This window comes from Camellia sinensis, chromosome 11 (genome assembly GCF_055761805.1).
Source record: "Camellia sinensis isolate YWXY chromosome 11, ASM5576180v1, whole genome shotgun sequence".
NCBI lineage: Eukaryota > Viridiplantae > Streptophyta > Magnoliopsida > Ericales > Theaceae > Camellia > Camellia sinensis.
In genome coordinates, this window is record NC_138971.1 from 108,486,597 (window position 1) to 108,558,685 (window position 72,089).

At 36.9% G+C, this 72,089-nt stretch overlaps 4 protein-coding genes across 7 annotated transcripts; 3 read left to right on the plus strand and 1 right to left on the minus strand.

Moving 5' to 3' along the window:
• The first annotated feature begins 8,864 nt into the window (after window positions 1-8,864).
• Window positions 8,865-22,658, plus strand: LOC114313181 (glycerol-3-phosphate acyltransferase RAM2-like). Its single transcript, XM_082894459.1, has 3 exons — window positions 8,865-9,476; window positions 20,510-20,891; window positions 21,882-22,658. Exons 1-3 carry the CDS (start codon window positions 8,865-8,867, stop codon window positions 22,397-22,399), a joined length of 1,512 nt encoding a protein of 503 aa, XP_082750585.1. The 3' UTR covers window positions 22,400-22,658.
• Window positions 22,659-25,394: 2,736 nt separating this feature from the next.
• LOC114313186 (uncharacterized) lies at window positions 25,395-25,925 on the plus strand. The gene is made up of 2 exons (XM_028259554.1): window positions 25,395-25,794; window positions 25,864-25,925. The coding sequence occupies exons 1-2, from the start codon at window positions 25,395-25,397 to the stop codon at window positions 25,923-25,925; spliced, it is 462 nt and encodes a 153-aa protein (XP_028115355.1).
• A 6,317-nt stretch (window positions 25,926-32,242) lies between these two features.
• LOC114324031 (Vps51/Vps67 family (components of vesicular transport) protein) lies at window positions 32,243-38,855 on the plus strand. Of its 2 annotated transcripts, XM_082894460.1 has the most exons (9): window positions 32,243-32,415; window positions 32,517-32,706; window positions 33,158-33,255; window positions 34,212-35,256; window positions 35,863-36,378; window positions 37,074-37,262; window positions 37,353-37,489; window positions 38,088-38,286; window positions 38,391-38,605. In XM_082894460.1, the coding sequence occupies exons 2-8, from the start codon at window positions 32,545-32,547 to the stop codon at window positions 38,239-38,241; spliced, it is 2,301 nt and encodes a 766-aa protein (XP_082750586.1). In that variant the 5' UTR covers window positions 32,243-32,415; window positions 32,517-32,544; the 3' UTR covers window positions 38,242-38,286; window positions 38,391-38,605. The 2 variants fall into 2 exon arrangements, with proteins under 2 accessions (XP_082750586.1, XP_028127558.1); XM_028271757.2 differs by having other exon boundaries at window positions 38,088-38,855.
• A 746-nt stretch (window positions 38,856-39,601) lies between these two features.
• LOC114324045 (uncharacterized) lies at window positions 39,602-47,315 on the minus strand. 3 transcript variants are annotated; one of them, XM_028271780.2, is made up of 10 exons: window positions 46,614-47,315; window positions 44,836-44,934; window positions 44,281-44,751; window positions 43,757-43,892; window positions 43,382-43,544; window positions 41,943-42,071; window positions 41,408-41,602; window positions 40,573-40,695; window positions 40,334-40,451; window positions 39,602-39,900 (listed from the first exon to the last, which is right to left on the minus strand). In XM_028271780.2, the coding sequence occupies exons 1-9, from the start codon at window positions 46,807-46,809 to the stop codon at window positions 40,347-40,349; spliced, it is 1,617 nt and encodes a 538-aa protein (XP_028127581.2). In that variant the 5' UTR covers window positions 46,810-47,315; the 3' UTR covers window positions 39,602-39,900; window positions 40,334-40,346. The 3 variants fall into 3 exon arrangements, with proteins under 3 accessions (XP_028127581.2, XP_028127586.2, XP_028127575.2); XM_028271785.2 differs by having other exon boundaries at window positions 44,854-44,934; window positions 46,614-47,218; XM_028271774.2 differs by lacking the exon at window positions 39,602-39,900 and having other exon boundaries at window positions 40,274-40,451.
• Window positions 47,316-72,089: the final 24,774 nt, after the last annotated feature.

The following is a 72,089-nucleotide window of genomic DNA, read 5'->3' on the forward strand; positions in this document are numbered from 1 at the left end:
GACAGAGATAGAGTGATGAGCGAAAGAGAAACAAAGTGGTCGCTAAAAGTGCATTTTCTTGTAGTGGATCAATAAATCGAGAGAGAACTCGGTAAATAGAGAAGATGGGAGGGAGAGAGTGAGGGTGAGCACGGTGAACATAGTGAAGAAGAAAGAGGGAGAGAGAGATAGACAAATAGAAAAAGATAGAGAAACAAGAGATGACCGAGAATAGACAAAAAGATAGAGAGAAAGAGAGCAAAAAGAGATGAACGAGAGAGAGACATAGAAAAGGAGAGAGAGCGAGAGATAGAGATAAGAGAGATGAACGCGAGAGAAAAGAGAGATGAGAGAGACAGAGAGAAGAGAGATGAACGAGAGAGACAGAGAGAGATAGACAGATTAGATAGACAAACAAAGAAGAGTGTTGAGTGAGAGAGAGAGACAGAGACAAAGACAGAGAAATAGGAAGATGAAAAAGGGTGAAAAAAGATAAATGTTATATCAAAAGAGTAAGACGCAACGTCATTTTTTTAAAAAAAATTTGTGATAGAAAAATACCGTTGCATTTATTCAAATCATTTTGTGACTGTATATATATGAAGTCATCTCAAAGCTACAATATTATTATTTTTTACTTTTTTTTTTGTGCAACGGTGCCTATTACAATCACAAAAAACACACTTTTTTTTTTATTTTGCGATAATAATCTCTGCCGTTGCAAATACTCTCCTTTTTAGTGACAACATTTTCTCCCATCGCAAATACTCTCATTTTTAGCGACATCATTTTTTTCCATCACAAAAATTCACTTTTTTCGCAAACAGTAAGTTGTGCTGTCCAAAAACTCACATTAAAGTCACTTTTTGAGACATCAAGTATGCCGTCGCAAATGCTTCCGTCTTTTAAGCCCACTTTTCTTGTAGTGAGTGAAGTGGTACTAAGTCTTTTTTTTAATAGTGCTTGGTAGTATCACAAATAAGCTCCAATGATACTTATATCCATTTATGGCACAAATGAATTGGGTTTAGTGACATTTATAAAAGTTGTTAAAAATATCAATTATGGCATAACAAGCACCATTAAAAAAGTATATAGTGGCTTTTTTTAAATTGTAAGTCTTCTTTAATGGTACTTAATAGTGTCACAAATAGTGTCAACTATGATATCAAAGTGTCATTGAAAGCCTTTAACCTTGATAGTGTAATGACACTTACAAGTGTCAGTGAATTGCCACTAAGTTTTTTTTTTTTAAATAGTACTTTGTAGTGTCACGAATAGTGTCCATCATGACATCAAAATATCATTGAAAATCTTTAGCCATGATGGTATAATGACACTTGTAAGTGTCACTGAGGTGCCACTAGTATCTACAGTGGCATGAGTATAAATGACACTTGTTCAAAATGTCACAAGACTAAAAAATTTCACTAGCGGAGTAATTTTGTGGCATTTTCAAGTGTCATTGAACTAAGAAAATGTTGTAGTGCAAGTAACATAAAAAGCATACTTTGAGGGCCACAATGAATAAATTACACCAATTAGTCCGTATACTTTGCCCTTATTTGATTTTGGGAATTTTTTTTTATTTTATTTTACTCTCTTGTGATTTTAGGTCGGAGTACTCTACCTCCTATAATTCAAATATAGCTAATAAGCTTCCATATGGTTTTGGAATAAAGTGTCACCGCTAGTTTTTCTATTCAAACTAATGAAAAGTTTATCACACACGTCACTACAACAAAAACATACTTTAGTGGCACTACACTAGTGGCATATTTTTAGAAAATGCCACAAAAAATGATATTTAGTGGCACGTTTTTGAAAAATGCCACAAAACGACAAACATAAAAGGCTCTAGTGACATTTCAATGAATAAGTGTCACAAAACTACAACAAAAACATACTTTAGTGGCACTACACTAGTGGCATATTTTTAGAAAATGCCACAAAAATGATATTTAGTGGCACGTTTTTGAAAAATGCCACAAAACGACAAACATAAAAGGCTCTAGTGACATTTCAATGAACAAGTGTCACAACACTACAACAAAAATATATTTTAGTGACACCATACTAGTGGCATGTTCTTAAAAAATGTCACAAAAAGAATATTTGGTGGCATTTTTTAGAAAAATGTCATAGAGTCATAAACATACAAGGCTCTAGTGGCATTTCAATTAAAAAAAGTGTCACTTCACTACAACAAAAATGTCACTATAACAAATTTACACTTTAGTGACACTATACTAGTAGCATGTTTTTAGAATATGCCACCAAAATAAAAATTGGCATTAAATGTTTTAGAAAAATGCCATAGAACCACAAAACATATAAGGTTCTAGTGGCATTTCAATAAAGAAATGTCACATCAATTTTATGATAGTTTACAAAATAATGACACAAAAAATTATGTTCGTGACATTTACCAACAGATGCCACTAAACTTTAGTTGCAACGGCATTTTTTAAAAAATGTCAGGACACTAGGTAGGTGCAAATTACTTTTTATGGCACTTAGGTAAAGTGTCATAAAAAATTATTTTATAGCATTTTGAAAAATGCCGCTAAGTCAAAAACTTTCCAAGCTTATAATGACATTTTTGAAAAAACAAAAAATGCCAATATATTTTCTAAATTTTTAAAATGCAGTAAATGATTAAAAATAAATGAATTAAACTCAATACACACTACAGGAAAAGCATATTCGGCGACTAAATTTCCTGACCAAAAAAATTTGGTCGCTGAAAGTATAGCTTTCAGCGACCAAAACAGCATTAGTTGCCAAAAGTAAAGCTTTTTGGCAACTAAACAATTTTAGTAGCTAAAAGTCTACAATTGGCGAACTAAACTAAGTTTGGTCGCTGATTATATGGGTTTTAGTGACTAAAAAATTTTTAGTAGCCCAAAGTAAAGCTTTTTGGCGACTAAAAAAATTTAGTAGCCAAAAGTCTACAATTGGCGACTAAAAATAAGTTTGGTCGCTGATTATATGGGTTTTACCAACTAAAAAAATTTTAGTAGCCAAAAGTAAAGCTTTTTGGTGCCAAAAAAAATTTTAGTAGCCAAAAGTCTACAATTGGCGACTAAAAAATAAGTTTAGTCGCCAAAAGTGGTCATTTTTAGCGCGGGAGAACTAAAATCCTAAGGCGGGAATAAAAGTTTTTGGTAACCAAAATTTTGGTAGCTGAAAGTGCATCTCCGGCGACCAAATCCGATTTTGGTCGACAAAAGTTAAGTTTTTTAGTAACTAAAAAACAATTAGTAGCCAAAAGTATAGAATTGGCGACTAAAAATATTTTTTAGTCGCCAAAAGTGGTCTCTTTTTTTTTTTATTTTGGTAGTAAATAGTTTATTTTACATAAATTATGTTCAATAAAATAATTATGTTTATACATATATTTTTATATTAATATGGATGTATGTACTATATAAATAATATATGTTACATATATAATCATGTGGTGGTATGGAGGTGTAGTGGGAAGAGTGTGGTGTATAAGGTTTATGGTGCGGAAGGTTGGCGGTTCGAGTCTCCGCAAGAGCGGATCAAATTGTTCTACAACAAATTATCGTCATGAATGGCACTTGATAGCGTCACGAATAGTGCCTACCATGACATTAAAGTGTCATTGAAAGGTTTTAGTCTTAATGGTGTAATGACACTTACAAGTGTCACTAACTCTTTTTTTAATGGCGCTTGATAGTGCCACAAATAATATCTACCATGACATTAAAATGTCATTGAAAGTTTTCAGCCATGATGGTGCAGTGGCACTTGCAAGTATCTACCGTGGCACTCGTATCTACCGTGGCACCGATAGAAGTGGCACTTGTTCAAAATGCCACAAGACCAAAAAATGTCATTAGAAGAATAGTTTTGTGGCACTTTCAAATGTCACTAAACTAAGAAAATGTTGTAGTGCACCATTTTTAAAGCGAGTTTGTTTTTTGAAAAAATAAAATAAAATTAACATAACAAAAAGATAATTTTATTCCATGTTCTCCAAACCTAAAATTAAATTAAGATGCTAATTAAAATTAAATTAAATTAAAATACAATTACAGATTGATTTAAAATATAACTAAATTAAAATATGAAATAAATAAGAATTAAGAATTAATTTAAAATATAACTAAATTAAATTAGATTAAAAAGTTAAGAATTAAATTTGTAATTTAAATGAATTAATGTTAAAAATTATAAATTACGTTTATGAGAGAGGATAAAGAAGAAAAAAAAATCAAAAATCAAAAGTATAGGGTTTAACGGATAAATGGTTGCACTTTGGTTAAAATTACATGGGGTTTTCTGGTTATATTTGAACCATTAGGTGGTAAAGTGCTCTGGCTTAAGGGGGCAAAATGAATTTTTTCCTTTAATTTTGGAACTTGAAATTTTATTTGACTCGATTTTAACTCTGAATTTTTTTTACTATATCTCAATTTGGTCCAATTGATTACAATTATTAATTTTTTTTAATGAAAAATATGCATATGAGCAACATATGTTATGCTTTTAGAGATAAATTTATGAACTTGGCCAACTTAATGAGTTAAATTCAACAAACTTAGTGATAATTTTTCATAAAAAAACTCTAATGGTATTGCCAACTAGACCAAATTGATAATTTTTTTTTTAAAAAGTCAAAATTTAGCTAATTAAAACTGTAGTGGTCAAAATAACCCAATGCAAAAATATAGAGACTACCAATGCTATTTATTCGACAATAAATATATTTTATCCAAATTATGTTATAAAAAATGCTAATGATCTATAATTTAAAATTGGGGAAATTACATCCCAATGGAAGAAAAAAAATTACACAAACATGGAAGGGTGCAACCCCACAACCTTTTACAAATTCACTTACAATGATATGACAACACAGTTGGGTCAATATGATTAAATTTGTACAAATCAAAAAGCGATATTTATCATATCACATTATTGTGGGTCAAATTGAAGAGCGCAAGTGGTTGTAGTCTCAAGTAGGGGTGTGTGCGGTGCGGGTCGGTGCAGTTTGAGAGAAAAATAGAAACCGTATGGCGGGTGGCGGATTGATAAAAGTGTCACAAGAATTTGTCATTTTCCTTATTAAAAATCGGCAGTTCGGTTGGCAAATAATGGCGGATTTGCCTTGGCGGTTTGGGCGGATTGGCGGTTTATAAAAAATATAATTCAAATTACAAAACTTAAATCAAAGAGTAAAAAAAAAAATGAGAGATACCGTGATGTTAAGCATCTTGCGAAGTTTTCTTCTGATGCAGTAAGTGTAGCAACAACATGATAATATCAACGACTATGCCATCAGTTCATTACAAGCATCTGTGGAAGCTACAATGATCAAATACAATACATAAAATTAATATCATTCAGGGTTTACAGTGTATTGAAAATGTTTACTGTTGAAAAGTATTTAGATTGAAAAGTGAGCTGATGCAAGTTTGCAACATGGCCAGAAAAAAAAAAAAAGATTGAAAAGTAAATTGGAATCTAACTTTATTTTGGATTGCTGACATCTTGAATTCCCCTCGAGCAGTAATGTAATACTATATTCTAAGGTATAGAACAACAAGCAAACTTAAGTACAAAAGAATTTTTAGAATCTTATAAAACATGCACTACAACATTTTCTTAGTTTAGTGACATTTGAAAGTGCCACAAAACTATTCTTCTAATGACATTTTTTGGTCTTGTGGCATTTTGAACAAGTGCCACTTCTATCGGTGCCACGGTAGATACTTGCAAGTGTCACTGCACCATCATGGCTAAAAACTTTTAATGACATTTTAATGTCATGGTAGCTATTATTTGTGGCACTATCAAGCGCCATTAAAAAAAGAGTTAGTGACACTTATAAGTGTCATTACACCATCAAGACTAAAACCTTTCGGTGACACTTTAATGTCATGGTAGGCACTATTCGTGACGTTATCAAGTGCCATTCGTGACGATAATTCGTTGTAGAACAATTTGATCCGCTCTTGCAGAGACTCGAACCGCCAACCTCTCGCACCATAAACCTTATACACCACACTCTTCCCACTACACCTCTATAGCACCATATGATTATATATGCAACATATATTATTTATATAGTACATACATCTATATTAATATAAAAGTATATGTATAAACATAATTATTTTATTGAACATAATTTATGTAAAATAAACTATTTACTAGTAAAATAAAAAAAGACCACTTTTGGCGACTAAAAATATTTTTTGGTCGCCAATTCTATATTTTTGGCTACTCATTGTTTTTTAGTTGCTAAAAAACTTAACTTTTGCAGACCAAAATCGGATTTGGTCACCGAAGATGCACTTTCAGCTACCAAAATTTTGGTCGCCAAAAAATTTAATTCCCGCCTTAGGATTTTAGCTCTCCCGCGCTAAAAATAACCGCTTTTGGCGACCAAACTTATTTTTTAGTCGCCAATTATAGACTTTTGGCTACTAAAATTTTTTTAGTCGGTAAAACCCATATAATCAGTGACCAAACTTATTTTTAGTCGCTAATTGTAGACTTTTGGCTACTAAATTTTTTTAGTTGCCAAAAAGCTTTACCTTGGACTACTAAAAAAATTTTTTGTCACTAAAACCCATATAATCAGCGACCAAACTTAGTTTTGATCGCCAATTGTAGACTTTTGGCTATTAAAATTGTTTAGTCGCCAAAAAGCTTTACTTTTGACTACTAATGCTGTTTTGGTTGCTGAAAGCTATACTTTCAGCGACCAAATTTTTTTTGGTCAGGAAATTTAGTCGCCGAATATGCTTTTTCCTGTAGTGTATATTGAGTTTAATTTATTTATTTTTAATCATTTACTGCATTGTAAAAATTTTAAAAATATATTGGCATTTTTTGTTTTTTCAAAAATGCCATTATAAGCTTGGAAAGTTTTTGATTTAGCGGCATTTCTCAAAATGCTATAAAATATTTGTTTATGAAACTTTTCACCTAAGTGCCATAAAAAGTAATTTGCACCTACCTAGTGTCCTGACATTTTTTAAAAAATGCCATTGCTACTAAAGTTTAGTGGCATCTGTTGGTAAATGTCACGAACATAATTTTTTGTGTCATTATTTTATAAAATGCCATAAAATTGATGTGACATTTCTTTATTGAAATGCCACTAGAGCCTTATATGTTTGTGGCTTTGTGGCATTTATCTAAATGTGTCACCAAATATTATTTTTGTGGCATTTTCTAAGAACATGTCACTAGTATAATGTCACTAAAGTGTGTTTTTGTTATAGTTTTGTGACACTTGTTCATTGAAATGTCACTAGAGCCTTTTATGTTTATCGTTTTGTGGTATTTTTCAAAAACGTGCCACTAAATATCATTTTTGTGGCATTTTCTAAAAATATGCCACTAGTGTAGTGCCACTAAAGTATGTTTTTGTTGTAGTTTTGTGACACTTGTTCATTCAAATGTCACTAGAGCCTTTTATGTTTGTCGTTTTGTGGCATTTTTCAAAAATGTGCCACTAAATATCATTTTTTGTGGCATTTTCTAAAAATATGCTACTAGTATAGTGCCACTAAAGTATGTTTTTGTTGTAGTGATGATTTAATAGCGGTGCGGGTCGGTGCGGTTTGGAAGAAAAATAGAAATCGGCGAATTGATAAAAGTGTCACTAGAATTTGCCATTTTTCTTATCAAAAATCGGCGATTCGATTGGCAAATAATAACAAATTTGCCTTGGCGATGCGGTTCGGTGCGGTGTGGTTTTGCAGTTTCGGCGGTATTATACACACCCCTAGTCTCAAGTTCAACTCCTAGTCTTATATAGATTGACAAAAAAAAAATAAAAAAATATTATACATAATCTTATTTCCTACTTTTTTTTTATTCTCTCTCTTAGATATAAAGTAATGAGATCCATATCATACATATATATATATATATATATATATATATGAAACCATTCATTTGTATTTTAGAGTGAGAAAATGAGATAAGAAATAAGATTACATTCACATTCATCTATACTATTATTTTAAAAGTGAACACCTCACTCAATGTTCATGAACTTCCTTATCTTCTTTTGCCAAGCTGCTTTCTATTTTTGCGTCAAGTGTTAATTTTTTCATTTAAAAAGAAAAAAATTAAAAATAATAATTAAAAGAAGGGCACAAGACTTGAACGTTAGATATTCACTTAACTTACTAAAAAACACATTCATCACTTAAACAATATAAAAAATATATTTAAAATTAAAATTTATATTTTAAGCACACCCATTGAATGGGCTTACACCTTTAATAAATATATATAAGATTTACCCACTTATATCTTAAAGTAACAAAATAAAATGAAAAATAAAATTATACGTAACATCTTTCAATTGAATAAACTATACTTTAGAGATTTCAAGCATTTTCCTTTGTTAATCTCTTATTTTAATTGTGAATGAAATCATGCAAGAAGATTGTGAGTGAATAACAACACAAGACAAGAACAAGACAGATAAGGGCGATTCGAACAATGAAACACAAACGGAGCACACACAACTCACCCTTCCCTCTTCCTTCAAAAACAAGAAATGGACACCCGATTTCAGCGGCCGCCAATTTCCTTTTGGAAATCTCGGCGCCACCTTCCTCATTTTTGTCCCATCCCATCCCCTCAACTTATAAGATAATTATTCAGTAATTCTGATGAAATATAGACCCGTAGTATTTCATAGCATTGTGATGAATGAAAAAGGTATGTAGTTGGATATTGTTTTGAGTGATTGAGAAATATGAGGTGGCGAGACATATTGAATGAAGATTGAATAATTTCCCTTCCTATAAATACCCATCTCTCAAAACCATAATCAAAATTAAACTTCAATAAATTTTATTTCCTCAAAACCAATCCCCACAACAATGGCCATACCAAACTTCCCAACTGTCGAAAACTGCCCCTCCATTGGCCGCGAAAAGCACACCGTGGTGGCCGACATGGACGGAACCTTACTCAGAGGTCACAGCTCATTCCCTTACTTCGCCTTAGTTGCTTTCGAGGTCGGAGGCGTTCTCCGGCTTCTTTTCTTGCTCGTAGCCTCACCTCTCGCCGGAATTCTCTACTACTTCGTCTCCGAATCCGCAGGAATTCAAGTCCTCATCTTCGCAGCCTTTGCCGGAATGAGGGTTTTGGATATCGAGTCGGTGGCAAAGGCTGTTTTGCCGAAGTTTTACTCCGGGGACCTGCATCCGGATTCGTGGCGGGTGTTTTCGTCGTGTGGGAGGCGGTGCGTGCTGACGGCGAATCCGAGGGTTATGGTGGAAGGGTTTTTGAAGGAGTTTTTGGGAGCTGATATGGTTTTGGGGACTGAGATTGAGATTTATAAAGGGAGGGCTACTGGGTTTGTTGTTCAGCCTGGTGTGCTTGTGGGTAAGCATAAAGCTGATGCTCTTAAGAAGGCTTTTGGAGAGTTTAATCCTGAGATTGGGCTTGGGGATAGGCATACTGATATTCCCTTCATGGCTTTGTGCAAGGTTTGCCAACTTACTACTCATCATATATATATATTTTTTCAGACAAAATAGAAACAGTAATTATACATAAATAGGGGTAATTATTCAGTAATCCCTGAGCATGAATACATGATATTTTATAGTATTATGATTGCTGAAAAATGTGAGTAGGTGAGGTATTGTGTTAGGTAATTAGGGAATATGAGGAGACATATTAAAATGATTAGTTAGAGAATACATACACTTACTACTTCGGAAATATTGAATAATTTCTCCATAAATAGAACTAGCACCCATTGAAACTCTCTTCCTTACATGGTTGTAAGGTAAGATTCGGGTGATTGTTCAGTATTCCTAGAGTTTGGAGACGTGATACTCCATAAGATTTTGATTAGTAGAGAAAAGTAGGGATCCACGATTTATGTTGGGGATGGAGAAATAATACGAAGGCTAAATAATTGGTGATTTGCTTGAAATATAACCACATGATATTTCAAAATTATTAAATAATTTCCCCTAAGATTCTCATTATATCACATACAAAATACAAAATAATTTTTATTCTTGAAATTCATTTTGAGTGTCACAGTGGCACTTAAAATAAATTTTAGTCTTATAGTATAGTTTTTATACTTTAGTTATGTGCATATATACACAATTACAAATTTACATGTTGGAAAACATAATTTAAAATTTATAAAATATTTGAGAAAAAACTTTGCGGACTCACCGTCCTATTTTGATAATTCGGTTTGTCCATTTTTTGGACTCCTGTGTATGAATTATTCAAGAAAAACAATTAAATTGATATGATAATATATTAATTAATAATTTTATCATATTTGTGTTAATAATATTGACATATACTTTCAATTGAAAATTATATATGTTGTCTATTCTTTTTGAAATAAATATATTGAAATTGAGTTTCTACTATTATCATATTAATCTAATATTTTTTCAATAAATTATTTACACATAAGAAACTAAAATAACGCAAGATTCAAATTATAAATATATGAAATTTGTGATGAGCATATGTACAATTCTCTACCCAATATTTAAAAACTTTAGAATCATGTGAAAGATGGCCTCGTAATTAATGTTTAGACAAATTTTACCTAGGTGAGCCAAGATCTTTCAAAGTTCCTAGATTACTAGTATTATTAATTGATTTTGGAATTATCCTAAAATGTGTGTAAATAGGTATCTTATCATTTAAGCTGTCTAAACATAAAAGAATAAAATATAAAAATCTAGAGAAAAAAACAAAACAAAACAAAAACAAAAACAAAAACAAAAAAAAAAAAAACAATAGGGTGTGATAAGTAAAACCCCAAGCAAGAGGGTATGCAAAAAAGTATTCATGTGTGGTAGAAGTTAATAAATAGAAAACTTTGTTGTAAGAAAAATTAAGGGTAAATTACAGTGGCACCCCTTAAGATTTAGTTCGATTACATCTCATCTCTTGACATTATAAAAATTACATGCTCACCCCTATAGTTAATAGTCTCATTTCATAAACTTTTTTTTTTTTTATATAAAAGGCAACAACTCCTAATAGAAAAATATAAAAAATTACATTGAAAAAAAAAAAGAAGCAAAAGTAAAGCAAAGTAAGAAAATAGAGTGTGTATCAATTCAATGTCTTTTTGATACAAACGTTAATTCCGTCTAAATAATTACAATGACAGAGGAGTCAGTGTAATTTTTCAAATGTCAAGAGGTGATATATATTAAACTCAAACCTCAAGAGCTGTAAGTGTAATTTACCCAAAAATTAAACTACAATAAAATAGTGCTATATAATCTATTAAATCTTATAAGCTTTATATATTAATAAGAAAAATTGTACATCATTAGTAAATAAAAGAAAATTATATGTATATATATTTTTGTACACCATTTCAAATAACATGTTCACTTGCATCCTATCTCTAAATCCTTTACATCTCAAAGTATTTTAATTATAGTCATTTAAGAATATTGAAATACAAAAATCACAACACATGATTCTATAATTGAGAGTGGATAATTTTGGCAGAGAAAAAAAAATTAAAAACAAGAAACCTAATACCATAGAGGTTATGCACATAACAAAAATAATCAATATACATAAACTCTATACAAACCAAAATGATGTGACAGTAACATTTTGCAATAATAAATCACGTTTATAAGTCTTTTTTAGATAGTGTATGTAATCAGAAAACGGAGCAACAAGAAACCTACAATAACAGAAACAAAAGAAAAACAGAGAATCAAGAAGTAATAACATCGAGACGGACAGACCAAGCGACTGAGGGTGGAACCTCTTCCATCCAAACACGCAAACTCAAATTTGAGATAGCCAATCTGGCCAACCAGTGAGCTACCTCATTCCCCGTCCGTCGAACATGGCTTGTTGTATAGAAACGAAACGAGCACAAAGCTTGATGAATTTCCATAACAATAGAACCAAACCAGCTAACTCAAAATCAGCACAACTATCACTCATAATAGCATTAACCAATGTCAACGAATCCCCCTCCAAGTGAACATCTACTAGACCAAGCTTGCGAGCAAACCAAACAGCTTTTAACACTGCTTTCGCCCCCAAGAAATCTACATCTGAGATCAGTCCCACCTATTCTGATAGAGAGGCCATTACTTGGCCCAAATTATTATGTGCAATTGCGCCTAGACTTGACACATGCTGTGCTCTACCTACAGCACCATCAAAATTCAGCTTATAAACCCCCACAGCCGGTGGCAACCAAACAACCGAAGAAACCAAAGTGGGCATTCGAGAAAGATTTAGATGAGCATGAATAAAATCCGAAAAACGATTAAGCGCAATGGACGCCATAGCCTCAACCCACCTCTTGGACTTTGCAAAAATCATCTGATTGAGATGTAAAATGCCCCAACACATCGAAAACACAAGACTCAAAACTTCAGAACCATGGGACAGAGAAATCTGCCAAACCCAATCAAAGAAATCACTTGTCAAACCCATCTGCCATAAATGATCTAGACCCGCAGCCATCCAAACCCGTTCTGCAAACTCACACCCAAATAAACAATGGTGCACTGTTTCTACTCCTTTACAACAAACCTCACAGCAACCACTAATAGGGATGCGTTTCTGAATTAGATTTGCTTTAACAGGCAGAATGCTGAGACAAGCTTTCCATGCAAACACACGAATTTTGACAAAATTTTTAACTCCAAACCATCTTCCAAAATACCATAGAATCATCCATTCCTCCGAAGATCCCGCACTCGTGTCAATATTAGTTCTCGCCAACTCGAAATGATATGCTGACTTGACCAAAAAAAATCCCATTCTTTGAGTAATGCCAAACAAGAGTATCCTCGAGCCAACTTTGACAAAGTGGAATGGCAAGAATTTTGGGAATGTCAAGCGGAGAAAACAGAGATACGATAACCTCCTCATTCCAGCAGCCCCAATCCCTATCAATTAAAACTGAAACAGTAGTATCCGACATCAAGGCCAAGGGTGGAACAATAAGACAGAAAGACGACGGACGTGGAATCCATTCATTCCCCCCAAACCTTGCTTGTTCGACGATCACCAATCCTCCATCGCAATCTAGCTTGTAAGAGAGATCGTGACCCATGAATACTTCACCAAGTTAAAGATGGATTACATCCCAATGAAGCTTCCAAAACACTGGATATAGGAAAATATCAAGATTTAAGCAATCGCTCCACCAAAGAGTCAAGATGCTTGAGAAGACGCCAAACCTGTTTTGCAAGCATCGCCTTGTTAAAAGCCACCAAACTTCGGAAACCCAACCCGCCGTTCTGTTTCGGCAAACAAAGTTTGGTCCACGGAACTCAATGTATCTTCTTTTCTTCCTCACGTTGTCCCTACCAAAATTGACTGATCATTGAATCAATCTCATGACAAAGGCCCGCTGGAAGCATAAAACAAGACATGATGCAAACATGAATGGCTTGTGCGACAGCCTTAATCAAAATATCACGTCCCGCAGCCAACAAGAACTTTTCTTTCCAACCATTTAATCGCTTCCAAATATTAGCCTTGATATACCCAAAAACCTCCATCTTTGATTTTCCAACAAAAGTGGGCATACCCAAGTACTTCCCATTTGTTACCAAAGCTTCCACACCCAGCAGATCAAAAAGGGCTCGTTTAGATTGGTCATCAAAATTCTTGCTAAAAAATAATGAAGGCTTAGCCAAATTGACTTTTTGGGCCGATGCCTCCTCAAAATCACTCAAAATTCGCGACAAAACTTGGGTTTCATCAATAGACGCCTTTGCAAATACCAAGCTATCGTCAACAAAAAAGAGACGTGACACCTGTGGGCCCGAATGACTCAAAACCACACCGGATAACAACCGGTGCCCAACCGCTCTATTTATCATGCATGAGAGGGCTTCAAGCACAAGGATAAATAAATATGGAGAAATGGGATCACATTGTCGCAATCCCTGTAAGGGGTAGAAGCGTTGAGATAACACACCATTGATGAACACCGAATAGGAGACAGAAGACACATATTTCATAATTAATGCAACAAAACTTAGAGCAAAACCCAAACGCACGAAAATGCTCTCCAAAAATAGCCACTCAACATGATCATAGGCCTCACTCATGTCAAACTTCGAAGCCATATAACCATCGGACCTATTTAGATGATTTTTGAGCCAGTGAAAATTTTCAAAAGCAATGAGAACATTATCAGTGAGGAGTTGTCCAGGCACAAAGGCACTATGAGATTTTGAGATTACTGATGGAAGCACCATTTTGAGTCAGTTTGCAAGTACCTTTGAAATTATTTTATGGACCACATTACATAAACTAATAAGTCGGAATTATGCAAATGAGTTAGGTTCCTTCACCTTCGGAATTAACACAATAAAAGTTTCATTCAACAAACTAACATCCTGCCCCTCATTTAGAACCCCAAAACTGCACCACAAACAGACTTGCTAGTGATATGCCAAAATTTTTGAAAAAATAAAGCCGGCTTACCCTCAGGCCCAGGAGCTTTTGTGGGATGCATTTGAAATAGAGCACCTCTTAATTCATCGTCCGTAAACGGAGCAGTTAAGCTAAAATTCATGGCCTAGAGACAACAACAGATACAGCCTCTAGAAAATCCGTCCTAGAATTTGAACAGGAGCTCTTGAAAAGGTCACCAAAATAATCCAATGCTACGGGTGTGTTTGGTAACGTTTACGTTTTCAGTTTATATTTACAAAAATTTTATAAACTGATTTTTGTTTATTTTTTGTTTATTTTTAGAAAAACATAAACTACAAATGCGTTTGGTAATTGACAAAATGTTTAAAAAAATTTAAAAATATAAAAAAGAGTAAGAAATGGCAAGTGGTGACAAGTGGCGGCAGAAGACGGGAGTGTAGATCATCTCCTTGCAAAGCCAAACTTGCGAGCGTCCTTGCAACGGCTGAGATCAGCCGTTGCACATCCAACGGCTGAGATTAAAAAAAAAAATGAAATTTAAACCGAAGAAGAACCCAGAAGAGCAAATGAGGAATTGATGCCAAATGGGTCTGACAGAGAGTGAGATTCCAAACAGAGACCGAGCTTTCTCTTCGTTTTTCATTTTTCTTTCAACTCTCTGCTCCAAAATTTTTTCAACAATGAATATGAATCGAATTCGAATCAACTGTGTTAACCAAATATATAAAAATCTTTTCGCCATTGGAGGCACTTGAGAAGCATTTGGAGCGAGTCAGTGAAGTCTTTGGCTCGGAGAAATTTGAGGAGAATCACATCTGATTTGTTGTCATTGGAGAGGAGAGAGATGGCCCATATGGAGTCTGGACCATGAGAAGCCATGAGCTTGTCTTTAAGCTCTTGGAGAGCTTTGCGTTCGGAGGATTTGAGGTGGGAAACAAAATAAGTCTTCACGGAACGAGGGGGTTGTGGTTTTGGGGAGGATTCGGGATTTGGGTCTTGGTGGAAAGGCTGTTGAATTGAGATTGGTGATGAGGATTCCATTAATGGAGGTTTTGTGTGAGACCCAAATGCAATTTCTAGAGAGAGAGTGATGATGATGATGATGTATATATATGAAGGAAAGAGATTTGGTTATTCAGAGAAGCTCTGGTTTGGAATCTGAAATTTCATTTTTTTTTTAATCTCAGCCGTTGGATGTGTAACGGCTGATCTCAGCCGTTACAAGGACGCTCGCAAGTTTGGCTTTGCAAGGAGAGGATCTGCACTACGGAAGACGATGGTGGAAAATGGTGACGGTGGGTGGTAGTGGTGGTGGTGGCAAGTGGGTGGCGGATGGCGGGTGGTGGTGGGTGGTGGCGGGTGGGTAAGGGTGGCGGGTGGTGGGTGGTGGTTGTAGTGGCGGGTGATGGGTGGTGGTGGCAAATGGGTTGCGGATGGCGGGTGGTGGTGGGTGGTGGCAAGTGGGTGGTGGGTGGTGATGGTGGGTGGGTGACGGTGGTAGGTGGTAGCGAGTGGGTAGTGGTGGCGGGTGGTGGGTGGTGGTGGCAGGTGAGTGGCGGATGGCGGGTGGTGGTGGGTGGTGGCGGGTAGGTGGCGGGTGGTGGTGGTGATGGGTGGGTGGGTGACGGTGGCGTGTGGTAGGTGGTAGGTGGTAGCGAGTGGGTGGTGGTGGTGGTGGTGGTGGGTAGTGATGGTGGTGGTGGCAGGTGGGTGGCGGTTGGGTGGTGGGTGATAGTGGTGGTGGTGGTGGTTGGTTGTGGGTGGTGGTGGCGGATGGGTGGCAGGTGGCTGGGGGTGGTGGGTGGCGGGTGGTGGCGGCAAGCGGTGGATGGTAGTAGCGAGTGGTGGGTGGTGGCGGGTGGATGACAGGTGGGTAATAGGTAGTGGTGGTGGTGGTGGCGAGGAGTGGGTGGTGGTGACGAGTGGTGGTGGCAGGTGGGTGGTGAGTGGTGGTGGCAGGTGGTGGTCGACGGTGGGTGGTGGTAGCAGGTGGTGGCTAGTGTTGGGTGGTAAAAAAAAAAACTCAAAACTCAAAACGAAAACACATTTTTTGTATTTTTATTTTTGGCCAAATTTATAAACTGAAACCACTGATTTATAAATCAAAAATTTTACCAAACAAGTTTTTATCTGAGTTTTTTAAATTTTTGTAAATATAAACAAAAAACTGAAAACGTAAGTGTTACCAAACGGCACCTACATGTTTAATATCCAAATCTGCTAAAACCCATCTCCCATTACTATCTGAATTCGCTTTTTCTGATGCCTTTAGCATGAAAAAATGAAGTATTTTGGTCCCCATTCCACAACCAATTGGCCTGAGACCGTTTAGACCACATGACAGACTCACACTCCAAAATCTCATCAATTTCCTTACACAAAATCTAAATTTCTGAGGACATATCTTCAGACAAATCTGGTTGCGAGCGCAACCATTCAAGGCGTGATGTTTTTGCCCCTAACTGTTTTTGAAGATGTCCAAAATGGGTACGACTCCACCCTTTCAGCGTAATACTAGCCTAAGCAATGTTTCTTTGTAAGACATCTACGTTGGCGCTAGAATCATTACCAACCCAACAATTGGCAACCACATTCTCACACGCTTCCTCCCACAACCACATCTCTTCAAACCAATAAACTCTCCCACAATGAGGGCCATTATGAGATCTTACTAAACGTGATCCAAAGCAATCCACAAGAATAGGAGAATGGTCAGACATCGAACTCACAAGAGTATGAAGATTGGCTTCAGAGAATAAGGCTTGTCACTCATCATTCACCAAACCCCTATCAAGACGCTCCCAAACCAAACCTGAGACTCGATTATTGCACCATGTAAACTTCCCTCTAAGAAAACCCACATCAAAGAGATGATAATCACTCAAAACCAGACGTAAAGCCTCCATCTGTGATCTATTACGAATAGTCATCCCGTACTTCTCTGAATCAAAAAGAATTTCGTTAAAATCTCTGGCACATAACCACAGTTGATTACTGCCATCATGAAGCCGGCGCAAGAGTTCCCAATAATCCCTGCATTTGACCACCTCAGGGTGTCCGTAAAACCCCATGAAATCCTCATCATCCAAGACCACCAAATCCTCTTCATCCTCAGTAATGCTCAAACCCATTGGCTAGGGCCTCCACCATGGCATCCACAAATAGAAGTAGAAAACAAAATAGAAAAAAAAAAGAAAGAAAAGAAAACGAGGGATAAACCAACCAAAACACAATAAATCAGATAGAAGGCAAGAAAAAAAACACACCCAAGAAAACCTCCAACAAACAGAAGAGATAAAACCTTAGCACATTAGGCAAGGAAAGCCAACCTTTACTCTCTTTTTTTTGGGTACATCGGAAAGTAGAAAGATAAACAGAGGAAAAAAAAATAACAAAAAACAAAAACAGCTTATGGAATAGAAGGGGCCTACGGGAACAGCGCCCAATCATGTCCGCCATAACTTGACTGCGGATGCCATCCAGGGCATCTTCCATAACAACAAGAGGTTCATCTTGATCAGCACCCATCTTAGCCAGGCCATCAGCACTCAGATTACCCTCCCTCAAAACGTGTTGGAGAGTGTAGCCACATCTTCGGATAAGAAACTTCGAGTCCTCCACCAGGCTGCGCAAAAGAAGAAATAACCTCAACTTTCTCCTTTAGCATGTCAATGGCATCTATGGAGTCAGTTTCTATGATCAGATCCTTGTAACCCTTTTCAAAAGCAATTGTCAAACCACGATATATGGCCCAAATTTCTGCTTCAATGCACGAGCAGTTCGTAAGCTTCCCGTAGAAATCGCAAATTTAGATTCCTTTCTCATCGTGGATCAAACCACCAAAGCCGTCATCTCCTGGGTCACCTCTGGCGCTTCCATTCGTGTTCATTTTTAAAGTTCCTGAAACAAGGGGAGTCCACACAACCAATCTGTCATATAAAGGAAGAGCAAAAGAATGTTTAAAAGCATCTTTTATATCAGAAGCATATCTCAAGATAGAAAAGATACTGTGCTGCCAAGGAGTGTGAACATGTTCAAAAATAAACTGATTTTGGTTTTTCCAAATTTGCCACAAAGTAACAACAAAGGTTGTATGGCCAATAACAGGTGAATACTTAGCCTTCAAAATTGATTCTAGCCAAGAATTAAAGGAGAGATGCCTGCAGTTAAACAACCAACTTGCACAGTTTAAATTGACCCAAATAGAACAAGCTTTGGGACAATTTTTGAAAATATGATCAACATCCTCCAGTTGATCCCCACAACTCACACAAACAGCAGAGTCAAACAGCCCCCTTCGGACTCTTAATTCATTAGTCAACAATCTATGATGCAAAGCTAACCAAAGAAATCCCTTGAGTTTTTGAGGAAGCTTCAATTTCCAAAGCCAAAGCCAATTAATAGATTCCACCTCAGTGTCACAAACCAAATCATAAGCTGAAGTAGTAGTAAAAATACCACAACTAGAGCCTTTCCAATGCGGTAAATCAGGAAAGGTAACAAACCTAGGAAGGTGAACCTGCAAAATAAGGTCCAAAGCCTCCCTACGCAAAGTGGTGGAGATTTTATCAATATCCCACCTTCCTACCTCATCCAAGATAGTCTTCACCTTATCTGAATTGATGAGGTTAGGGTGAGGAAAAAGAGAAGCCAAAGGACCCTCACCACACCACCAATCAAACCAGATAGAGGCCTTAGACCCATCACCAATGCTCTACTTACAGCCTTTCAAAATAGTAGCACGGGTTTTAAGAATGCCCCTCCAAGTGTGGAAGGCCCTTCTCTTACTAGAATAGTTAAGAAGAGATTCCCCATTGAGGTATTTAGCTTTCAAAACAGTGCCCCAATGACACGGCTCACCATTAATAAGTTTCCAACCCAGCTTAGACAGTAAGGCAATATTGTTGTACTTGGTTTTTCTATTACCAAGACCACCCACTTTTTTGCTCTTACAGACCAAATCCCACTTAACCAAATGGACTTTCTTAGAGGTGCCCACATCACCCCAAAGAAAGTTCTTATTCAGTTGATCCAGGTCTTTGCACACCTTTGAGGGTACATCCATAGTTTGCATTATATAAGCGGGGAGAACAAAATTTACAAACTTAATAAGAGTGGCCCTCCCAGCAACCGAAAGCATACAAGCTTTCCAACTCGTCAATCTTTTTTGTAGCTTCTCAAAAATAGATGAGAAGTGGGCTCTGCTCACCCTATTATGCAGAAGTGGGATACCAAGGTATTTACCCAAATCTTGAGTAAGGGGGATACCACACTTATTGCTAAAAAACCTAGCTTTAGCCGGAGGCAGGTTTAGAGAAACAAAGATTTTGGATTTAGCAAGATTGACTTTCAAACCCGAGCAATCACTGAAGTGATTTAACACTTTCAAAATGGTTTCCCAATTACTATTATCAGCCTTAGCAAAAAGTAGGAGATCATCGGCAAAAAACAAATGTGAGATGGCAGAGCCTCTAGAACATGCTTTGACACCCTTCCACTCACCACTACTAACTTTAGTAGTAATCAAATTAGAGAGCCTTTCCACACAGAAGACAAAGAGATATGGGGAGAGGGGTTCACCTTGACGGAGACCCCTCTTAGGATGGAACTCATGCACCCGTTCGCCATTCCAGAGAACAGAAGATCTAACCTTAGTCACACAGTTCATAATAAGATCAATCCACTGTTGATTCAGATTAAAATCAACCAGCATGTCATGCATAAATGACCAAGAAACATTGTCATATGCTTTTTCAAGATCAATTTTAAAAATCATGCCACCCTGTTTGCCCTTTTTGGATCTAAGTGTATGGATGATTTCTTAAGCAATAATGATGTTACAGTTTGAGAGAAAGGAAATGAATTTTTTTTTGCAGTCACGTTATTAAAGTTGTTAAAGAAAAAAAAAAGTGCACTAAATGAAAGTTTATTTATTTATTTGGGAGTAATTACACCCTAGTGGAATATTGACAGAAAAATATTCTTTTGATTTAAATTTAATAAATGCAAATCTCACATCATTTATATAAAAAAATTTATTTATATATTATTTAGCTTGTATATAAATAAACAACAAAGTTTGAAATTAATGTAGGAGGGTTACATTGTGCCACCAAACCCAAAGGTGAAGGCCGTAACAAGTGACAAGCTACCAAAACCCATCATCTTCCACGATGGGCGCCTTGTCCAAAAGCCAACTCCTCTAATGGCACTCCTCACCATTCTTTGGATCCCCCTAGGCTTCCTTCTAGCTTGCCTCCGAATTGCCGCTGGGGCACTTCTCCCGATGCCCCTCGTTTACTATGCCTTCTGGGCACTCGGCGTTCGGGTCACCGTCAAGGGCAACCCACCACCTCCGGTCAACAAATCTTCTAGCCAATCCGGTGTCCTCTTCATTTGCTCCCATAGAACCCTTCTCGACCCTGTTTTCCTCTCCACCGCCCTCGGCCGCCCTATTCCTGCTGTCACGTACTCAGGTATTTTTTAATATTTTTTTTACTTTTTAGAATCTAAAAAAATTGGTGCCACCAATAATTGTTAAATAAATAAATTGTTATGGACAAAATTTTGTTTTTTAGTTTAAAATTACGTATTATCTTTATAGTTGTGGAACCTTGTAAACATAACTTAAAGGACATGATGGAATTTTTCAAAATATAAAAATTAAAATCTTCTTTTAACAATTTTATTGATACATCAAAAAAAAAATAATAATAATAAAGCTGTTTTGAATAGAGAAATTGCTTATTTTAACCAATTAACAAAGAGGAGAGCGGCTCCATAGTCCACAAATGTGGACTCAACTATCTAGTTCGTCTCGATGAGACCCACTACACAATCTATTTTGATAATAATTCGTTTATTTTGTAAGTCTCTACACGTGAATCGTTTATAAATAATAAAAAAATAAAATTGATTGGATAATTGTAGTCAAATTTTGTTTTTCATGTTTTGTTTTCAAAAAAATAGACATTAACACCTCATTTGGGAACATGTTAATTTAGTAATTTTTTGACTATTTAGTTAAAATATGAGCTAAAAAAACTAGTATGTTTGGGATGACTTTTTGACTTTTTACGAAAAGATATGTAAAAAGTAGAGAGAAAAAAGAATTTTTGACTTTTTGGTATGGATTGTTGACTTTTTGATTTTTTTAGCAACTTTTTGATTTTTTAACTAAACCGGCCTGTTACCAAACGAGGCCTAAGAATGATTTTGAAAACAAATGATCTATTTTTTAAAAATAAATATAATAAAATGATATAACTACAATGATCATTTTTATTTGATTTTTTCATTAACAAATTACACATACAAAATGAACAAATTAAATTACTGAAAATCTGGCCTATCCGAACTTGACTGGAAAGAAGCTCTAGTCATTAACCAATTAACCAAACAGACTTTTTAATTTAAGCTTTTTTTTTTTTATCAAAAAATTAACTTATATAGAGACTGCCAAACAGTCTCTAGGCTCTCCGAGATCATCTCCCCCATCAAGACCGTCCGGCTAACTCGAGACCGTGCCACTGATGCCTCCATGATCAAGAAGCTTCTAGAAGACGGCGACCTAGCCATATGCCCGGAGGGAACCACTTGTCGTGAACCATTTCTTCTTAGGTTCTCGGCATTGTTTGCAGAGTTGACCGACCAGCTCGTGCCGGTGGCAATGGTGAACAGGATGAGCATGTTCCATGGGACGACAGCAAGAGGGTGGAAAGGGATGGACCCTTTTTACTTCTTCATGAACCCTAGCCCTGCCTATGAAGTAACGTTCTTGAACAAGTTGCCAAAGGAGTTAACATGTAGTTCTGGGAAGACTAGTCATGAAGTGGCCAATTATATACAAAGGGTCATTGCAGCCACTCTGTCCTATGAGTGCACAACGTTTACTAGGAAGGATAAATATAGGGCACTTGCTGGGACTGATGGTACTGTGCCAGAGAAACCTCAGATCAAAGCCAAGAAAATAATGGGATGCTAGTTTTTTTTTTTTTTTTAATTTGAAGTTTGGTTAATTTCATGCATGTTTGAACTTCAATAGGAAGAAATTATAGTACTTTATGTAACAAAGGGAGAAGGATATATATTTGTCATTCAAACTTGTATGTTTGTAGGAATGAATCTGGAAATAAATGCAAATTTTATAAGGCTTTGTTTGTGTTAGCATTTGTGCCTTCAAAAACCAATGTATTGACTTTATTAATTGATTATATAAATTGCTTAGCATTTTATATTTTGCATTTTGTATGTTATTATGGGTAATGTTATATTTAATGTTACATATGATGTGAACATAAAGTCCCTTGGGTAACATTGTAGAAAAACATGCTAATGGTTAATGAACCAAAAGCTGAGAGTTATGATTTTTTGGTGCCTTGTAGACCCAATTAATGTTCTAGGCTATGGATGTTGATTGGGCGTCGCACTACTATGGCCTACACCTGTTTTGCTGCTATATGATAGAATGATTAACTCCATCATTGAGGTAGTGACCTTAAGCAAATAGGTGGGTGTTATGCAATAAGTACATGCACTGAACAGAATCGGTTTTAAGAACACCTATGGAATGATCACTATCAGTTTAAAAGGTAATTCTATTACAATACGCTTATTTTCCTTTGACCTGAGAGGCTTGTATAAATTAATTATCTATTCATTTAACTTTGACATTGTCGATCGGTGACGCCGAATTAAAGGCTATACACGGACATATTGGGTTATATGAGTGGTAATTAATTTATATAGGTACTTAACATGGAATCCACCATTCTCAAGTGAGAAAGTATATTCAAGCAATTTTTCCTATTAATATTGGACCAAAAGAAAACCGGCCGGTTACTGTTTCGTAAAAATACTATTTTTGAAAAATGCTTTTAGGGTCCAATTAGAAGAAGGAAAAATTTAGAATTCGGTTACATGAGTTAGGGCTTTTGATAGTGATAAATTTGTCCATACCTAATAGCTCATGTAGAATATAGTTTGGTGGAAGGAAATTTGTGATTAATTGTAAGAAAGGGCCTCACTTGTAATTCTCTACTTTTAGGGGTTTAATTGTAATGTGTTGATGGACATTATTGCAATTAGTGGAAGTTCTATATTATCTGTTTAAAAGATTATTAATGAAAAATTGGATAAGTTGTATCCTGTATATTTAAAATAAAAGATACATATTTTATTTTATCCCCACAACTAAAAGATAGAGATCCCTAAGGATCCCACCTACATGCAAACTCTATTATGTGTTGTGTATATATATCAGATATATTTGATACAAAAATTGGCTATCAGAATTTTAAGGTCTGTAGAAAATATATACACAAAAATAAATCAAAGAGGGAGCAAGGTGAATCACTTTGGAGACGAGACACTTGGATCGCTTGGTGAGGTATTATCAACAACTCACTTGGAGAAGGTATTTTAGATTGTGTAATCAGGTGATGATTCTTTGAAAAAGTGTTTTTAAAAATAAATTATTTTTCCGCAATTTTTCATTGGTATCAGAGCCGGCCACTTTGATTGCATAAATCTATATTTTGTTTTCCATATTTGGATATTCAATATTGTCTTGCGTAATAGTTGATTATATCATTTGTGAATATATAATCTATATTTTCTTTTATTAATCACAAAAGAAAAGGGACCGAACTGTATAAAAAAAAAAAAAAAAGGAAGACGGAATGGTTTCGCAATTTCAAATCAGTAGGCAAAATAAATAATATATATGTGAGGCACATGTCACAGGTTTAATATATATATATATATATAAATAAATAAAAAACCGTACTGTTTAATCGGTGATAAAGGTGCACTTCAGTTTTTGTGTTTATTAGGGATAGACCTAAAAGGCATTCACATGGTATCATTATTTTATTTTTATTATCTATTTTGCTTACTGTTGATGCATGTTCCATGTTACAAAAATTATAGAAATATGCTATGGGATTATGTAAATATTGTATACATGTTAAGTAGAACTTGTAGTATATTGTTATTTTAAATAACATGATTTATTTATATTGATGAATTTTAATTCCATGATTAAATATTCTAGCATGTTTTATTTTATGAATTATATTGAGATGTTATCATGTAGAATTAATGTTTTATCATGCTTTAGACATGCCATAGTTAGTAGGAGGTTGTTCAGTTAATAAAAATCTTTGTAGATTTTCTCTCAAAAATTATTTCCTGTTGATGGATATAACCATATTCATGATTATATATATATATATATATATATATATTTGTGGGTTTCATGTTACTTATGATAACATTAAAATTAATGTGCTAATTTATGGGGATAAATTAGTTATAAATGTTATTGGTACCCCATTTTAATTATTAAGTGTTAAATAGGATTATTTTAAGAAAAATAATGCCTATGGCCCTCCATTGTTGGTAAATAAAAATTCTAATTAATTGATATTCAAATGATACCAAAAGGATCGGTTGTGTTTTAATTAATTAGTTTGTTTTATTTATTTTGTGAAAAGTATAAGTGTGACTAGTGGGAGTGTCGGCTAAAATGAAGGAATAATCTTACATGTTCATGCTATGTATCTAAACAATGGTTTGCACTTAGACAAATACTATATGATAACCAAAAGGTGTCATATGAGTTGATTTGGAGGCCAAAAGAAAAATTGGGAGTCATAAATAAATTTAATTTTTCTAAAAGAAAAATAAAAAATGGTAACATGAGATGATATTATGATGGGTAGTAGCTACCCACCCATTCAAGGTATGTTCACTTATTTCAAAAGAAATTTGTGTACATGCAGGATTGGTTTCCCAATGCTCACTATGAATGTTTTAAATATAAATGTTATATTTGTGGGGTTATAAATTGTTTGAATAAAAATTCTAGTGAGCATTACCATAGTAGATTCAAAATCTCGCATCCTATGGATTTATATACAATGCAATACTTATATTCTCCGGACACATGTGTTAATTTTTAACATATGCAGTTAAAAATGAACAACTTTAATCCTTTGTCCAAAATTGTGGATGATAATCGTTTGACTAGATCAAACTATGTGGACTGGAAGAGAAATTTAATAATTGTCCTCACTGCTGAAAAATTGAACCATGTCCTAACCACTGATCCACCTGCGCTTCCTGAGGCGGTTGCCACTGATGAACAACGTGAGGCTGTTAGGAAGTGGCGTGAGGCTGTTAGGAAGTGGCATGAGGCAGATGATGTTGCAAAATGCTACATATTGGCCTCAATGGCCAATGTGTTGCAAAAGCAGCATGAGGGTGTTCCTACTGCAAAAGACATGATGATTAACTTGAAAGAAATGTTTGGAGAACAAAGCAGAAGTGCACGCCAAACAGCCATAAAAGGTTTGATGTCCACTAAAATGGTGGAAGGTACTCCAGTACAGGAACATGTTCTAAAAATGATATCTTTCATTAACATACTGGAAACTTTGGGTGCAGATATTGATGGTGAAACTAAAATTGATGCGATACTTTCATCTTTACCAGATTCTTATAGTTAGTTTATTTTGAATTACAATATGAATAAGATGATTGTTGCACTATCAGAGCTGCTCAATATGTTGCAAGCAGCAGAAGATCTTATTAAAAAGTGCCAACCCACTATAACGATGGGTGAGAAGGAAAGTCCTAGAAAATTCAAGCCTAAGGGCAAGAACAATTTTAATAAGAAACCAATGGACTCCAAATTGTCACACCCCAAATCCGGGCATGACCGGCCGTGGCCCACAGGGACTTAGCCCAAGGCACACGTAAGCCTAAACATGAACCCAAAACCATAAAGAATAAATGTGATGATAGCCCAGAAATAAATAAATCAACGCTCAATCCAGTGGCATACCACAAGTGAAAAACAAGTCATAACCAACTTCCTAAAAATATATATATACTAAATGGGACACAAACCGCCCACAAAATAAAATAATTCTAAATAAAACTCAACCACAATGTATGCACAAAACTCGACAAAGCAACCTAAAATAAATTAAATAATGCCCTAGAGGTCCATGCAATTGAGTTCCCGCTACGCCATGAGTCCACTCTAAGTCCTTCTAACACCTGGAAATGGTAAACAACTAAGTCAGCTGATAGCTCAGTGAGTAGCAACATGGATAGTAAATACAATTTTGAAAACAGGGTTCAATTCCAAAATAAGATATATATCACAGAAACTAGATTGGCATACAGTTTGGTAAATACAATCTATTTCAAAAAGAAGGTTTCACAATTCAACGCTTAAAATACTCATGTCTCGCAAGAACATGATAAGCAACATTTTCCACTTAAAACAGATTATAACATGAACACCAATAATTTTCTAGGTACCAATAAAAACAAATAATCTGCCACACAGTTCTCAAGGCTATAAGCCCCGTTGGATCCAATACCGAACTAAGAGTCATCCTCAGGGTGGCACCTGGGCCTTTTCTCAAAGACGATCCGATTGAAGGTCACCTAGTTATTTTTAAAGGTCTTTTCCTTACAATCGTTGAGCACTAGAGCCATCACGGCCCAATCCGGATCTGTTCCCTAGTGGCCAGAGTCACCACACACAGTGGAATAATTTCCCTGGACTAAATACACACATGGTCCCAATAATCAATACACATCAGTTTCGCAAAATATGGTAGTTCATCATTCTAAACATGAGACCAAAACAAATAGTTTACAGTATGCCAAGTTCACACATGTTTCAGAAATAATTTGATTCCATTGATAATATAATAATTTATCAAAACAGTTTAGTCTTAAAACAATAATTTAATTTTCCAACAGTTCAGGGTAGGGGAACATTTATAAAAATACGTAGCATGAAACTACTCACCTGGAAACAAAATAATATAATCCTCGAATAGAGTATGAAAGTCCAACTAGTGCCCTTAACCAATATGAAAACTACACGTCACTACTAATTTAAAAATACTAAAGAATACGAACTAAGTAATCCCAAACTAAAGCGCACTAACACGGCTCAACCTAACTCACCGTTACTCTTAAATATTACCTAAGTTCATGTTCTTCAAGGTCTAAAATCACCCAAGACATAGGTTCCGATCGAAACTTCACTAAAAATAACTTTAAGATAAAACAGAGTTTTAAACAAGTTTTCGTAATTTATTCGCTAACTTTGAAAATTACAAAATCCACTCCACGCTTTTTGAAAAATTCCAATAACCTCCAGCTATGATCTAATATATCCTAAGTTTCAAACCCAATTGGTTTCACTTGATTTGCTTATCAAAATAATTATCTATAATTTATTATATCCAAACAGGTTGTTTTCCGCAGCACTTTAAAGAAATTGACGTTCTCTTAGTATACACGAGCAATCAACACAAGGTAAAAAATACAAGAAACTAGACTCGTAACCAGTTCTAATGACACTAATTTGATAATTTTTGGAATTATACCCAAAGAGAACAACACTCCCGAATTTACTGTTTCGGACTGGTTTCCTAGACAGATTTAAATACCTCAATTTATATGGATTTTGACTCCCAAAAATTATGAAAAAATTCAGATATACAATTCAGTATGTAATTAATCTACTGTAAAAATTCCAGATTAAAATTCATTCGTTTGATATGATTTCTTGATTTTTAAAGTTTGCTGACAGATTAATATTCTTAGGATCGACATTATGAATTCGATAAAAATTTCTAGAATACTCTCCCCATCAGCCAATCCATTCCTTTTTCTTCCACCAACTCACAACACCCACAAGCACCATAACTATGTAAACAATAATCTATAATAGAACAAGAATAAATTGATTCTTACCTTAAGTTGCTGAAAACTTCTCTCTCTCTCTCTCTCTCTCTCTCTCGGCTGCTGCTATACTCTCGTGGCTGCTGCTATATGTTGAAGGTGTAGTGCAAAGCAATTATAATTAAGGGTTAGGGTTTTTGTTAGGAAAATTAGGGTTGCTCTATATATATCTAAACAAAACTCTAAATAATTATCTAAACAAAAGGTTTTAAATTATTATCTCTTTATATTATTTTATTTTCTATCCCAATAATTTAAATAAAATACAAGTATTACTAAATCAAAATATACTAACTAATTGGTCCCCTATTATTTATTTATTTATTATAAATCTTGCCTCTAAATTAAAAACTTCCACCACAAATTTATTTTAAGTTTAAAATTAATTAAAAGATCCTCCAATAATATTTAATTTCCACCTTAGAATTCACTACCAAAATATTTGAGATTGTAATGTTATTATTTAATTATTTACTTAATTTTTTATATTCGGGTTCTCACACAAATTCTCTGAAAAAACACTAGGTGTTTTTAAAAAGGGCATAGATAAGAAGAAAAGCAAAGAAAATTGTTTCCGTTGTGGAAAGCTTGGCCATTGGAAGAGAAACTGCCGTCAGTATTTGGCAACACTGAAAAAGGACAAACCTTCAGAAGGTATATTGAATCTGTTTGTTATTGAAACCAATTTACTGATTGGTCCTCCTAAAGCTTGGTGTGTAGACTCTGGTGCGACCTCACATATTTGCAATATGTTGCAGGGGTTCAAGGAGACCAGAAGGCTTAATGAAGGGGAGATGCTAATAAAGTTGGGAACAAGTGCAACAGTTGCTGTAGTTTCCATAGGATTTTTTTTTATTTAGAATTATCATTTAATAGAACTCTAGTTTTAGAAGATTGTCTATTTATGCCAGACATCCGTAGAAATTTAATTTCTGTTTCAAAGTTATTTTCGTTGGGATATTGTTTTTCCTTTTCTTCAAAAGTTGTTATTAAGCACAATAATAAATTTGTGGTTTCTGACATTTTAATAGAAGGTCTTTACTTTATTAGTTCTATTGATAATTCCATTAATTGTGTTGAGAATGATACATCCACCGGTATGTTACCCCTTAAAAGAAAAAGGGATGTTAATCAAACTTACACATGGCACTTGAAACTCGATCATATCAATTTAGAACGTCTAAATAGATTGGTCAATGATGGACCTTTAGATTTATTTATTTTTTTGAAAATTGAGCCCTATCTAATTTGTGAGCCCTACTTGCAAGGAAAAATGTCTAAAATTCCATTTCTGGGAAAAGGAATTAGAGCCACAGAAGTTTTGGAATTAATACACACAGATGTTTGTGGTCTAATAAATCACATAGCAAGAGGTGGTTTTTACCATTTCATTACATTCACCGATGATTATTCTAGGTATGATTATTTGTACCTAATAAAACATAAGTCTGAATCCTTTGAAAAGTTCAAGGAATTTCGTAGCAACTTGGAAAAAGTATCAAAGCTCTTCGATCAAATCATGGGGAGAATACCTTTTATATAATTTTTGAAATTATTTAAAAGATAATGGTATTAAATACATGTGTAATTGGTTTTGAGTGCAAGTGGGAGAATGTTAGCATTTGTGCCTTCAAAAACCAATGTATTGACTTTATTAATTGATTATATAAATTGCTTGGCATTTTATATTTTGCATTTTGTATGTTATTATGGGTAATGTTATATTTAATGTTACATATGATGTGAACATAAAGTCCCTTGGGTAACATTGTAGAAAAACATGCTAATGGTTAATGAACCAAAAGCTGAGAGTTATGATTTTTCGGTGCCTTGTAGATCCAATTAATGTTCTAGGCTATGGGTGTTGATTGGGCGTCGCACTACGATGGCCTACACCTGTTTTGCTGCTATATGATAGAATGATTAACTCCATCATTGAGGTAGTGACTTTAAGCAAATAGGTGGGTGTAATGCAATAAGTACATGCACTGAACATGATCGGTTTTAAGAACAACTATGGAATGATCACTATCAGTTTAAAAGGTAGTTCTATTACAATACGCTTATTTTCCTTTGACCTGAGAGGCTTGTATAAATTAATTATCTATTCATTTAACTTTGACATTGTCGATCGGTGACGCCGAATTAAAGGCTATACACGGACATGTTGGGTTATGTGAGTGGTAATTAATTTATATAGGTGCTTAACATGAAATCCACCATTCTCAAGTGAGAAAGTATATTCGAGCAATTTTTCCTATTAACATTGGACCAAAAGAAAACCGGCCGGTTACTGTTTCGTAAAAATATTTTATACATATATAATTGTAAAAATACTATTTTTGAAAAATGCTTTTAGGGTCCAATTAGAAGAAGGAAAAATTTAGAATTCGGTTACATGAGTTAAGGCTTTTGATAGTGATAAATTTGTCCATACCTAATAGCTCATGTAGAATATAGTTTGGTGGAAGGAAATTTGTGATTAATTGTAAGAAAGGGCCTCACTTGTAATTCTCTACTTTTAGGGGTTTAATTGTAATGTGTTGATGGACATTATTGCAATTAGTGGAAGTTCTATATTATCTGTTTAAAAGATAATTAATGAAAAATTGGATAAGTTGTATCCTGTATATTTAAAATAAAAGATGCATCTTTTATTTTATCCCCACAACTAAAGGATAGAGATCCCTAAGGATCCCACCTACATGCAAACTCTATTATGTGTTATATATATATATATCAGATATATTTGATACAAAAATTGGCCATCAGAATTTTAAGGTCTGTAGAAAATATATACACAAAAATAAATCAAAGAGAGTGCAAGGTGAATCACTTTGGAGGCGAGACACTTGGATCGCTTGGTGAGGTATTATCAACAACTCACTTGGAGAAGGTATTTTAGATTATGTAATCAAGTAGTAATTCTTTGAAAAAGTGTTTTTAAAAATAAATTATTTTTCCGTAATCTTTCAGTTTGGACAAGTGGATTTAAATTAAAGGGATTTGATGTTAATAAACCTTTATATAGAATTGTAAGAAGTGAAATATTAGATAGCTAAAAGAATTACTCTGAAAAATATATACTCCATTCATTTTGAATATGGTTCATAAATTAGTATATGTATCGGACATCTCACTTTTGGGATAAACTTCGAAATTAAAATTTCGAATAAATAGCATTTCTTTGTAAAATTTTGTTAATATTCTAGTGCAACTAAAATCGGTCATAAAATTTTTTTAATTATTTTTCACCATGTTGAAGCATTGAAATTTATTTTTGAAATCTAGTAGATTATTACGTTGACTTACTAATGATGTCAAATTCAATGTAATAAAGACTATACTCATTTGAATGCGAGGTAAAGATGTAAAAAACAAAAAACAAAATTATACAAAAAAAAATATATATAACAGATTTGTATTTAATTTATTTTCCAAACCAAGAAACTCATAAAGGGATTTATTATTTTAAAAATAGAAAATGTTTAAGACCCCTTTTGGAATGACCCCACAACCCCAAAGTGATCCTCATCTTTCATGAATGTGTAGGGTCCACTCATGTATGTCTGGAATCCACATCATGAATGATTCAGATTTGTGACAGTCTTGTGAGGTATGAATCTCAATCATTGCTCTTTGAAAATATCACTAACTTATCATCTATTGTAATTTTCTCTATAAAATTCATTTTTCTTAAACAAATGATGTCAAATTCATTCATTTTAAATCAATAAATCCAAATGCAATGTATGAATTTTTGTGTTTTAGTAATTTTTTGAAAATATGAAAAGCAGTTATATAAAACACAAGAACATGAGTTCTTGTATTTTAGTGTTGGTGGACAAATAGGTTTGAAAACAAATTGAGTTGAGTAGTTGATTGTTCAAACTTAATTTGATAATTAAACGAAAAATTATGTTCAAGCTTAATTTGTTCATATAATGAGTCAATTTCGAACTAATTGTTAACGAGTCGAACACGAGTTGAGCTCAAGTAATTTAATTTTTATAAGTAACTTATCGAATAAAACTTGAATTAAAAACTTAAGGGGTATTAATTATGTTTTAATTTAATTTGTTTCCATAGTGCGTGTAACTAACTTCATTTTGACCAATTCCCGGGTTTTGTAACGGCTCAACATGTTTCGTCCGCCATCGTCTCCGACTTCAAGCACCAGCAAGCACATCTCTTGACCAATCTCCACATCCAGCAATCAATCAGGTTTTTTTTCCCCCAATCAAACCCTAATTTTCTCGCTTTTTCTCTCACTTTCTTCCGTTTTCTCTCACAATCCCATTATCTGATGGTTTTCGTTGCCTAAGAACTCTACACCAAAGCGGGAAAAAAAAAATGGAGATATCGCATCCGCAAGCCTCATTCTCTTCAAGCAAAGGAGACTCCACAGATTTCGAAGCCGAACTCCCGCTCAGTGACAGGCTCAAAGCCTTCAAATCCTCTAATTTCGATCCCGAAGGCTATGTCACCAATAAATGCCGTGCCATGAGCGAAAAGGTTACCTCTATAATCTCTCTCTCTCTATATATATATATATACGAACTATGATATATATGCATGCATTGATTGTGGATTGGAGACATCATATTTGATAATGCCGATTCGAAAATTTGTGAAAAGTTGAGCTTGAGCACTGGATTTGAAGTATCACTATTTTTGTAATTGCTCATATGATAATAATATTGTGAAATTTTATTGTAAGAATGCTTTTGCGAATCCAGAGAACAGTCTAATGAACTTTATTTTATCTTTTGATGTGTTTTAATTTAAGTGCGAAGGTATGTACCTAATGTCAACTGAGAAAAACCTCACACTACTCATTATTATACTCAATTAAAAGGTATATCAAAACCCATTAAGCATTCAAAACAGTGTTTTTTTTTTTTTTTTTAAATTTTATTCCATTGATTGTGAAAATGAGTTTAATAAATTTGTGTATGATTGACAGGAAATTAGGCACTTGTGCTCATGCCTTGTGGATTTGAAGAAGGCATCGGCTGAGGAGATGCGCAAAAGTGTGTATGCTAATTATTCAGCTTTTATTCGGTGAGCATTATTTCCAGAGTAGTAACAGATAACTCTCCTATTAACATGTTCTCGCTTAGTATTTCCTTATGCTTGTTATTTTCATTTTTTTAAATGTTTATTGGTATTTCCTCTTCTAATTATTCAATTTTCCAATTGACTTCTTTGTCAACAGTCGTTAGAAACACTTTATTGGAGTTTGATAATAACCCTAGATTGGTCTTGAAGTTGATTGTGACATTTATCTCCTTTTTATATTTATTTCATATTTCATTTTGTAATTATTTTGTGTACTTGATCTCTGTAAATACCCACCACATGCCAGATTTAACACTAAGCATTGAAGACAAGGTCTTCATAGTAAATATTGAAAACCTATTATAAAAATGGAATTGAAAAGCTGTTGTGGCAACTGTAAGCATACCTGTAGTACATATATTTGGAACCAAGTGTGTATCCTAAGGTGGGTTTTGCCAATTGCTTTTTTAGTTGTTTTTTGCTTTTTTTAAGAATCTATAAAAGTTGATATGTTTTGTAATTGCTAAAAAAAAGCTTTTTTTGTTAGTGGGAAAGTTTTTTTTAGTTATTTTTTTAGCCAAAAACAAACAAACTTTTGCTTTTTAACTTATATAGCCAAAAAGCAGTTTATTTAGCCGAAGCCGAATGGGGATTAAGTTCAAGCATCTTGCCTTGGCGTAGTAGTAAGGTTTCTCCATTGTGACCTGAGAGCATCACAGGTTCAAAATATGGAAACATTTGACTCTTCTCATACCCCCGCAGTGGGTGGGAGCCTCGTGCACTGGAACTGCCCTTTTTATCTTGTGTCATGGCTAAGGATATGAGTTGTCTTGAAATGCTATGAATTCTCACCTTTGATTTTGTCATGATTAGAAGGATCGATGTCTCTAATTGGCAACTGAGGATGCAACTCTTATGAATCAGTAATTATTAATGCTACTAATTATTTGCATATGCAGTACATCTAAGGAGATTTCTGATCTTGAAGGCCAGCTCCTTTCCTTGAGAAATCTTCTATCTAGTCAGGCAGCTCTTGTTCATGGTTTAGCTGAAGGAGTTCGTCTTGAATCCTTGTCCGCTGGTTCTGAAGGTTCAATGACAGAGGACGTATTTGATTTCGAAGACAGAGAACCTTCGAAGATAGAAAAATGGTTAGCACAATTTTTAGAGAACCTTGAAGTTTTACTGGCCGAGAGGAGAGTAGACGAAGCTCTTGCCACCCTAGATGAAGGAGAACGTATAGCAAAGGAAGCAAATCAACAGCAGACATTGACTCCATCTACACTCTTATCATTGAAGACTATTATCACAGAACAAAGACAAAGATTAGCCGATCGACTTGCAGAGGCTGCTTGCCAGCCTTCTACTCGTAGTGTTGAGCTTCGTTCAGCTGTTCAAGCCCTTAAACAACTCGGGGATGGTCCACGGGCTCATAACTTGTTACTCAAATCTCATCACCAGAAATTGCAGTACAATATGCAAGGTCTTCGCCCATCTGGCACTTCGGATGGAGGGGCATACACTGCTGCCCTTTCACAACTTGTGTTTTCAACCATTGCACAAGCGGCAAGTGATTCTTTGGCAGTTTTTGGGGATGAACCGGCATATGCATCTGAGCTAGTGACTTGGGCTGTCAAGCAGACTGAGGCTTTCTCTCTTCTCGTGAAGAGACATGTTTTGGCATCTTCAGCAGCTGCGGGGAGTCTAAGGGTTGTTGCCGAGTGTGTTCAAATATGCTTGGGACACTGTTCCTTGTTAGAATCACGTGGATTGGCTCTTTCGCCTGTCCTCTTGAGACTCTTTAGGCCTTGTGTCGAACAAGCATTGAGTGCTAACTTGAAAAGAATTGAACAGAGCACAGCTGCATTTGCTGCTGCAGATGATTGGTTACTTGCCTATCCACCGGTTGGTGGACGACATATGAGTACTGCATCTCTTGGTAGTGTGATTGCATCACAACCAAAGCTTTCAAGCAGTGCTCACAGATTCAATTCAATGGCTCAGGTGATAAGCTTTTTTCCCTCTTTAAAATGTCACAACTCAAAGGACTCATTTATTATTTCAGTCTTTGTTCTCATTTAAACAATACTTGTTCTTTTTTACATGCAAGAAGCTGGATTATGTTTCTTCTGTAAATTATTTTGGTTCTGAAAACAAAAGTTTCTTGGCTTATTAAGCCTGGTTACAACTATGAAGTTATACACAGAATGAGTAGCACTGAATTAGTTCACAACTAAGATGCACGGAAATGGACATGGACACAGACATGCGACTTGCCAATCCAGATAATTTCAGAAATGCAGGACACGACACGTTGGTCAAATTTATAATTAGTTTTAGGGAGTCTAAGCGATGGACACACATGTCCTTCAAGTGTTTGTGTCTTTGTTTTTTTTTTTTTTGTTAGTAAGGACACATTTGGACAAGTGTTGGACACATATTGGAAAGTGGCCGACAAGGACACGACAGGGCACGCCACCTTTTTATTAGTGTCCATGCTTCTTAGGTTTACAACATTGCAATAAATCATCTTTCAATCACCTTTCTGTATGTTGCATCTTCAAGCTTTTTACTCCATCAATTACATCAAGTCCACGATGCTTTTTTCAGGAAATCTGTGAGGATGTTGGGCCTCTTGAGAGCTTGCAATTTGCCGACCACGCATTAGAAGGTCTAGTACAAGGTTTCAGCTCATATGTCAATATGCTCATAAAGGCATTGCCAGGTTCAATGGAGACTGAGAACTTGGAAGGGTCCGAGAGTAGAATCGTTAGAATGGCAGAGACCGAGGCCCAACAAATAGCTCTACTAGTCAATGCATTACTGTTAGCGGATGAGTTGCTCCCACGTGCTGCTACGAAGCTGTCACCATTCAACCATAGTAGTAGAATTGATGAGCCCCCTCGGAGAAGTTCAGAGAGGCAAACCCGTGCTGCTCCAGAGCAAAGGGAATTGAAGAGGCGGCTTCAACGTTTCGTAGAACAGTTGAGAGATAGCTTCTGTCGACAACATGCCCTTGAGCTCATCTTCACAGAAGATGGTGCCGTACGTCTGAGTGCAGAGATGTATATAGGCATGGATGGAAGTGCAGATGAGCCGGAGTGGTTTCCTTCTCCGATATATCAGGTACTGTACTTGTGGGGATGTCAAATTTGACATGGATGATGAATAACTTGCTAGCTTTTGAACAAACACAAAATGTTGAGAATTACAACCATGACATAAAATGAACTCAGACATGGATATCTGTGCTGAAAATGATGCCCGACTTCCATCAGCATTGGGCAAACCACAAACAAAATTGTGTATTCTGTAGCCTTGCTAGTTTATGTTGTCATAGTTTCGTAATAATTGCATTATCATGACCTTGTCTCATAGGCATTGAATCAAATAAATATGCCTTCATAATTGTTCCAATATGGTGGTAACATGAATTTTAATCTTCTAGTATTTAAGTTAATCTGATCTTGATTCTTGCACTAGGTGCTGGTGTTTCCATTCTTTTAAGAAAATGTTTCCAGCTACAATATATTCTTCTATTCTTTCAATTACGGTTCCTCAAGTCTGTCATTGCTAACTAGTATCTGTCTGCTGCTATCATCATTTAGAACGGTGGACGTTAATTTCCAGTTGAACTTTTGCATCTTTATGTCCCAGTTTCCCTTCATATTTTACTGCAGATTAGGCCCCATCTTGCCTATTGTATACATGTCAATCCAAGTTGTGCTGCTTTTATGCACTGCACATGCCTCTTTGTTGCAAAATACTTGCATTTGCATGCTAATATTGAGTGGTTGATCATCAACTGTATATCCATTCAGGAACTTTTTGCAAAGCTGACTCGGATTGCAAGCATTGCATCAGACATGTTTGTGGGAAGGGAAAGGTTTGCGACAATATTATTGATGAGACTTACAGAGACTGTCATCTTGTGGCTCTCTGATGACCAAACCTTTTGGGAAGAGATTGAAGAGGGACCAAGGCCTCTGGGCCCTCTAGGCCTTCAACAGGTTTTTCGTTTTGTTTTGTTTTCATTTTTATTTTATTTATTTTGGGAGGAAAAAAAAAGGTGACTGAGGTTTTGCCTGATTGTTTTGCAGTTCTATTTGGACATGGAGTTTGTGATACTCTTTTCATCCCAAGGCCGTTACTTATCTCGAAATCTTCATCAAGTTATCAAAAATATCATAGGTAGAGCTATTGAATCAGTTGCTGCAACTGGAATAGATCCTTACAGGTATGGTATGCCTAGTTGGGTAAAAAGTAGGGACAAATTCAGTTTATCCCCTTATATGGTTTGGCTTATGTGCACATAATCTCCTATTATTTGAAAAAAAGCACATCACCACCGATGATTTGTGGACTAAAACTGTCAGATCCGCTAACAACTTAAGCGAAAAAACTAAAATATCATTTTACAAAAGTAACCTCATTGTGCAAAACCACGAACATTTTTTATCATTTTTTGCAAGGCCAAATTCATTTTTGCTCCATGTGTGATTTGCCCTTGACATTTAGAAATGAGGATATAGTACCCTTGTGTCCTAGCACGTGTTACACACATGCTATTAACTTGGATAGAATGTTTGACGATGCACTTTAGTCCACAAAACAGAAAGGATTTATGTACTTATTTCTAAATGATGGGTAAATTGCAGATAAAGTAAACCATAGAGGGTAAAGTGAAGTTTGTCCGAAAAAGAAATTCATGATTAAGGTCCTTAAAACTCAGTTTCACTTTGTAGCCATAATGCATGGATTTATAGGATATATCAAGAATTCTTGACTGGCCCTTGTATCAATTTGAACATGTACTGATACTTTCATTATTGCAGTGTTTTGCCAGAGGATGACTGGTTTGCTGATGTTGCTCAAATAGCAATAAAGATGTTGACAGGAAAGGCCAATTTTGGCAATGTAGATCAAGACATTACCAGCCCCACTGCATCTGTATCTGCAAGATCTACCCTATCTCATGGAAGCAACTAGTTTTTGTGTATCACCACTGTGGGCATGTTATAGGGAAAGGGCCAGGTATTTGTCCATATCTTTCTGGATCCTCTGTACCCAAAATTTTATGTTACTGTGTACCGAATGCATTCTGCGTCATACAATATGATATAAATCTCAAAATACAGGAATCTAGCGGCATGATCATTCTGCTAAGAGTGCATTTGGTATAGGGAAACATGAATTTTGGATAGAGAGGATCCCATGTCAGTATATGAAAATCAAGAGATCTGCACTTTATGATATTCCTCTGAAACTAACTCAAGCACACTTGCCTGTAAGCATTGTAAATTTGAAAACTTCTATTCACAACTCCCTAGTAGGATGTTTTAATGGGCCTAAATATTGTACCATTTGGATGTTTCTAACCATATCCAATTTTTGGTGCTTGTGACATCCCATGAAATTGAAGCAGTCAATTTTTGGTTTGTCTAGGTAGATTAGGTAACCATGTAAATAGAATATAGCTATTTCAAGATCTGTCTGCTTTGTTATTTACTGCTTTTATATTGAACAACAAGGTGGAGTGCTTTTGATTTGTAACAGTTTTCAGTAAGCTGCCTCAGAAGTTTGATTAATTTGCCCTTTAGTTATATCTTTCATAACTGAACCACATTCACGTTGTTTCCTTTGTGATTTGTTCATAAAATGCATGGATGAGAGAGACACAGATTACATTGGAAGGCCTATGTATTTGATGGATTGGCCAAATTCAGTTGACAAAACTCTTGTATTAGTTGAGTCATTTCTTGTATCATGTTTGTAATGTATGTTCTAACGTTTAATTGTAAAAGCTTAACAAATCAATCAGATGAGCAGAGGCTTGAGCGGGTTTAGAGGCTGCTCGAGCAGAGAATGGAATTTCATAATGAAGATTGAAAATCAGTGTTGATTGCCCCCCAAGTCACTAGATGTTCGCTCAAGCGCATGCACTATAGCATTATTACTGTCCATTGTAGTGCAACAGAGTGTAGAATTACCATTCACTCGAGAATAGTTAATGGAACTCAAATGAGTTACTTAGCGCTCGACTAGAGTTCAATATTTCAGGTATACAAGCAGAGTACAAATGTTCTTCACTTAATAACTCACTTGAAGCTGCTCAAGAATACTGTATTGTATTGTGATACTGATTTGTTTTTTATTCAAAAGCCAAAATTCTCAAAATGATGGACCTCTCTGATCATTCTTTGAATACTATGAGAAGAATCGAAAGAGAGAAGAAAATGGCTTACAAAGCCACACTGAGACGGACAAATATGAATCTGGTAGACAAAGCGGCAAAAGGAGAGATGGAAATTCACTCAGCATTTGAATGTTTGATACAAGTATGGAACAGTTTGAGTCCAAAGTCTGGAGAGACATTTTATTAATAGGTGCAAAATTTTACAGGTTGCACATAGTTATTTGGAATTTTGTGTAACGGGTACACCATCGAGTGTACCCTTTCTCTCACAAACATGTGGGTATATATGATACTTTCACCACTTTGAAGACTAGAAAGCTGAGCTGAAGAGTTTATATATAAGAGGTAGTGGGGAAGTCTCAACAAGCTTGAGAGGGATTCATCAAAAGATAGCTTTCACAACACTCTCTCACCTGATAGCGTCTCAAGTCTTGGCATATCCTCTTCAAAAACTGCATAAAAATCATCTTGTAAAAGAGTTGCTCTTCGATATTATTTCCAAACCACCTCAGCAACATTTGTAATAGTGTATAGGTTAGTTACATTGCTTCATAGACAGTAAGAGCTGAAACTGATTTAAAATCTGATTCGCATAGATTTTCCATTGTAATTGCACAATTAAATTTGCCATAATAAATATTAAATGAGTGAGAGGTTTAAAGACAGGGTTGTCATAGCATGTAAAAAAGGTAATGAAAACAGACTCTTTCTCCTTGTCTAAGACCTGTACAATTTGTTTAATGGTGTGTTGCACAGTGGCAGTCGCAAGCGAATCCTCGTATTAATTATTGGGGTATACTTAAAGTCAAGAATGAGAAAAATAGATGATGTCTCAAAGGCTTCTATAAAAATTAGCCATTATTAAATATTAATATCAAGCCTTACATTTGTTATGACTTTATTCAAGGGACTCTTGACTCAGTTGCTGATAGTTCATGTAATCAATCCCATTTAACCGTATACAACATAAGATCTGCTCCGGCAACTCTTCAGCTTTGTTCCTCTGATTTACAGTGAATATAAAATTTAATATTAGTAAGAGCTTGAAAAACCCAAAATGATTTTATTTCCAGAAAAGTAAAGAGAAGAGGAAGGAAGCCACTTGGGCACTGAAAAATGCTTGCCTGAATTGTGAGGCCAAAATCCAAGATGCAGATCTTCAATCTACCAAGAAATGCTTCAAACCCTTTCCTAGAGATGTAACTGAATCTATGCATATCCAAATCAATCTCGAGATAGTTTTCTCCCTGAAGAAAATTCATAGTAATGTCATGTCACTAAGAATGAAAAGTAGTTTTTAGAATTTTCTAGAATTATTCTCAAAATCCAACACCATTCAGCTCGTTCATAAAGCAGTCAGCAATAAGGGTAAATTACACAGTTAGTTTTTTTTATTGAAGTGAAGTATCACATTGGCCCTTACACTTTCAATTTTGTGTCAATGTGGTCCCTACACTTTAGATTTTGTTGCAATGTGGACTCTCCATCACTTAGGGTTAGAATTTGAAACAGAAAAAAGACCATGTGTAAAATTAGAGGGATCAAAGTGAAATTCAAAACAAACTGTAGGGTCCACCGGTGTAAAATATTCAGTACACCTATTGTCCTTATAGTTTGTTTTGAATTCCACTTCGGTCCCTCTAGTTTTGCACGTGATTTTTTTTCCATTCAAAATGTTAACAATGCATGACGGAGGAACCAAATTACAACAAAATTGAAAGTGTAGGGACCAAATTGTTTAAATTGAAACTACGATGACCAAAGTGAAATTTCGCTCAAACTAGTAAGACCAGTGGTGTAATTTACCCCAAAAATAAATAAGAGTATCAACAAGGAAAACAAATATGGAAGATGATATACTATCAATCTCAACTGAAAAGGAGGAAAATAGGAAGTCATATGAAACAAATATAATGAATTGGAATTTTTAATGTTGAGGAAAATTCTTTCTGAACTTACCAAGAAGAATTCATGTTGCGGACGTGAAAGAACAGGTTTTTCATTGTAAGCATGCATAAGCTTCCTCTCCGCTCCACTTAAATGAAGGTCATCCACATTCACTACACGACCCAATATCTTCAACCTTTCCCGGAAGGGTACAGTTGAATCTACTGGGAAACCTTTGACTTTTTCTACTTCATCATCCACTAACCTCTGTTTCAGAAAGAAGAAAATGGACATGAACTCATTAGAAATGGCAGTTCGAAACACATCAATAACAGGAAACCTAAAATGTCATATAAAAATTGAAAACGGGAAAGACATAAAGAATCTTATAAAATGTCAGATAGAAAAATCATCATAAAAGAAATGCTATCAAGAAATTAAGAACATTCCATTTACAACAAGAATTTCCAAAGGAATCACAAGATCTGTTCATGGCATCATTGCTACGGATAAAAAGATGAGCAGCATGAGTGCTCAGCTCAATACAGGAATCACACATGTACAAAGCAAAAGCACTAAAACACAAATAAATAAAGACCCAACTTACGCTGATATTTTCTTGTAAACGGGATGGAAGCTCCTTAGAATAACTTTCCGAAAGCTTAAAGTATAAAACGATACTCATTCCTTCCCCATCATTTTCACTCTGGAAAAGAGAAGCAGGGTAAAGTGGAATCTGTAGGACCCACCAAAAGTAACAATTCAGTATCAAAATCTGAGAGGAAAGTAGTAAGAACAAAAGAAGACAATTCTAATCTCACAAAAATGAACTGTTGATATTAAAAGTTACACATTAAATGTTCAGAAGGCTCAACCCATACATTTAGCAATATCATTCAAGACTAATGCATACGGTAATACAGCAGAACTAGACTTTAAAAAAATAATGCATTAATTTGGAAGGCAGCACCATTTACATAGTATGAGGAAGAGTCAGCTGGAGATGATCTTGTTGGCAATATATCAATGACAAGGCTGAAGTTGGAGGTGTCAAATGGGTAACAAGATGACCAGAAAAGTGAGGTCAAGTCTGTGACTGACCCAAATAAGCATTAGGACTGTTTGAATTGTGCTTCTATGCCTCTTGGGTTACAATCCCTCATTATATTTTCAAAGATTGTACATTAACTCCGGATACACACTTCAATCTCTCAGAGGAATACAAAATTTGTATATAAAAGAAATAAGCAAATATAGGAGGATAGTTCTCTTCAACATATGAATGAAACAATTCAATATCTCAATCAAAGTAAAAATGAAACCAGCAGGACGGGGGGTTGAAAGCTTCTCTCTCTTCCATGAAGAAGAAGGCCAAATCAATGTCTATCCTTTGCCTATGAGAACCCCTGGTGTGTTCCAAACCTTTGCGTTCCATTGTTTATCTTTTAGGATAAATCTTACCCTTGTGCTTTATTTTTTGTCTGTTAGGATGCACCATCATCCTGATTTTTTATCTTCTTCTCAGACTTTCTAAACCAGAGTACTTTCTGTAGATCCTATTGTGGCTAAGTGTGCTTAGCTTGGCAGTTTGGTGTGGTTAGAGTGCAGAATATTTTGTCCTTATACTTTTCTCCATTCTTTTCCTGTTCTACGGTGATGGGTTGCTTCTTGAAGCATTGTGCCATGCATGGCACCATTGTAGTTCAGAGAGGTGCTTCAGTGGGAAGGGAAATGATGACTATGGTGGGATACAAGTACGACACTATGCTCAATTGGGTATCAGATGCTGCTGGGCTAGGTAGGTGTATGCTATAGAGGGAGTGTTTTCTTCAGTTTTTGGTAACAAAATGATTGGTTACTTCCCAACACACACACACACACACACACACACAAAAAAAAAAAAAAAAAAAAAAAAAAAAAAAGAGAGGATGATTTGCCACAGAGATGTCTTCCAGCATGTACAAACTTCTTAAAATGTTTAAACATGACAGCAAAATATACTTTGTGGGTGCCTGAAATCAAATAAAAACTAAAAGGTGGATATACCTGAGCATTTACAACAAGGATGGGTGGAAGTTTTCCAGAAGAATTAACGACAGGAAGTTCCAGAAACTGTGCAATATGATTAACTTTTCGTGGAGACAAATACACATCAACACCAAATGGATAATATGCAGAATAGTTAGAAGCCAACTCCTTCTTTTTATCCCTGCCACACCCAACAAAAAAAAAAAAATTGGTTTCCACATTAAATGCACAAGGAGTTGAAAGTAATTGTTGAGCCACCATTGCGATGTACAGACTAGAGAGTTCTTCAGACCTTTAATCATATATAAAACAGTGTGTGTGGGGGGGGAAATATGCTTGCATGTACTAATGAATGTATGTGAAAAACGAATGGGCTGAGTACTGCTTTCATACCGAAAATAGTTCTCTCCCCGAACTTTGAAAGTACTTGGCTCAATCCGTGACCAAGAATCAAACATCTTCTTTTCTACTGGGCAAAACTGTACTTGAGAACCTGCTATCGGTCTTTGCAGAAGCATCTTTGAAGATACTAAGGAAACCAGAAAACCAAGAAAAATAAAAAATGTAAGTAAATTAATTTCAGACTCTCCGCTAAATTCTTAGGACAGATATTGCATAAATTTGTAACCAGTATGCATGATAACCTATCAATTTTATTCTATTCTTCTCGGTATGCTAAATAGGAACAGTCATCTTTTAAGTTCAGCTTTTCCCCAAGCCTATCCCATTTACAGTGTACAATTAACACATACATATGCTTTAGATAAGTTCCATAACATAGAAGATTTGAGACTGAAAGCAGTAGCAATAATAATCATGATAATGTCCGTAAAATAGCTATGTTACATGCTATGCTTATTTGTATGTTGCCATCCAAGTGATTAGGACTACAGCAAAGTGACAGTAACAATACTCACACATAGCAGCATTAGAATGACCTTCCCTCCATTTGAAGGAAAATTTTAAGGCGGCCTTTTTCCTTGCACTTGGTGGACTAGAGCTCAGTGATCTTCTCTTATCAACTGAGGGGACGGTAGTAGCAAGACAAGGCAGACAGTTGTTTGGAAGCATCCCGCAATTATCCAACAGTCCATCCTCCCTGCCTTCACCTTCATCCACAGATGAGATCTCATCACGGAACACTGGTTGCTTTTCTTCATTTAGAGGTTCTACTGATTTTGATTGGGAATCAATATCATCTAAATGTGCTGAGTTTTTGGCAACTTCACTGACAGAGTTGCGTGCAGAATTTCCAGTTGACAAGTCCCCTGGTCTCTGTAGCTGATCACTAAAAGATGAGTTGATGGTATAGTGTTTCTGATTAGCTTCTCTAGTAGAAGCAGTACTTGATATGGATGCACCTTCAAAGCCATTTAGAGATAGCACATCTGCATATATATATTGTGCCCATAATAAGAAAGAACTATTACTAATAAATCAAGGCAGAAAAAAAATGAAATTTAGAAGATTACCATCTCCATATATTATACCATCAGGCACACTTTGGAAATCTTCATCACAGTCAGACTCGAGTATAGCAGTAGAATCGTACCACGCCTCATCAATACTTCCTGCCAGCATCATCACATTCCAATAGAAATGAGGTCAGCACACTGTAAGAGAAACCAATTGACTTCACATGGAATCAAGCAGGAATATTTGCAACTATATCTGGTTTCATTGTTCCAAGATGAAATATTGCCAAGCAACACAAATTTTCCAAAGCTTTCAAAGTATCATAGATATTGTATTCCAATTTAGCACATATGAAATACTGATACGAGATTTGGAAAATAAAATTTCTGCAAATTTAAAAGGAATATCTTGCCACTTCTTGTTGGAGTACAATTCTTGCTAGCCAGTTACCATGATTTCATCTTATGACAACTTTCTTATTGTTGGAGTACAATTCCGGGTAGTCAGTTACCTGATTTCATCTTATAACAACTTTCCTATGGTTGGAGTACAATTCCGGTTAGTCAGTTACCATGATTTCATCTTATAACAAACTTTCTTATAACCACTTGGAGTTGTTAAAAAAAAAAAAAAAAAAAAAACCATAAAGCAATCGTAAATGGGTACAAAGAAGTCCAAAGACTCGACAAAATCTTGATTGAGGTGTTTTAGGCTTATAGCTTCCTAAGAAGGTAAAATCAGGCTGCTGGTGAGGCCTTTGTTGTGTCTCTTCAAATACTGTTAGAATGAACCACCATGTCCATATGACCAGTCACCATTCACAGCAATGAATAACCACTTCTTGAAGCTATATATAGACCATCTTTGATTCTCTCCTCGCCCCCATAAATTATGAACGATTAAGCCTCTCACATTGGCATCCATATGAAGGTTGCACAACATAGATAATAACTTAATTCCTCAAACCAAATTTGCATCTGTGGGCAGAGTGGGGTGGCGCGCAGCCAATTCATTGCTTTATTTTAAGCCCACTCATAACTTAAAGTATAAAGCCAAAAGACAAGTAACCAAAATGAGAGACCTCTCTCATAATCTCAAAGCTAATGGAAAACCATACAAGACTAATCATATTCAATTATAATTTTTCCTTGGTTCATGGCGTACTAAATGCCCTCAAAACCTTGAATTTGAAGTGCGGTCGACTTCCTAATCATAATTAACATAAAAACATCTCCATCCACATCTCTTTAAGATCAGAACCCCCAAGAAGCAAGCAATCTAGATCAAATAGGTCAATCTCACCCACTAAATTATATTGGGAATATTGTTCAGTTTCTCATGAATTATGACAGGTGTAGAGACATGTAATTACAGGTAAATTAAAAAAAAAAAAAAAAAAAAATTCAAGATCAATCATCATATATTAATAATTTACAGGACTCACATTTTTATAACAAAAATAAATTGCACAAATTATTATGCTAAAATATAACGCCCATGCCTAAAGCATTCTTCCTTCTTTCTTTTTTTTTTAATTTTTAATTTTTATCTTCTTTTTTTTTTTCCTTTTCTTTTTTTATAAGGTAAACAGGCACTTATATAAGACCATGCAAAAAAAAATCCATATCAAACAGTGTACATTACTATCTTAACGGAATTAACAGCTTTGCAATTAAAAAATAAAATAAAAAGCTCAGCAAAAACACAATTAACACATAACCAAACTAACAAATCAAATAAAAATTAATTTCTATTGAAACGCAATATGAAAACTCCTAATTATAATCTTATACGGAATTAGAGAGAGAGAGAGAGAGAGAGAGAGAGAGAGGACCATGGAAAGTGGGATTGTTGAAGGAACGATCGAGTGTGGCGGACTTATCAAGGTTGTCAAGAGAATGATCAGAAAGGCGAGAAGAAACTCTTCGCTTAATTGCTTTCTTTCGCTTGCGAGACAACTTCTTCTTCTTCTTCGACGAATGCAATCCACCCCCCACACACCTTTCCGGGGTCGACACGCAAGCTCCCATACTCTAGTCTACAGAGAGACAACACAATCTCTCTCTCTCTCTCTCTCTCTCTCTCTGTAGTTCCACCAGAGAGAGAAACACAAAAAGAAGAACCTCTCTGGAAGTCTGAACCTCGCACAAATCCCCAACTGTTTTTAATCAGAAATCACAGTGATCATCTCTCTCTCTCCACTGTGCATTCACAATCACAATTTGTAGAGAGAGAGAAAGTCTAGAGACAGAAAAGTAAGAAAGAGAGATCCAAAAAAAAAGAAAGAGAAGCGATCATGCGTGAGAAGGAAGAGTAGTAGAGAACAACAGCGAACCACCACCACCGCTATGCTTCAATATATTTTTCTCTGTAGATATGTCCGTGCTGAATTTCCCTATATTTATTTTTTATGATGATTTTTAAAAAAATAATAATTATGATCATATGTATGTGTATATATATATATATATATATATGCGTTGTGAATAGAGAAAGTCAAATCAAACTCATCACAAACTAACGACGGTACTTACCCTGCTTTAACAGAAGTTAGGCTATGTTTGGCATCATTTCCTTAGATTAAAATAATTATAAAAAAATAAAACTAATTTTTTAATTCAATAGGATAAAATATTATATCTAAATTATACTTATTTTATTTTTCTTTTATAAAAGTTAAAAAATTCAAAAAGTTTAAGTTCATCACAAACGAGATTTCTTAATCTCAGACTAAAATAATTAAAAAGTTAAAAAGTAGTCAACTCACGTCCCAAACGAAAAGTTATTGATTGATTCAGATTAGTGTCACACGTATATTTTAATTGATAAAAAAAATAAATTTATTTATTTGTTATTAAATTATTAAAATATATAAAATAATATAAAATTTTATAATTAGTAATGAAGATAATCACTAAATAATTTGAATAAATTGATAATTTTTTCTACAATAATGATTTAAAACTCTAAATATAAAGCTCTAAATCTACAACTAATGAGACAAAAATAAAAAAATAAAAAAATAACGGCAGTGATTCGTAGCTCGAATCTGTGGCTCGAAGAAAGGTGGAGAAGAGAAGGAGAAGAGAGGGAGGAGGAGGAGGAGGAGGAGGAGGAAGGAGGAGGACTGGAGGGGGCATATTCAGAGGGGGAGGAGGAGGCGGAGGCGGGGCGGAGGAGGAAGGAGGAGGAAGGAGGAAGGAGGAAGGAGGAGGAGGAGGCTGCTGCGACGATCGGAGCTGGGCGACGGGCTGGGAGATCGGCGGCGACGGGCTGGGCGACGGCTGGGCGATCGGCGGCGACGGGCTGGGCGACGGGCGACGGGCGACGGCGACCTTCTTCTCTTCCCTCTCCGTCTCTGTGTTCGAATGGAGGGGAAAGAAATAAAGAAGAAGAAGAAAAAGAAAAAAAAAAAAAAAAAAAAAGACAGCCCAAAACGACGTCGTTTTGGGCTGTCGAGCCAAACTCGAGCCTGAAAAATCGAGCTACGAGGCATTTCCGAAAAAATAATGCACAATGTGATAATAAATGAAGTTCACTGTCACGTCACCAGTGACACCTTTAATTAGAGACATAAAGATTTATTCCTTTTTTCTGCGTTTGGCCTCTATGTACCGAAACTGGGACCCACTACTTGTTTTATGATCGCCACGTGGCTTAATTTTGTAATGCCAACGTGTGGGGAGTGGGGTGTTTTTTTTTGGTTCACACAAACGAACGATCCGTTTTGATGGATGTATTTATTGGATCGCTCTTGTTTTTGTTGAAAGTCCTCATTATTCAGATAATTTCATTTACTTGTGGGTAAATTCACATAGTATGTATCGAAACATATTTTTATTACTTCATTCATTTAAAAAATATTAATTTTTATTGTCTTAAAATATTAATTTCTTTTCATTCATTTCAAAATATTAATCTCTTATTACATTTTTTATTATTTTAAAATATTAGTTTCTTTTCAAAAATCAAGTAAAATAAAATAATATGAATTTTCTATTTTGTCCTTCTTTAAATTCATTAATAATACAAAAAGTAAAATTATGATAATTGATATCCCAAAAAAAATACTATCAAAGGGTAATTTTGAAAAATTAATATTTTTAAAATATAATAATTATACTATCAAAAAAAGTTAGATTCTACAAAATGGACTATTGTTTTAAGACAGAGAGAGTAATAATTTATTTTTAAAATTATATTTATTATTAATAAAAATATGATTCGAACAAAGAGCTATTAATATTCGATAAAAATAATTTTTTATAAGAATAAAGAATTTAACGAACTCTACATATTAAACAGTTCGAATCATTAAAATAAGATCCATTATATACCTCACAATACCAACAGTATGAGTAGTCCACAAAATGGACTAGAGATAAGTCTTTTCCTTTTAATTTTCTATATAAATAAATTTATTTTAAATTGAACAACCAAGAAGAGCCAAAAACACATAAGATGAAGATTTAAATAAATATCCTACTACGCAAAGTATTGGGGTAATAATAATAAATAAATAATGAAGTCAAAAAAATTAAGGGGTCGTTTGGTTTGCATTTCTGAAAAATTTTTGGGAAATTTTCTCTACAAATAAGTTTTTAAAAGTAATCAAACCAAACAAATTTTTCCAAAAAAATTTCTCAAAACTTGTAAACCAAACAAGTTTTCCAAACAAATCTCTCTCTCACACACATCAAATCAATCACTTTTTCCAAAACTCTCTCTCAAAATAATTTTCCAAAACATCTTTTGAAAAAAACCAAACCAAACAACTTTTCGTATTTTTTATCTCTAAAACACATCTCTCAAACACAAACCAAACATACCCTAAGATTTTTTATTGATAAATCCTATTTAAAAATGTTCTAATTTAAGAAGTCCATGAAAAAAAAATTTAACCCACTTAATCCCATGTATTTATACTTGTATTCTTTAGAGTTTTTTTTTTTTTTTTGATTTACATGATTTTCTTAGTTTTATACCCTTATATTTAATATTGATATTTAATGTTGGGGGAGAAGAGAGAAGGGAAATGACCAAGGCATAGGACATTTCATACACAAATTAAATAATATTGATGTTATTATTTTATATTATTATATAATGTGAATATATTTTTAATTGACAACGCATTAAAAATAATGTGAATATTCTCTCTCATCTGATGTAAACGTTCACAACACCTTTTCGAAAAATTCTCTCTCATCTAATGTAGTGATGTGAACCTTCTTATTTTTAATTGACAACACATTAAAATAATATTTATTATATTTTTAATTGACAACATATTATTATTCATAATATGTAGTGATGTGAATATTCACAACATGTGAACATTTTCTCTCATCTAACATAGTGATGTGAACGTTCACATTCGTATGTTTTAGTATGAATATTCACATCATGTAATTAACAACACAATGACAAAAATTTATTTCAAATTAACGTGAATATTCATTTCAATTGCATGATGTGAATATTTACATAATGTAATTGGCAATACAATGACAAAAATTCATTTCAAATTAATATAAATATAATGATAGTCAACATCTTGATGCATGGGAACAATCAACATTAATAGAGGGTAGGAGAGATTGAGGATGTTTTGGTCTTCTTATCTCAAATAGGACCTAATAAATAGTCAAAAACAATATGAGTTAGATGGAATAAAACTCTTAGAAAGATGATTTATCAAAAAAGCTCCCAAAAAATTAATATTGGACTAGAATCATCACAAAGACATCAAAATTTATGCATAAATAAAAAGAAGGAATCATTTTTTTCTTGGACAAAAATTATCACTAATGTTTTAAGAAACACCTAATCGAGTTAACTGTAATGAATATTTTTTTCTTTTTTTAGGATGGGAACCCTAATGTTTTAATTAATTTTTTTATTAATCCCTAATATTGGAATATGTCTATTTAAAATGGATCGGGTGAATTATAAGTTTTTAAGCAACTTTACCAACTTGGTATATTATGTTTGTTTGCAAATGGGATTTGGGAGGAGAGCATAATTCTTTTCTCCTAGATGAAGCAGTCGGCATCGGTCAAGATATCTGCCTGCTTTGGTTGAACATCAAAAGATCTTATTTCTGAGATAAATTTATCAGGCCAGATTAAACATTCACCCAAATTAGGATAAATTATCAATAAATCCTATTTTTGAGATAAATTTATCAGTCAAGACCTGTGAGTAAATAAGTTTAACTTAGACATATTTTAGGAAGTGGGTTAAAAGTCAATTTTTTGATGATTTTGGTGTTTTCTTGGAATATATATACATATATATATAATAGAGACGATGAAACTAAAAAAGACTAGAAAACTAAAAATTGACTTTTAATTCAATTGCCAAAATAAATTTAATAGAACTGATTGATAATTATCCAAAATTAAAGTTGGTTAAGGTTTTAATCAATTAACAAGAAAGTCTTTAGATTGCTTCAACCGCCGAGCATGGATATGAGGATAAGAAAGTCATAAGCAATCTCAAGTTCTCAACCACCCTTAAAATATGAAAAAGACAATTATTTTTATTTTTATTTTTCATGTGGATAATATTGTCATTTTCATGTGCTCTCTTTTTATTTGATGGATGTTATTCTTAGTTTTTATATATTTTTTTCCTAATTTTCTTCTTCTTCTTATATATATTTTTTTATTTGAAAACAACAAAAATGGTGGAAATGCTTGTATTGTTCTCATTTTGTTGTTAAATTAACATTTTTTAAAAAATTGAAAAATATTTTTTTTAAATGAAAATTTATAAAATAGAGTTTAATGGAAAAATTACAAAAACATGAAGGAAAAAAAATTTAGTTACATAAGAAGTAAAAATTGATAAATAATTAAAATATATATATATATAATTTATTCCTCTCTCTCTCTCTCTCACATTGAACAATCACCATTTTCTCCCTCCATTCATTCCTCTCCTACCCATCTCAGTTGCCGACCACCACGACCCTACTGAATTCCACCACAACCAGTACCAGCGCCACCCCCATGTTCTCCCACTTTGCTTAATCTCTCTCATCTGTTGCTTCCACCCCCACCATCCATGGCAACCACGATCACCAACAACAACACGCCATATCTCGACCCTCTTGGTCTTATTGTTAAATTTGACAAATTAAAACTAAAATTTATAAAGGGAATTTAGTAAAAGTTAACGCCCTAATCTTTTTATTATTAGAAATAACAATGGAAACAAGGTAGGGCAGGGCAGGAGCATGGTAGGTTTGTAGTACCCTACTACAAAAATTACTCACTATGAATAATAATTTGTAAGTGATGAGAGTTAAAAAAATGAAAAATAAAAAATAAATAACAAAAAAATGAGTAATAAGTGTAACATTTTAATATTTTAGTCTTATTATATTTAAGAAAGTTATATCATATGTATTGTAGGTATATCTAACACATTAATAATAAAAAAAAAAAGTGAGATTAATATAATTATATTAAAACTATAGAATTGCTTATATTTAAAAAAAAAATTTAGAGAATGTATAATTACACCGATAGTGTATATTTGTGCATCCAACATATCAATAAGAGAAGTGTTAGAAACTTTGAATTCACAAATTTACTTATAATGATGTGAGTTGAATTTATATGATGAAATGTATAACAAATCAAAAGTTGACATCTTTTATATTATATCATTATGAATCAAATTAAAAAAATAATAAGTTACACTGACTTCCTCTCCTAAAGTTTGAAAAAAATATAATAAGACCTACAATTTTGACATAATTACACTTACCTCACTTTTAGTAAAGTTAAATAGACCAAAACTAATATAAACAGTATGAAAATACAAAAATAAACAACTTAAAGTATGCATTTCATGTAAAAGAGATATTATTTTTTTTATAATCCATATAACTAATAAACTATTAATAAAAATGGAGTTAAATGTTATATGAATTGAAATTTTAAAAGAACTTAATGAAATTATGTGAAAATCATGCAACTTATTATATTTTTTTAAATCTCGATAAATCAATATAACTTACCTATTTTTTTTTAAAAAAAGATCTTAAATATTTTTGTCTCTATAAATTCTTTATGGATTATTTACACGTAAACTCTCTAAATTATAAAAGCATATAAATGGACCCCTAAACAATTAGAGTGTTTTACTTTGAATCTTTCCGTTGAGAGGTTCAATTTGTACGCTTTTATAATTCAGAAAATAAAATAATACTTTTAATAATTTAATAAATTCATTTATATATTTTTATAATTTAATAAAATAATACTCCTCAATAATTTAAATGATATTTTATAAATAACCCATTCTAAAATAGAGGACTCAAAAGAGCAAGTACATTGGGGGTGGGGGTGTTCATGAATCAGTGGTGTGGGTTGATGAGTACAAAGTGGAGGAGGGAACTATGTGGCCTTACAAGGGCTTCAACTATGTTTGATTTTTTTTTTTTTTTTTTTTTGGTTGATAATAATAACAAAAACAAAACAATCCATCTTTATTTCTGCAATAGCAAGAAAGGGTACATTTTAACGACAGTTATGAAGTTGACAGCTACCTAAATCAGATATATAACGTGGGACCCTTCGATGGTTTGTTTGTTGAGTTTGCTCGCCCCTTATCTGTCGCCACTTGCCTGCATGTTTTCCTACAAACTGTTTATGAAGCCGACCACTCACTAAAATAAAAATATTTGGTTAAATTATCAATATATTTTTTTAATATTTATTTAAAGTATAAATTACTTCTTGTGAGTCAAAAATAATAAATATGTCCTTTTATAATTTTTATTGAGAAAATTATTAAAAAGTCTAATTTAAAAATTGTATAATTGTCACGCCTCACTTTTTATTACCCGGTTAACATTACCATATCCATCTTTAAAGTCCATTTTCATTAATACAATACAGAAATGAAATCTATTGATATCTATAAATACATAAAGATTTTTCTTAATCGTATAAACAAATTGAAATGCAACATGAATTACCATTAAATAAATTCTCCATAAGCTTACACTATTACATAAAAGAGAAAAGGTTCAACTCTCTTTACAACAACGACATTCCGCCAACAAATAAAGGCCCCATGGCCAACACGTAAGAAAGATCACCGATCTTGTATCACTTATCAACTTGTACTTGAAAAATAATTAGTAACGTAGGATGACTATAAAGCTCAGTAGGGATCCCAATATAATCTTAAACAATAACAACATATATATAGTTATGATTATGAATGTTTCATATCATACAATACAAATAATGTGACAGTTTATAATCAAAGCATACTTATATATTAATTTTTTTTCAAAAATCGTCCAATTTGCTCAACATACATAGCGCTCTCTCTTTCTTCTCTTACATTATCCATTTCATAAAGAATATATATTAATAACGCATTTCGATAACGTGTTCACAAAAGCTAATTATCTGTCATTCCTTGCATTTCCTACCCATTACATACACCCATTATTAATACATGAACCACATTTCCAAGCCCTAAACCAAAGGGTAATAAAACATTTTTACAACATGTTTGACACACAAATGTACATACGATACTTTTAACACGAAAAGAAAATAACATACATGTCAAGACTGCTACACAATCATATGAGACAACCCAACCTTATCAACCAAATCACTACCACATATAATATACACAGATAAACAAATTCAACACTGAAACCCCAACCTATGCTCTACCTGCCTCAAGCACGGTAAGTCAAGGATACATCTTTCTACAACGAAACGCTAATTTATCAGACACAAGCTGGAAGGGAATTGTATCTCTGCCAAGTTCCCCAGGCACTAACTAGAAGGTAGTGGTACCTCTCATTTTAAGCGCAGTCAATTCTCCAAGCGCTAGCTGGAAGGTAATGGTATCTCTTATTCTCAGCACAGTATACGTTACTAACCATCACGACATGCTAAAAGTATGATAACACAAGTGCAATACATACACATAATCTATTCTACATATCAATGTCATCCTCCACCGATGACCAACGACAAAACCTCTAAGCACTTGTATTTGATTAAACATTACTACAACCATCCAACACGTATGGGACATAAGCTCAACAACAACAATAACATATATCAAATGTTCAAACGACTAATCCCCCGTTTATTCTCAATTTACAAAGAGTTATAATTTCATTTTCTTTTCAAAATCAATTTCCTTGTTTTCCCAATTCATAATATTCCAACCATGTTCCAAAAATTCATTTTTCTTTCTTTAATAATCCTGAACCCATAAACAACCCAACTCAATTCAATTCAACTCAACATATATTTCTCAAAACAATCTCAATATCTCGATTAACTTCCTTTTTAGCAATCACTACATTAATACAATCCACATAATGCACAACATAACTATTACTCAACTATTTCCCTTTTCATTTCATCAAACCTTTAATAATAAAAATTAGGATTTTTCCTCCATTCATAACATAAACAAGATAGACTACCTTCCATTATACCAAAACCTCCCAAAAACATACAATTTCACTTTTCACAACTCAAACCCAAAACCCCTTTACATAAATTTGAAATCACATAACCAAATCGTACTTTTTATGCAAGAGAAATATGCCATGTGTCTATTTATAAGGAAGTATTAAGCAGGAGCAAAGAAATCCCTACTTCTAGCAAGAAGAGGAGAAAGCCTGAAAATCTAATTTTGACGAAAACACGATCCGCTTAGATTACTATAAAGCTCTCTTTGTGCGCTACGTTTTGGTATATGGAACTAAGGGTAGAAAATGAGTGAAAACAGATGAAAACCAGGCTTGAAAGTTTGAAACCCTAAAAAATGGCAGAAGAAAGAGAGAAAAATGATCTAGATTGACCAAAAAGTGACTTTTTGAAGTGCTGATCTAGAATAGACTGCTTGAACGATGAAATTTGCGCTCAAGCGTTAGAGACATAAGACAGCTCGAGCGATGAAACTTTCGCTCGAGCACAAAATTTGAACTCCCAAAAGTTCAGACCTGCAAAAGTATTGGATGACCCGCGAGACCGCTTGAGCGATGAAGAACAAAACTTTCAAGTTGTCACAATCTCTCGACTTTAGGGAATTTTGTCCTCAAAATTAATGATAAGGTCGAAACAAAAGTCAATTCAATCATAACCGGAAGCACAACCCTCAACTCAAGACTAGATCCATACCAAGGATAAATTCTCAGATCCCGACTCAACACTTTGGGGCCGCAAAGACACCAAATTGACAAAACGCAAGTAAGAGATCACGGATGCCTCCTCGACCCACAATACTCGTTGGGTTTATGAGACAAGAACTACAACAACCAACCCTCAACCACCACAACACGCATAACACTCCCAATGCATAAGAAAATGCTCACAACAAAATTCTCAATAAACTCACACAAAAGGAAAGAACTTATAGCAAAACACGGTCAAAAAATAATACCTCGGCATAGCAAGTCTCAACAATGTCAAAACACTCCTCAAAACCAAATACCCAAACCCATGATTAGCAACTCAAGCTAAATCACTATACAACCCAATCATCAAAATAATAACACAACTTTATTATAAGCGAAATTTCTTCTTTTTCTCAACTCTTTAAAAATCAATCTCTCGCATATAAAATATTTCTCAAAGGGTGTTCAACTTGCACTGTCCACAACTGAAATGTATTTTCCACATTTCTCCATATAGAACTCTAGAGTTTTGTAAACAATTTTTTTTTTCTTTTTTCAAAAACAAGGTGTTACTCATAACACATAATCATCCACAATTTAGTTGCACAAAAACTACTCATTGAAATTCCTCATTACCAATTAAATTAAATATGTAACATTTCCATGTAACAAAGACATTTGAGGCCATACCACTAGGAAAATTTCATTTTCCAATCCTTTTTAACAACACAACTGGTGAACCTTCGTCGTCACCCAACAACACCCATCACTCTTATAGTGATGCCACAACAAACATTTATGCAACACTTCTATAATAATAATTAATATATATAACAATGGTGCTATCAACACAATGAAGCGCACGTAAAACAAAAGTTCACAATACGTTATTCCAACTAGGAAATTTTTCCCTAACTCTTGACGGGTTTCACATAAGATTCATAACCACATACACAAGGCCCAATGCTCACAAAACCATTCTAAGGCATCCAAAATCTTTCGACCCTCCTACACAAGCCCAAGCTATTCCCAAGGTGACTACTTGCCAACCAAACCCCGATGTTAACTATCAGACAGCTAACTCGAAAAAACTCCCTACCAGGTACCAAACACCAACATGTCATCCGACACCCTATTCTCCAAAATGACGTTCCACACACAATCTCTTATATTCCTTGAATCACCTCGAATTCCTTAAGATTAGACCACACTACTATTGTCCCCAAGGAAATCACCACTCATGTGCCTATATGTCAAGCATATCCTTACATCGCGAACACAAGACCGACAAGGTCAACAGAGATCACACAATCCTGGATACACAAAACAATCTTCACCAAGGCTACACTTGTTATCCGATAACACAAATCGTACTTTTTCCCATGGAATATGTCTAACATCTTACCATTAAGTTCTCCTCACGCTCATAACCTCTACATAAATAATATCACTCAACACTTGAATACCACAAACCTATTTCATCCACACATAACTACCAACTCACAACAAACCACAACATGACACTACCCTTATCAGGATCGATAAGATCACAATGAACTCACTAACCAACTAAACCAAACACTAAATAACACACAAGCATAATTTTCACTACTCCGATATACAAATCCCACACTCCATTAAAACATTCTCGTATAACGTCACAAATTCCACAAGACTCTAAAATCATATATTCCTTTAGACTCAACCTATTCAAAGTCTTATAACTCGGCCCTTACAATACCACCTCACCAAACACAATACACACTGATTTTCTCTTCTCAACAAACAACTTCCAAACAAAACAAGGCTCACAGGCCATCACATAACCATCTCTTAAATTAACAACAGATAGACAATAACACTAGGATTATTGATCCCGTTAACAACTTCTCATTACATACATAAAAGAAAGTTCAATATTCAATATGTGCCCCTAATACATGAGGATAAACAAACAATAACATATACCTACAACATATAGTTACGATGCCTCAAATCCAACCGCACAGCTATCAACAGCACAAATTTTCTTTCCCAGATATTATATCACTAGACACTAATTCAAAGCCCCTCTCAAGGGTAACACTACTGTGTTAACTGAAAAGTTGATCCTCACGAGGCTCTCGAAGCTTGGCCTGCTTGGGTCTAGTATCAATATCGACCCCGATTGGACTAATGAGACTAAGTCCGATTGGTTTCCAAGACACCAAAGAATTCACATGTGCAGGGCACAAACGTCTAACATGGCCTAGATGACCACAATAGAAACAAATAGTAGACTCCATGTGACTAATTTGAAGCCTGAACCTCTCAACGGACGAGTTTAAAACCTCCGATGAAGACAAAGACTGAGCTTGGAATTGAGCATGGGCTCGCCCCCAACTCTTATTGAGCCTAGAGTGCTTATGAACAGTAAAAGTTATCGAAATGGCCTCCTTCTTAACCTAACCAACACTCACAACCATGGCCTATACATGAGCTGCCATCTCAACTAGAGCATAGTAATTCTTCAACATACATCTGACTACCTTCTCTCGGATATCACCACGCAATCGTCTCTCAAACTCATAACAACGACGCTCCTTCGTTACTACCAACTTTGGAGTGAACATACACAAACTAGTGAATCGCATCTCAAACTATGCCAAAGGAGTTGCATCCTGACGCAGCTCAACAAATTGTTCTTGCAACCTTTACCGAACATAATGAGGGAAATACTTGGCCAAAAAGGCTTCTGTGAAAGCAACCCATGTGTTACTTATAGTGTTCTTAGCATACTTCCACTAATAACCCACGTTTCCCTTCAATTGGAAACTCACCAAAGAAACCCTCAACCCCTCATCTTTGACTTTAAACCTATCAAGAGTCTTAGTAATCTGTTCCAACCAATCATTTGCCTCTAGTGGTTTAGCCTCCCCTAAAAACTCCAGGTGGATTGGAGTAAAGAAACTCTTTAGTAAGCTTGAGAATATGCCCATTGTCACCCTCATTGCGAGCTAGAGCATCTTGTACCACTCTCACAATCTCAGGTGCAACTTTCATGTTGACAACTGATACTACAACGGCAGGGACTAAAGGAACCGATGTGCCTTAACCGACACCCAGATTCCCAATTCGTTCTCTATTCCCTCGTGTAGACATCCTAGAAAACCAAAAATAAAAAACTTAGTGCATAACACAATGGCCTTCCGTGAGGTACACACTTACCACCTCTAAATTACAAGATACACTTCACCCAAATCTCGCAATCCTATTATACATAACAATTTAAACACTTAATCACATAAACGAATCAAGTCCACAAAGATAGTTACTCGTTTCGAAATTCTGAAGGAATTTTCATCAGAAACCACGTTGATCAAGCGTGTTTCCAACAAGACCTCAAAACAAGTTCACCGGCTACAAGTACTATCTAGGAAACTTAACCCCATGCTCACATAAATGCAACACATAAGTCCTAACACTTATCCTAATTATATGCAACGTCCTCACCACACGTAGCAAACCTGTTATTGTAAAAATCACTTCCCACAAGCCCAAAATATTCAAACCTAACTCGCTCTGATACCAAATTGTCATGCTCCACTTTTTATTACCCGATTAACATTACCATATCCATCGTTAAAGTCCATTTTCATTAATATAATAAGAAAATGAAATCCACTAACATCCACAAATACATAAATATTTCCTCAATCATATAACTAAATTGAAATGCAACATAAATTACAATTAAATAAATTGCCCGCAAGCTTACACTATTACATAAAAGAAAGGCAACTCTCTTTACAACAATGGCGTTCCGCCAACAAATAAAGACTCATGGCCAACATGTAAAGAAGATCATTGATCTTGTATCAATTATCAACATGTACTTGAAAAAGGATTAACAACGTGGGATGAACATAAAGTCTAGTACGAATCAGTACTTCAAAAAGTCACTTTAAATATTTTATGAGAAGTAACTAATATAGTACATTGAGAGGGAAAAATATGGTCTGGATTGGGCCATGGTAATACCAGGCAAATTGTGGGCCGAACACATTTGGGCCGTGGTATCCCGGGTCTACCCAGAAGTGATTTTTTGCTCGGCAATAGCAAGGGCATATGGAACCGGGCTAATTCACCTTGTCGGCGTAGAGGCCGATCAAGTAGGGGTTCCACGGTTTATGCGTTGCACGGTTGGAAAGCACGCATCCATAGCTCGGCGTGAAGGCTCATACCTGAAGCTTGGCAGGAAGGACTTTGGTTGACCGGTATGACCAATCTCAAGCTTGGCTTCGCCGGAATGCAGTTGAGCATGGCTGGAAAGGAGCTCGGTTGTTGGGGGCACCTGGGCATGAAACGCAGCATGGCCGTTGACAGCCGAGATGCTACAACCTGGCTGCCGAGCTCTCAATATAGTGGGCTGGCAGTCGGGTTAGGTGATGTTCAGCAAGATTTGTGCTGACAGATGGGATAGCAGAACCACGTGTCGAGAGATCACTAGGAGTAAATTTGGGGCGCAAAAGGTACATAAGCAAGTCTGCGCCCCCCATGCTGGACAGACGAACATTGGGTAAGAAAAATACTTACACTCAACTCTCTCCTCACTCTCTCTATCCTCAGGTGTGTGCTAACTTGATCGTCGGAGGGGTTTTCCAGCCACACACCGCCGGGTAGCTCACTACTGTTGAGCACGCAGGTGATCGGATAGAAACGAAGCTTGGAAGCAAGGAGTGCGGGCTTGCCTGAATATTTGCTCCCCGCACAATTGGCGCCATCTGTGGGAAGTTTGCAGACAAAACCTTGTCTTCCAGGCTCGTTTGATGACCATCCATGGCAAACAACGAAGAGATTTTGCTGTCTGCTGTCGACGGAGTTACCCCGGAGTCGAGCAGACGGAGAGAAGGGCATCCCACCATCGTTCCTCCGATGGCGGACCTGGAGACTTCTCCAAGAGGACAATCAAGAGACGCGCGGGATAAGCGCGGAAGAAGTTATGGTCATTCACGGAGTCCAAACGGTCATCGGCGGCGGAGAGAATCGCACGCCAGACGACTGGAACACAAGCTTAGGGATCAAGATGCCGTCATCCGGCGAATGGCAGCGGAGATGGAGGATCTTAAGCGGCAAATCAAAGGAAAGGGTGTAGCTGGAGTGGGCGACCACAGTGAGCGCACCCAGTCACGTCGTTCAAGCAGTCAGAGCCAGCAGCGTACTCCGTCCATCTCAGTCACCAGAAGTTACAAGGTTGGAGATTCCGACGCGCACGAAGAGAAATCCAGCGCTCAAGATAGTACCTACCGACCCTCACGTCCGGTGACGACATCGAGGTATTCTTACTCTGTCCATTCAGAGGATTTGCGGGTAGTCTTGAAGGAACGGGCTCGCCGGCGGGAGGCTCAGAGGGTGCCTGCTTTCCAACGGCTATCCTATGGGGTTCACGCCAGTGAAGAGGTCGGAATGCCTCCACCCCGCCTGGCTGCACCTCTCCTTTTAGATACAGACTTAGCGAGGCTGAGCGCCACCCCTTTCTCCTTGGAGATAGAAACGACACCGCTTCCGACAGGCTTCCACCAGCCTAAATTCACACTCTACGACGGAAAAACCGATCCCTACATGCATGTAAGCCACTTCCGACAGGTCATGGCCGGACATAGGCGGAATGACGCTCTTATGTGCCTTATCTTCCCGTCAAGTTTAGGCGAATTGGGCTTGAAATAGTTCAAGAGGTTACCGGAGGGGAGCATAGAAAGGTGGCATTAGTTGGCCGAGGCCTTTGTGACGCGCTTCAAAACCAACACGAAAACACCAAAGGAAGTTGACCACCTACTAAGTGTCAAAATGGAGCCGTGCGACACATTGAAGGCATACAACTCCAGATATTGGGAGACCTTCAACGAGATTTTGGATTGCCCAGTCAACCTTGCAATCACACAATACAAGCGAGGTCTCTCGGTCGGACATAGACTGCGGGACTCGCTTACCATGCACCAGCCGACATCTATGGGCCAGCTAATGCAACGCATCAATGAGCACATCCGTGTAGAGGATGATGCGTCGGCATCTAACGCGAAAACAACTCCAGTAGTGGCGGACAAGAGGTCAGCTGGCAAAGTGCACGCGGTCGGGCAGGAGTCCGGTGTAGACGTCCCCGAACGCCCCGGGAGGAACGAGCTCCCATTCCGTTCATTTTGGGGTCACTACAGCTCAGGACTCTCAAATTTGTCACGGTTCTAAGTCTGAACCAAATAGTCCAAATCCGGCAAATCGTTTTGAGAAAAAAACAGATTTTTGAAAGAAATGCCAAACATGGACTGCTTTGCCAGATACAGAGTCGCCACCTAAATATTTTATTTTGAGAAATTTAGGAAACCCTGACTCGGTGCCTAAGGCCACGTGTCCGTCATCACCAAAGTTGCCTCGGCTCGGGAACTTGGGTACGATTGGGGAAGGTCACTTCGTGAGCACCCCCGCTCGCCCAATCAAAGATCGGCCTCTACTAACCATGATATCTATTTTTGAAAACTTTGTGTGTCCTTATTCCGGTTATTAGCCTAGATTTACTATGTGATGCTCACAGCATACAAGTATAGACTGGATCGCCTGGATTGGAACAAAACATTTCATGTTTGTTTATTTGAAAACGGTTTGATGGTGCTACTCGCAAGTAGGCTAAGACGTGAATTTGCCACCCTCGGGTAGGCTTAGAAAAGATGGTTTTGCCACTATCTAGTGGGCTTAAAACACACATTTGATGAATTGTTCCAATTCAGATAACCCAACCTTCACCCACAAGTATTCAGGCAGATATATCACATAAGCATATAGCCTCATGGTAAGCATGCTATTCATGGCAGTCACTCACACGCATGCAAGGATGCTAAAGCATAAAACTCACCGAGTACTCCAAGCCAAAATAAAAACCCATTAGGAATCATGCATGAATCCTAAATATACAGAAATGCCTAATGCAACACATGCAAGAATGCAAACTATAGTAGGCTCGGCTATTCTAAACATGGCATATGGAATGCTACAACTAACATGTATTCAATTTGAAATTGAAAATACAATGCAATTAGTATGATGCGCCGAGCCCGGTGCATGCAAAACGGATGAATGATGCAAACATGCTGTCATACTGTATGCTAATTGAAATATGCCCTAATCTAACCATCATAAGCGGATAAATAAAAGGGAGAAAGACGTGGGGTTGGAAGACATACAACACACGCACGCACACTTATTACAATTATGCCCTCGCGCAGAGGGTCCGAATAAATAATACAGTCCTAAATGAAAGAATAGTACAGTCCAAATATTACAGTCCAAATAATATAGAAATTCCTAATTAATCAAATTAACTAAAAAAACTGTAAAACTGGCGTGCAAGCCAGGGACTGCCTTGCTTTTGATGAATGATGTATATTTAGGCTACTTTGCGCGGAAATCCATTGGGATGTCCCAATTAGCCTCTGTTTGCACCTGTTCTTGAAAAGCGTGCCAAGCCCCGAAAAGTTGCTAATTCTTCATTTTGCTGTAACAGAGAGCAGGAAAGGGGCATAGCAATGTATTTTCACAAATATATGCATTCCTCGATCCTCGTGCCACCAATCACGCATATCGATGCATGATGGCCGAGGAGTCGAAATGTGCAACTCAATATAGAATGAATGCACGTGTAGACACAACCAGACCTAACTCCATCATGGATAATCTGGAGTGTCGGTGACTGGGGATGGAGACACGTTCCGTCACTCGGAGTACGAAACGCACCTCGTTTCCCGTGCCCGGGCTAACTTCTGTCCCGAACACAATGCAATATGCATGATATGCATGAATGCAACTAAGATACAGCCTAGTATGCACAATGCTATGAAAATTAGATGTCTCGAAATACGTGCACACAGGCACGTAAACCGAGAAAATGACAGAATGCGATCTAAGATACAACCTAGTATGCACTATGCTGTAAAAAAGAGATGCCTCAAAATACGTGCACAAGGGCACGCAAACTGAGAAAATGACATACGCAACGCAAATGATATGGAAATATGATATGGGCTTACACTAATATGAGAGAGCCTCAGCCACACTCACATAAGAGGCCGATGGATGAAAATGAAGTGCCTCGAAATGCGTGCACACGGGCACGCAAACCGAGGCAATGGCATACGCAATGCAAATGACATGAAAAATGATATGGGCTTACACTAACATGATAAGAGGCCGATGGATGAAAATGAAGTGCCTCGAAATGCGTGCACACGGGCACACAAACTGAGGCAATGGCATACGCAATGCAATATGGCTAAAATGGCATATAGAATGCAACATGGACTTACACTAACATGAGAGAGCCTCAGCCACACTCACATAAGAGGCCGATGAATGAAAATGAAGTGCCTCGAAATGCGTGCACACGGGCACGCAAACCGAGGCAATGGCATACGCAATGCAATAGCATGGAAATGATATGAAAACATGCTAATGGGATTTCAGCACCGAAATGTGGGGGAAAACAGCCCCGAAGCGAGGCGAAAGCACACCCGATGCATGGAATCTCTCCCGAAATGCAAAATTAGGCACATAGAATGAACTACGGCTATACAAAGCATGCATGATTGGTACATGGAATGAAAATAAAGAAGCAAGGAAGCCCCAAAATAAGCATTTTACCAGTACAAATCATGGCCAAACAGCAAGCGTAAATAGGGCAAAACTAGTATGCAAAAATGGCCCTGAATATGAGATTATGAAGCAACTCACAGCTGCTGACTCCAAACAGGTTAGGGCCCTTCAACAACATTGAAGAGGGGCCAAAACTAAGCCACTTTACAGAACTGTAAAAACCTCAAAAACAAACATAGATATGGCTAAGCTCTTATGCAAGAAAATGGGCCAAAAGATGGCCAAAGAAGCAAGTGGTATATGCAAAGCCCAAACTGAAAAATTCCCTTCTACAACATTGAAGAGGGACCAAAAATATGCATATTTACAGAACTGTAAAAACCCCAAAAACAAATATAGATATGGCTAAGCTCTTATGCAAGAAATGGGCCAAAAGATGGCCAAAGCACAAAGTATACTAAATATCCATCAAACAGCCAAAGGCCCTTAATGAAACATGAAGAATGGGCCAAAATAAGACTATTTATAGCTCTGTAAAATGACCAAAAATGGAAGCATAATGGACTGCCAAAGCATGCAAGAAAACAGCATTCAAGGAAGATATTGAAGCAAGTGCAAGATGGGGGGCTCAAACAGGGTTGAGCCCTTAGTGAAACAAGAAAATGAGCTCAAAAAAATGACCTTTTCAGTTTTGGTCGGAGCTCAAATCAGTAAGCACGTATGGCTAAGAGAAGATACCAAAATAAGCTCAAAAAAGGAAAAATACTACTTACCCTTGAAGGCTTGACTTTTGTTGCCTCTTGGCTTGAGTTTGTGGCTCCTCAGGCCTTGGGGAACACCTTCAAACTTCTGGAATTGAGGGTGGAAGGGTGGGGGTTGGTGGTGTAGAAGAAATGGTGGTGTTGGACTTGGAGGTTTTCAAGGAAATGAGAGAGATGGAGGAGGATCTTTGCATGCAAGCTTGAAGACCAATTTTTCTAACCTCCAATACCAATGCTTGCGGATGGTTATAAGGACCAAAAGGAGGGGGAGCATGGAAGGAAAGGGTGGGGGAAAAGGACCAAGGCTTTCCCCCACAAAATATCCCCCAGATACAGATGTTTCTGGGGAACAACAGCTATACAGCTGTAAAGTGCCAATCGAGAGGATCATGGCCGGCCACCTTTGGAGTTGCAGGTGGCCGGCCGACCACCCCCCCTAGCCGGTCGGCTAGGGGTCAAAAAGGTCAACTTGCTTTAGTGGCCGGCCACCACAAAAAGGTGGCCTCCCAGGTCCCCTCATCACAACCCTGTGGTTCGAATTTGGAAACTCTAAAACAGGAGAGAGAACAAGCCATTTTTAGAAGGGATTCAAAAGGTTCAATTGGAGTTTCTGCCCGGCCATAAACTTTTAGGGTCCTCCCATGTGTGTACAACACAAATATGTGGTTTGGGGTTGAAGAAAGTGGCCCCAAGGTGTTCAACATTGGCTCGGAAGTGAGAAAAACAGGCGTCGGAGGGCGAAAGTGGAATATAACTGGTTGCTAAGATAATTGCTGGCCTCCCACCCTCCAGTGACCTTCCCGGTGATAAAACAGAGGTACCTGCCAAAAATGAACGAAAACCGATGCAAAACGAATGCTCGGGGGCCAAAACACGCAGTTCGGGGTCCCGAAAATTGCCTGTTAAACACCGAAAGTGGCATTCGACCCCGAAGTGGGTCTCTCAGACCTCAGTGTCCCTCAAAAGGGAGTAAAAAGGAAGTATGCCAAAATTCAGAGCGAATGGAGATGGTTGAGTGGTCCCGAACCGAGGCACATGGCCTGACGGCTCCGAAAATCGGGAACTGGGCTCCAAAATGGGCAAAATGGCCTACGACCATAAAACGTAGCCCACGGCCACTGAGAGATGGTCCACGGGACCTCTCCCTCCCCTCAGGAAAAGAAACAAAGAAAATCGAGCCTGGTTCGCAAACCGAGACAAGGCACAGAAGAGGGTTCGGAAATCCGGAGGTAGGGCTCATGGCCGCGACTCTGAGACTTCTGAACGAGCACAATATGCAACATCACCAAGCGCTCAATTGGTGACGTCTGAGTCTTAAGGCCGGTCAAAAATGGGGTGTCTACATCCGGCCAATCCAGCGACCGCGTTGAGGAATCGGACCGTGGCACTAATCGCAAAAATCGAGGTAGGGGACGTCGGAATGACTGAGATGACTACCCTCGGGATGACGTAGCCGATGCAAACAGAAGGTTGAAAGCAAGGACAGGCATCACCACGGTCTTTAAGATTCCAATCTATCGCATACTTAGTGAAATCCGTGACGAGGAGTATGTCCGGTTTCCTGTTAAGTTAGGCGACGGATAGAAGGGCTTCAATCCAAGGTACCGTTGCACGTTTCACCAAGAGCAAGGCCACTGGACAGAGGACTGTTTTCCTTTGAGGCAACACTTGGGAGAGCTAGTCGCAACCGGACACCTGGACCTTTACATTGATGGGGGCGTGAAGGCCAATCAAGCTCCGGTTGATCAGCGAGGACCGAATGACCGAGATGCACCTCTACAAGGGGTTGTTAATGTCATCCACGACATAGTGGAACCAACGCGCGTATGCGAGCTCCAGGGTATGATAAAGAAGGCAGAACACATGAGGGAAGCTTTGTCGGTTCAGCCTGCAATCAAGAGGGGGAAAACCGAAGAGAAAGAAGTGATCAAATTCTCCTCAAAAGATCTGAAGTGCATTCAGACTCCGCTTCAAAGAATTTGATGTCAAACGGATCTTGATCGATCAGGGAAGCTCGGTCGAGATCATGTACTACGACGCTTTCAAACAGCTCAAGCTCCGGGATACAAATTTCGCCCCGGCAACTTCGCCACTGGTTGGTTTCAACTCACAACTGAAGTGGCCTTTGGGAAAGATTATCCTGCCGGTCAAAGCGGGATCCGTGGTCAAACAAGTGGAGTTCTGGGTGTTGCAGGTGTCATCCACTTATAATTTGATCCTTGGAAGGGGATGGCTTCACGCTATGCAAGCCGTAGCGTCAACCTACCACCAGGTGATGAGATTTCCCTCGGTTATGGGGGCAATCGAGGAGGTTTGGGGTGATCAAGTCATGTCAAAGCAATGCTTCATGGCGGTCAACGGGAGCCGAGCTGCCAAAGGCTTCGTTCAAATGATTGAGAGACCGGAAGACCGAGGAGTCCTTGACGATGTGGGCACCAAGGCCGAGGACAAAGCTGTCGACGAATTGGTGGAAGTGCGCATTAATACGGAGCATCCGGACAAGTTCTTCTTGCTCGGGTCAAGCCTTACAGCCCAAGAAAGGACCGACATGGTTGAATTTTTGATGGCGAACATCGAAGTCTTCGCATGGTCACCTTACGACATGCCCGGTCTCGATCCGAGTTTTATATGCCATCATCTCAATGTCTTCTCTGGAGCAAAGCCGGTCATTCAACGCACAAGGAGATCGGCGCTGCATCACGCCGAGGAAGTGAAGAACTTGCTTGAGGCGCGAGCAATTCAGGAAGTGCACTACCCTCGGTGGATTTCAAACACGGTCGTGGTGCCCAAGAAGAATGGGAAGTGGCGAGTTTGCGTTGACTACAAGACCGTCAACCGAGCTTGTCCGAAAGACAGCTTCCCTCTGCCTAGAATAGACCAGCTTGTGGACTTGACGGCTGGACATAACAGGCTCAGTTTCTTGGACGCCTACCGCGGCTACCATCAGATTGCCATGCATGGGCCCGACCGAGAGATCACCTCGTTTACTACACCAAGGGGACTTTTCTGCTACCGAGTCATGCCTTTTGGTTTGAAGAACGCCGGGGTAACTTTTCAAAGGATGGTGACCAAGATGTTCGCTCCTCTGTTAGGCCGAACAATGGAGGCTTATATTGATGATATGGTGGTTAAGAGCTGGCATCAAGCAGACCATTTGTCCAATTTGGACGAGATGTTCGCCATTCTCAAAAAGCACAAGCTACACCTGAATGCGTCTAAGTGTGCCTTCGGCGTAGGATCCGGACAATTTGTAGGTTTCCTAGTCACGAACCGAGGTATCGAAGCAGACCCTACACAAACTCGAGCTGTGCAAGAGTTAAAACAGCCTAGCTCGGCTAAGGATGTGCAGCATCTGGCCGGAATGGCCGCCGCACTTAACCGATTTATAAGCCGGTCATCAGATCGCTGCCGCCCTTTTTTTCAAGCCTTGAAATCAAAGTTCTCATGGGATGAAGAGTGTGACCGGGCTTTGGCCGAGCTCAAGAAGTATTTGTCCTCAGCGCCGTTGTTGGTCACACCGAAACCCAGAGAAGAACTTTACCTTTATCTGGCCGTATCGCAGCATGCAGTTAGTGCAGTGCTTGTCCGGTTGAAAGGAATCAAACATCTACCCATCTTCTACGTCAGCAAAACCTTGCTATCGGCAGAGTCGAGGTACTTGCCGCTGGAAAAACTTGGGTTAGCGTTGATGATGGCTTCAAGGAAGTTGCCACACTATTTCCATGCCCATACCATCATCGTCTTGACCAAGTTCCCTCTCAAAGCTTTGTTCGAACGGGCAGACTTCTCCGGTCGGATTCTTAAGTGGGCGATCGAATTGGGACAGTTTGATGTGAAGTTCCAGCCGCGCACAGCCATCAAAGCGCAGACTCTGGCCGACTTCGTTGCTGAATTCTCACCTGGAACTCATCCAGTATGCCCGGTCGATATTGTCGTGGCAGATGAAGAGGTGAATGCAAGCTCGATCGAAATACCACAGCTTGGCAGCATTGGCGGCGCGAAACTTGCGCGCCCCGCCGAGGCCCCTTCAATTAATACGATACCACAGCCCGGTGATGCGACGACGGAGTTGGCTATCACTGACCAACCCGCTTTGTCCGATACCATATCACCGAAGAGGAAAGAAATGAAACTGCTCAGCACGGAGCCTGCGGCCTGCATAATATCGCAACCTGACGATTCGCCTACGGACTTAAGCATTATGGATCAACTTGCTGAGTCTGGCGCCGAATCACCAAGGAAGGCTGAAGTGGAACCGCTCAACACGGGACCGAAAGCTGAACAACCGAGCAACCGTGATCCCATCAACCTTCAAGCTTCTTAGGACCCCTCAGAGTGTTGGAAGCTCTTTGTCGACGAAATGTGGAAACTTTTTGTTGATGGAGCTTCGAACCGTCACGGTGCCGGGCTAGGTATAGTTCTGATTTCGCCAGACGGACTGACTATAGAACATTCTATCACTCTTGGCTTCCCAGCATCCAACAATGAGGCCGAGTACGAGGCGCTATTGGCCGGTCTCAAGAGCGTGCTTCAGATGCAAGCATCTGAACTAATGGTTTACAGTGATTCCCAGCTTATGGTTAACCAAGTTTCTGGGGTTTACGAGGCAAAAGATGACAAAATGATGAAGTACCAAGCTCTGGTCAGACACCACATCAAGCGATTTTAGGCGATCAGGGTCCAACAAATTGGCCGAGAACAAAACGGGCGCGCAGATGAGTTGGTCGGCATTGCTTCTATGTTCGACAGCACATCTCCCAACCCTCTTTTGATTGAATTCCTTCCAAGGCCCAGCATTAAGGAAGCCGGCCAGACAGAAGTACTTTGCGCCGAGCTAGGTCCTTCTTGGATGGACCCCATAACCCTCTTTCTCAGAGAACGGACCCTTCTAGCCGACAAGAAAGAAGCGCATAAAGTGCGGGTGAAGTCTGAGCGGTTTTGGCTCTCTCCATCAGGCGCTTTATACAAGAAGTCTTTCACCGGCCCCTACCTGAAGTGTGTGCACCCTAGCAACGTGGAAGACTTCCTTTGCGAGATACACGAGGGCATCTGTGGCAGTCATATAGGGGGCAGGTCCTTGGCCTACCGAGCTATTTCGCAAGGCTACTGGTAGCCGTGCATGCAAGCCAACGCCCAGAAATATGTTCGCAAGTGTGAGAAATGCCAGAAATTTGCCCACCAGATCCACCAGCCGGCCAGAGAACTCCTTCCCCTCACTAGCCCTTGGCCCTTTGCGATGTGGGGGCTAGATATAGTGGGGCCACTCCCAACAGCACCAGGCAACCGGAAGTTCTTCATCGCGGCCACAGACTACTTCACCAAATGGGTTGAAGCGGAGCCTTTGGCAACAATCAAGGAGAAAGACGTGAAGCGATTTGTCTGGCAGAACGTGGTCACGCGGTTTGGCATCCCCAAAATTCTGATCTCTGATAACGGCACCCAGTTTGACGGTCGCATATTCAGAGGGTTTTGTGAAGATTTAAAGATTGAATTCTATAACTCTACTCTGGCTTACCCACAGTCCAACGGACAAGCCGAGACTTCGAACAAGACCATTCTTGATGGACTGAAGAAGAGGCTTGAGAAAGCCAAAGGAAAGTAGGCCGAGGAACTCCCCAGTGTCCTTTGGGAATACCGAACAACCCCGCGGCGATCTACCGGGGAAACTCCTTTTGCTTTGGCATATGGCATGGAGGCGGTCATCCCTTTGGAAGTTGGTATGCCCACCCTCAGAAGTGAAAGTTTTGAGCCCGAGCTGAATGCTGAAGCCATTGCCTTGGAATTGGACCTAGTGGAAGAACGATGGGAAAAGGCTCTTATCCATGTGGCCGCCTACCAACAGGAGCTTTCAAGGAAATACAACAAAACCGTGCACCCCAGACCGTTCAAAATGGGTGATTGGGTCTTGCGGAAGGTCATGGGCAATACCCTGGTGCTAGGCGAAGGCAAACTTGGGGCAAATTGGGAAGGACCCTACAAGATAACCGGTCTGGCGAGCAAGGGGGCATATCACTTGGAGGACTTAGATGGTAGAGGAATACCCCGGCCATGGAATGTAGCCAACCTCAAGTTGTATTATTTCTAGCTTTTGCTCTCTTTTTTGTGCAAAGGAATTTTTTGCCTTACACTTCATGTAATATTCATTTTTGTCAATATATAGAAGTGACTCATCTTTGCCTTAGCATTTTTTATTGCTTTAAGTTTTGCGTATTCTCGACCGAGATGTTTATTCCGGTTGAAAGAGTTAATGTTTTATTCAACTTAGGTACTCTCAACCGAGATGTTTATCGGTTGAAAGAGTTGATGTTTTGTTCAACTTAGGTACTCTCAACAGAGATGTTTACTCCGGTTGAAAGAGTTGATGTTTTGTTCAACTAAGGTATTCTCGACCGAGATGTTTACTCCGGTTGAAGGAGTTGATGTTTTGTTCAACTTAGGTATTCTCAACCGAGATGTTTATTCCGGTTGAAAGATTTGATGTTTTGCTCAGCTCTAGGTGTACTACCGAGATGATTTATTCCGGTTATATGAGTTAATTAATGAAATTTGTCTTGCTGAGATATTTTGTCCGGTTGAAGTTATTCAGCTCTAGGACCGTGCAAACACTTGGTGAAACTAAATCTTTTTCATTAATGAAAAAAAAAAAAAATACAAAAGGAGGGGCAGAGAGCCCAGTTACATGTGCAAAGCAAAAAATGAAAGAAAACAGAAAACTACACAAGGGGGGAAAGATTAGTGAATTCGTAATCAGCTA

Bases quoted from the DNA above. Each gene is read 5' to 3' on its own strand.
- LOC114313181 (XM_082894459.1), top strand. From the start codon at position 8,865: ATGGCCATACCAAACTTCCCAACTGTCGAAAACTGCCCCTCCATTGGC. The intron at 9,477-20,509 runs GTTTGCCAACTT...AAATTAATGTAG, and splicing joins CCTTCATGGCTTTGTGCAAG to GAGGGTTACATTGTGCCACC. The intron at 20,892-21,881 runs GTATTTTTTAAT...ACTGCCAAACAG, and splicing joins TCCTGCTGTCACGTACTCAG to TCTCTAGGCTCTCCGAGATC.
- LOC114313186 (XM_028259554.1), top strand. From the start codon at position 25,395: ATGAACAACTTTAATCCTTTGTCCAAAATTGTGGATGATAATCGTTTG. The intron at 25,795-25,863 runs GTACTCCAGTAC...CTTTGGGTGCAG, and splicing joins GTCCACTAAAATGGTGGAAG to ATATTGATGGTGAAACTAAA.
- LOC114324031 (XM_028271757.2), top strand. From the start codon at position 32,545: ATGGAGATATCGCATCCGCAAGCCTCATTCTCTTCAAGCAAAGGAGAC. The intron at 32,707-33,157 runs GTTACCTCTATA...TATGATTGACAG, and splicing joins GCCGTGCCATGAGCGAAAAG to GAAATTAGGCACTTGTGCTC. The intron at 35,257-35,862 runs GTGATAAGCTTT...TGCTTTTTTCAG, and splicing joins GATTCAATTCAATGGCTCAG to GAAATCTGTGAGGATGTTGG.
- LOC114324045 (XM_028271780.2), bottom strand. From the start codon at position 46,809: ATGGGAGCTTGCGTGTCGACCCCGGAAAGGTGTGTGGGGGGTGGATTG. The intron at 41,603-41,942 runs GTAAGTTGGGTC...TTTCTGAAACAG, and splicing joins GTTTACAAGAAAATATCAGC to AGGTTAGTGGATGATGAAGT. The intron at 40,696-41,407 runs GTAAGTTCAGAA...AATTTTCTTCAG, and splicing joins CGCAACATGAATTCTTCTTG to GGAGAAAACTATCTCGAGAT.